Source organism: Telopea speciosissima, chromosome 2 (genome assembly GCF_018873765.1).
Source record: "Telopea speciosissima isolate NSW1024214 ecotype Mountain lineage chromosome 2, Tspe_v1, whole genome shotgun sequence".
Classification (NCBI taxonomy): domain Eukaryota; kingdom Viridiplantae; phylum Streptophyta; class Magnoliopsida; order Proteales; family Proteaceae; genus Telopea; species Telopea speciosissima.
The window spans coordinates 56812758-56867030 of record NC_057917.1 but is presented as its reverse complement, the minus strand read 5'-3'; the positions used below and the strand labels follow the sequence as shown (position 1 = coordinate 56867030).

At 38.9% G+C, this 54273-nt stretch overlaps 4 protein-coding genes across 16 annotated transcripts; 1 reads left to right on the top strand and 3 right to left on the bottom strand.

Moving 5' to 3' along the window:
* Positions 1 to 4399: 4399 nt before the first annotated feature.
* Positions 4400 to 19642, top strand: LOC122649610. 12 transcript variants are annotated; one of them, XR_006331309.1, is made up of 11 exons: positions 4400 to 4520; positions 4603 to 4672; positions 5333 to 5400; positions 6677 to 6738; positions 13736 to 13817; positions 13951 to 14184; positions 15873 to 16001; positions 16095 to 16156; positions 16243 to 16362; positions 19364 to 19503; positions 19621 to 19642. XR_006331309.1 is itself a non-coding variant. In XM_043842830.1 (10 exons), the coding sequence occupies exons 1-10, from the start codon at positions 4470 to 4472 to the stop codon at positions 19410 to 19412; spliced, it is 894 nt and encodes a 297-aa protein (XP_043698765.1). In that variant the 5' UTR covers positions 4400 to 4469; the 3' UTR covers positions 19413 to 19576. The 12 variants fall into 12 exon arrangements, 11 of the variants coding, with proteins under 11 accessions (XP_043698765.1, XP_043698769.1, XP_043698764.1 ...); XM_043842830.1 differs by lacking the exon at positions 19621 to 19642 and having other exon boundaries at positions 16276 to 16362; positions 19364 to 19576; XM_043842834.1 differs by lacking the exon at positions 19621 to 19642 and having other exon boundaries at positions 16276 to 16362; positions 19345 to 19576.
* Positions 19643 to 20894: 1252 nt separating this feature from the next.
* Positions 20895 to 32685, bottom strand: LOC122653014 (golgin candidate 2-like). 2 transcript variants are annotated; one of them, XM_043846922.1, is made up of 10 exons: positions 32561 to 32685; positions 31096 to 32256; positions 28240 to 28350; positions 28008 to 28067; positions 25002 to 25059; positions 24779 to 24835; positions 24481 to 24569; positions 23923 to 24048; positions 21505 to 21552; positions 20895 to 21407 (listed from the first exon to the last, which is right to left on the bottom strand). In XM_043846922.1, exons 1-10 carry the CDS (start codon positions 32612 to 32614, stop codon positions 21033 to 21035), a joined length of 2139 nt encoding a protein of 712 aa, XP_043702857.1. In that variant the 5' UTR covers positions 32615 to 32685; the 3' UTR covers positions 20895 to 21032. The 2 variants fall into 2 exon arrangements, with proteins under 2 accessions (XP_043702857.1, XP_043702856.1); XM_043846921.1 differs by having other exon boundaries at positions 24481 to 24573; positions 24783 to 24835.
* A 743-nt stretch (positions 32686 to 33428) lies between these two features.
* LOC122650909 lies at positions 33429 to 34049 on the bottom strand. Its single transcript, XM_043844272.1, has one exon. It carries the CDS (start codon positions 34047 to 34049, stop codon positions 33429 to 33431), a length of 621 nt encoding a protein of 206 aa, XP_043700207.1.
* A 9953-nt stretch (positions 34050 to 44002) lies between these two features.
* On the bottom strand, positions 44003 to 49252 carry LOC122652362 (probable sulfate transporter 3.3). The gene is made up of 13 exons (XM_043846076.1): positions 48785 to 49252; positions 48627 to 48675; positions 48325 to 48532; positions 48047 to 48218; positions 47885 to 47950; positions 46879 to 46992; positions 46637 to 46753; positions 46405 to 46531; positions 45639 to 45925; positions 45333 to 45523; positions 45148 to 45233; positions 44551 to 44627; positions 44003 to 44299 (listed from the first exon to the last, which is right to left on the bottom strand). Exons 1-13 carry the CDS (start codon positions 49094 to 49096, stop codon positions 44147 to 44149), a joined length of 1959 nt encoding a protein of 652 aa, XP_043702011.1. The 5' UTR covers positions 49097 to 49252; the 3' UTR covers positions 44003 to 44146.
* Between the last annotated feature and the right edge of the window lie 5021 nt (positions 49253 to 54273).

Sequence of the window (54273 nt, the reverse complement as noted above, 5' to 3'; positions counted from 1 at the left end):
CAAAAGGGTCAAAATCGACTTAAGGTGAAGAAGAAAGAGATTAGGCTTGAGCTAAAGCTGGCCTAATGACTGGTGACTTAGGTGTTAATTAGAACCTAACCGAGTATTGTTAAGTTTGATCGTATGTATTGTAAAAGCAAAGTAATCGGTTATTATTGGAAAAACAAAACAAAAACAAAAACAAAAACAAAAAAAACAAAGTAATCGGTTCGGTTTGTATTTTGAACTGATAAGCCGTTTAAAGTCCATAAGTTGGATATGAAATGAAAAAAGCGATTAAACCGAATAAGTGAATAATAATAATAAAAAAAACAATTCAATTGAATAAAAAATTATTTCATTTTCAACAAGTTTGGCTCTATCATCCAGATTTTCTTTCCTTTTGTACTTCATCCTGATCTACCTGTCCTAAGGATTCTTTCGTTGCTAAATTGGCCTCTTTTTCTAACTTGTTGAGATTGTGGAACAGGGATGTTTTTGGGCATATTGATGTTATTAAACATAGGTTGTTTAACAACTATCTTGTGAAGTCAGAGGAGTCTAATCCCAATTTGGATTTGATGGCTAAGACCCAACAACAACTTAATTGGATTTTTTATGTTGAGGAGTTTTTCTAGCTTCAGAAGTCCAGATAGCTCTACATTCAAGATGGGAACAGGAATACTAAATTCTATCATTTTGTTTCTAAATCCAAGAGAAAAAGAAAATTTGAGTTTATTTGGTCTGAGGATGGTCGGAAACCAGAAGACCCTAAGGAGATGGCTATTGCTTTTGCTTTACATCTCGAAAAAAATTTCTCGACTTCTAACCCCTTGAATGCAGGTTTTATGGAGTGCTTGTTTCCCCAAGTGCTATCTGCAAAGGATTCATCATTTCTTTGCACTCCCCCTTCTTTGGATGATCTAAGAAATGTAGTTTTCTCTATTGGCCCTTTCAAAGCACTTGGAATTGATGGTTTCCAAGCTTATTTCTTTCAAAAGTTTTGGGCTCTAGTCCAGAATGATTTATTTTTTCTTGTTACTCATTTTTTTAAGTCTAATTCTCTCCCCAAAGGTTTGAACCACACCCTCATTTGTCTTATTCCTAAGACAGATACGACCTCTCACTTAGGTGATTTTAGACCAATCAGCCTTTGTAATGTTTCGTATAAGATTTTGTCCAAGTTGATTGCTAACAAACTTAAACTGCATTTACAATCTTTTATTTCTCCTTGTCAAGCAACTTTCATCTCTGGCAGTCAAATCAATGATAATATTATTATTGCTCAGAAAATCTTTCATTTCTTCAAACATACCAAAGGCAAGACTGGTTATGTTGCAATTACAATTGTCATGTCTAAGGCTTACGATAGACTGGAATGGAATTTGGTTATTTCTTTATTCTGTTTTTTGGGTTTGGGGAAAAATTGTGCAATTTAATTTTCTCTCTTATATCTTCCACCTCTTTCTCAATAAAAATTGATGGCAGCTCTTTTAATCTATTCCATGCATCCAGAGGTATCCGTCAAGGCTGCCCTTCCATACTTGTTCATTGTGGCCATGGAGATCTTATCCAGGTTGTTCTCTGCTTATCGTGATCTTAATCTTTTCAAATGGGTGAAGGTGGCTAGAACGGCTTCGAAAATTTCTCATCTTCTATTTGTCGATGATAAAAAATATATTTTTTTTTTGTAGAACCACCTCTGAGGACCTTTTAACAATTAAGGCTATTTTGGACCTTTTTCAGACTTATCGGGTCAAGAAATTAATTTCTCTAAGAGTGGTGTTCATTTTAGCATGAATGTTTCATCCTTGGATAGGACTAACCTGTGTTCGGTTTTAGGCATTAAAGAATTGTCTAAGGATGCTATCTCTTTGGGTACCAACCTTTTCCATGGCAGATCTAAAGTTAAGGAGCTTGGTAGTGTGGTGCAAAGGATTCAGAATAAGTTATCATCCTGAAAATCTAAGTTCCTTTTTTATGCAGGATGCACTATTTTAATCAAATCAGTTTTAGCCTCTACTCTTGCTTATCTTATGAACTGTTTTGAGTTTCCCATTAAGATTTGTAGATCCATTGATTCAGTCTTAATTTCTGGCTTGGTAATTATGGATCTCAGAAGAAATCTACTCTTATTGCTTGGGATAAAATGTGTTGTTCTAAATCTCTTGAGGGGCTTAGGTTTCATAAAACTGAGCATCATAATAAGGCTTTACTGATGAAACTGGGATGGAGATTACTTACTGATCAGTCTGCTTTTTGGGCTTAAATCCTTAAAGCCCATTATTTCCCTAAATTCTCCTAGTTTGATCTCAAAACAGTTTCTAAAAATGGGTCCTGGACCTGGAATAGTGTCAGACATAATATTCCATCTTTGAAAAAGATTGTGATCAGGAAAATATGCAATGGGACATCGACTTTTTTTTGGACTGATCCTTGGATTCCATCTCTGCCAGGATGTTCTATTCCATCTCCAAATACTGTTGGTTTGGCTGTTAAGGTTGATAATTTTATCACTAACTCTGAGTGGAACTCTTGTTTGCGTAATTCTACTATTCCTGGGGATGTCTCTTTACACATTCATAGAATTAATTTACCTGTTTCTGATGATAGTTGATGGTGTTCCTTGGCTAAAACTGGTAAATTCACAGTTAAACTTGCGGCTAGATCCTTGTCTTCTTTAAATCAATCCCCTAATATATTGCTTTTCACCTGGTGGAAATTTTTTTGGAGACTTAAAATACATTCCAAATTTAAATTGTTTTTCTGGCATGTGTTGAATGCAGGTCTCCCAATCAAGGCAACTTTACACAAATGGCCTCCGATCGAACCTTATTATGCTTTGTGGAAATGATATCAAATCTTACTGGCACTTATTCCTTTTCTGTGATTGGGTTAAACATATCTGGGTTGCTGGTCCGTTGGGATTGAGAATCGAATTTTTGTCTCACCCTTCTCTGGAAAAGTTCTGTCTTTCTATGTTGGTTAAGTTGAAGATGGATAAATAATCTTTATCTTGGTTCTTTGGGGGTTTTTATTATTTCATGTTATTTTATTTGGTCCATTCGAAACAAGGTGGTCTATGGCCATGAGAAACCAAATCCAATTTGGGTGATAAAAAATATTGATCGATGGTTAGCTGATTTGCAATTATCCCCCCTATTGTTCATCCCTTTGACGTATTTTACCAGCCTGATGAGGTTCCTCAGTTGTCTACTTTTTCTCACTTATCTATTTTTAAATATCTTGTTTCAATTTGTGCAAGATCTCAAATCACAGGATTAGGTACAACATGATGGACTTATCTTTTTTTGATAGATGACAAGTTTAAGTTATTCGCTACAGGCTCAATCAAATCTTCCCACAAGTTGGAACCAGAACTATTTTGTATTTGTACAGGGCTAGATCATGCCTCCAGTTTAGTGATGAAGATAAAAGAAGTGTGGTATTCGAATCAACAGATCTTCGGTCTTCTTCCATCTCCATCCACTAATCCTTGGCTGTGGCATCTCCTTCAGTACCTTTTGGATATCAGCTTTGTAGCCTAGGACTTGGATTTAAAGTTTAGCATGATAGGGATCCTTTGTGTTTTGCAATGACTTCTAATTTGGCCTTAAAGGCCCAGGACTCTAATTTTCTTGTATATTCCTCTTTTTAGTTTATCAAATTTTCTCTCAAAAAAAAAAAAGAAAAACACACAAAACAAAACAAAACAAACAAGTAACCCTAAATAAACAAAACTAATTAAAAACCATATAAACTAGAACCAAACCGATTAACATTCGTTCTATGATAAAATCCTCTACAGTGCTTAATCTTGAGTTGCCTTTGCAGTTCGAGTCTGTGAGCTTAACATTTGAAAAATGCTTCATCCAACGTTGTGAGCTCGAGTAGACCCAGACCCAATGGTTTTTTTTTTTTTTTTTTTTTTTTTTTTTCTCTTTCAGTAGGTCCATGTATCGGGCTAGCAAACTCGAACTGCAAAAGCACCGCAAGATTAAGCGCTGGAGAGGATAACGATTCTAGCTAACTGTTGATCTCGTCCAGTTTCACTAGATATGCTTAAGTGTCTGCAGGACTCGGACCAACACATAGAAAGCACTCGATATGTGGAGATGCTTAAAACTCGACGTGCATTGACTGGAAGGCTGGCCATGTCAATATGTGACAGTTCTTACCCAAAAGAAAAAGACAAATTGTGACAGTAAACCCATGAACCCATGGAATGGATAAAATGGAACTACTCCACAAAAAAATTGTGAATTGGACTTTTGTCAATAGAATCTACAATCTTTGATAAAAGGGTTTCATAATCAGAGTCTCAGGCTTCAAACTTGAAAGGGTTTTAGGTGGTTCAATCAATTCAATCCTTACCACATACATACATAGTCACGTCGATTGACATTCCACCAACTACAATCTATAGAGAGACAGAGAAAGCCAATCAGCTTCGATTTTGGCAGTTCCCTGTGAAGAGAAAAGAAACAATAATGGGAACCGTTCTCGACTCCCATTTCCTAGCTCTCACTGCCATCATTACCGTAATCCTCTCTCTCTCTCTCTCTGTTTCTTCTGATGACATTCCTTTCGCAATTTTTGAGGCTTTTTATTTGAATTTTGCAGGTGGGTTATCAGTTGTTCTTCTTCGTTGTTACAGCTCTTCTAAAGTTCGACAAAGTCACTGATTTCGCTGGTATTTTATTCTTGAAATTGTCCTTTTTTTGGTCATTTGAGAAACTAGTATATAACTGTAGGAAGGTCATCTCTTTTAGTAGTTTTATTAATGGCAAATTACTTCAACTTAGTTATTATTATTTATTGGTTTAATTTGTTGTTAATATATATTTCCAATGTTGGTTGTTCGTTTTGTTCTTCTTGTCGACGGTCCTACGTTGGGATGGTGTGATCTCTTTTGAATATATTGGTGGATTTTTTGTTGTCTTATGTTCTGTTTTTCTTGCCGTATTCAAGTGAAATTTCAAAGAGGAACTCTCTAAATTTGCCATTTTATCGATTGTGACATACTGTGATAAGTCTACAGATGAAATCCACCTCCCACTTTCTCAGTCTATTTTGATTCATAAGCCACCGAAGAGAGAGGATGAAGTTGTTAAATCGACTTTCCAGAAATTTGTGTATGTGCTTGAACCTATGGTTAAAGTAGTATTAGTGTGCTTAAATTGATGGGTATGAAATGATATAAGTGATATGGTGCTTAGAGTAATTGAGTTTACTATTTTATCCTTTGTTCTGCTATACGGACTTTATCTTTTTGGCACTTCAATTGTCTCATCTCTATTAATTTCTTATTACGATTCTTTGTTTGATAGATAATTGCTATTGTTTTCGGCAGGCAGCACGAACTTTGTTATCCTTGCCATTTTGACTTTGGTTTTGAAAGGCACTTGGCATTTAAGACAGGTAGAGTATCTTGCTCCAGTGTGATTTGTTGTATACTGCCACCTCAAAGTCCTTGTTTACTTGTTATATATAGCTTCCATTATAGTCACCTTCATATGCTGCTAATTAAAGTGTGACATTATTTTGAATTTCTATATACTGACCTCTAAACTAGTAACTTTTGAGAACTGAGATGCATGGTATGGTTCATTTTCCTTTCTAAATAAATCTTTCCTCGATGCTCTTCTGGTTTCTAACAGAAGCTTGAATGCCATTAGCCTTTCTCTTCCCCTTCTTTTTGGGTTCTAGATTAGCCATTTTGTTGCATTCAACGTGAGAGCTGATTAAATTTAATCAGTTAAAGAATATAACATAATGAAAAAGGAAGAGATATATAGTCCAGCTCACAGTTAGATACCCATTTTGTTGGTATATAATGTCTGTCTACTTATTATGCTTATGATGTTCAGAGTGTATTTTATTGTTTAATGGGTTTTAGTGGCATTGAAATGATTGTATCTATCCTTTTCAAAAACCAGGAAGCCACCTCTCATCTAAGGTTGATTCACCTGCTGATTATAGGCAATTTCAAAGTGACGGATAACTCAAACCTTTTTAATATTATCAATTCAACTAAGCTTGACCTGTCAGTTCTATTGAATTGACTTGATCCACGTGTACTAGTTTCCTCTCCAGGTGTTCTTAGAAAACTTTGTTCCCTGAACTGCCAAGTTGAATCAAATTCCTGGTTAAGTATGTGGAAACTCTTGATTTTATATTAATAATTGGTTCTTGAAGGGATGATAGTTCCTGGCCTTTGCTTCTTGTTCAAGGGGTGCATGTAAGTTCCTGGTCTTGTTTGGTATTTCATGGTTTTTTCCCCCCTAAAAGTTGATAGAGGGAGGATATTGTGACAGATGCAACTGCCTTTCATATATTGCAGACCATGGGAGGACATGGATACTGGAATCTTTTCTCATTGATATTTCAGTAGATTTTTTTTTATGGTTTTTAGCATTAAAAGATTCTGAAGGGATTAAATTTTCATGAGACAAATAAGATGAGACAAATGGTCAGGGCGAAGCCATTTAGATCAAGCAAGTTTCCATTTCTTTTGTCGGTGGGGTTTTTCCTTGTGTAGAATATTATCTCAGCCTCTTATGCAATTTCTTATTCTTGTTTCTTTAATAAGAGTACAGTGATGGAATATCATATCTTGTGAATATCTCACCAAGGTCCAACTTGTATTGGATCTCATTTTTCTTTTACACATCTGATCTAGTGATCCATTGCTCAGGTAATCTTGACTTTGCTTACAGTAATATGGGGCCTTCGGTTAGCACTGTTCCTATTAATGAGGTATGGGCAGAGTTATCTGAATACATTTGATTCATGCATATTTTACATTTTATGTGTGATCTTTGTCTTGTTTGATGCTATTCTGTGAATAACATGCATGGCATATTATTTTGAAGTGGAATATAAGAAAGTCCCAATGTTAACAATTAAAAGGCTTTTTGCCTCATTTTGCTGACTAAAACGGTCAAACCCTTATATCTATGGGAGCTCATGTCAGAGGACTTCCTAATGCTAACAATGAAAAGATAAGATGCTTCACTTCACTTCTCCCCTTAGATTGATTCAATGATGAACTATATTTCTCCAATTTTAAAACAAAGTTGTGAACAAAATTGGACATGCAGTTCTTAATAAAAAAATTTGCACAGAAATTTACAAAATCTATATTCAGTTCTCTCAATGGGTGGAATGACAAGCTTTCTGTGACCATGATCTTTGTGCCTCTACAAGTACCTTCAAGAACAGGCAACAGTCCATTATGTCAGCATGCATCCTTCCTAGTAGAACATGATTTAAAAATTTCATTTGTTCCTTTCCTTCAAAATATTCCAACAAAAGACACAAGAAAGTATCTTCTAAAGCTCGTTGCTTCTTAGAAGACCCCGACTTCCAAGATCTAAAGAGAGAATGTTGTATGTAAGAATGTGTGTAACCCATGACAGCTAGCAAAATTAGAAACTCAGCTGTTATCAATTTATGAATGTATAGCTGCCGGGTGCGTGCTCTTTTCAGATGAGGAGCGTCAGCTAATGGAAATCTCTATCCTTCAGTTTATCCATGGCTAGGACCTTCGGGTACTGTCAACCAAACAAATGCTTCAACCACCCTCTCCATCTTCTTAATCAGTGACGGCTCTTCCATATTTGTGCTTCAAGAGTTTTAGAAGGATTTGATAGAAAAACTATCTTCTCTGTCCATCCCTCTCTAAGCCATTAAGCCTTTTGAGAAGGTTCACACATTCCATTTCCCTGTGAAGTTTTCTCTAACTGAAAGCAGTTGAGTCCTTGATTGAGCAATCAGTGTTTTTGAGGATTGCTTAGGCATAAGGATCATATTTGCTCCTAGAGTTGAGGCTTTTCAGAATGTTCCATACCTTGCACTATTCTATTATTAAATAAGTTGACCGAGGAGATTGAAGGCCCTAACACGTTTGTTCTTCTGTCCCAAGCAACATTTGTTGACAGTTCTATTCCTTATGCACCTGAAGGTAGGCCAATTCTCTTCAAACACACTCACAGAGATGGTACAGATCCGATATTGATTTTATAAACAATAGGATATCTTATTTTCATTAATTAATATGGTTATTGAATTGATCTTATCAACAATGAGTGTTCTTATTTTGCTGCCTCTATCCCAATGACTGAAGCCAAAGCTTTTGTTGATGGTTACTCAAGATAGGGGGAGTGTCCCTATCGTGAGTTATGTTGAGTTGTAGAGTTTAGGTTTGTGTCTAAGTTGAGCCTGAGTTAGTTTAGGTGTTAGCGTTAGTATTAGTGTTTACTTTCCTAAATTGTTTCGTTGTATTAAATTGTAACTAGGTGTCGGAGTCTTAGTAGGTTTCCTACTAGGGCTTTAGTTGCTGGTTTAGAAATAAAGGAGGAAGCGACAATACAACATGCTGAATCCTATCGTGGCAGGTCAGATTCTCTTCTGTTTCTCTCTCCCTTCTCTCTTCTCTCTCTTCACAATCGGAGGTACTTGTTGACTATTGAAGTAGAAAATAAAAAATTTATTCTTGTAGTTTCATAAATAACATACAAATAAAAAAAAAAAATTAATAACAAGATTATTAGAAGAGATAATGATTACATATGAGAAAAGCTAAAAACGAAGATGACTACAAGAGCCAAGAAGAATTTTTCCCATCTCACACAGTTTATTGCTTCTTTTGTGAAGAAACTCCTAACAACAATTCAAGTTGTAATTCCATCATGTAACTGTCAAATAATAATTAAATCAAAAGAATTTAGTTTAGCTGACCCTCTTGCACCTAAGTTGCTGCACAAAAGAATCTTGTAACCACTAGTATGACCAATTTTCTCTTGTTTGGTCCTGGAGAGTTCTAGACTGCTTCTTTTACAGAGAAACTTAAAACAAAGATTTCAAGTTGAACTGCTATTCTAGATAAAATTAAAAAGGAAATTCACCTAACCCTCTTATACCCGAAGGAAGTTTCTGTGGAACAAATATGGTATGACCAGTTTTTATGTTCTACCTGTTCAGTCCTAAAGAATTCTCTTGATCCATGGCGGAAAGTTGCAGTGGTCATCATTTAAATTCATTTACATCTTGACAGTCATTAGGGAAGATGCATTCTGTATCCTTACTGTGGTCTCTTATGATTTTTTATAGTCCAGCATGGATCATAGTTATCAAGGCGTCGCCAAGGCGACACCATGGCATCCAGGCTCCTTGGTCACCTTAGACGCCTTGGGCGCCTAAGCGGTCGCCTTTCTGCCATGGCGGTGTCATCTTGATTTTTGACCCTCTAAAATGCCATGGTCACCTTCCCGCCTTGATAACTATGGCGTGAATACATATCTGATTTTAGACACTGCCTTCTAAAATGATTTTAACTACAACAATAACAACAAGAACAGCAACTCAGCCTTATCCCAACTAAATCGGGTTGGTTACAAGGATCTTGGTAAAGACAAAAACAATTTATCATAATAGAAAAAGAAAAGAGCCCAACAACATCGACAAAAACTCAGGAATATCCCACATAAATGGGGTCGGCTAGATGGATTGTTGCCCTCCAATCAGTTCTATTTGCAGCCATACTTGAGACAAGGCCCAAACTATGCATGTCTTTCGTCTCTACTTCTCCTAGGGTCATTTTAGGCCTGCCCCTGTTTCTTTTAGATCCTTCAATTTGAATCAAATCACTCCTCTGTACTGGAGCACCCTAAGGCCTCCGTTGAACATGACCATGCCACCTCAAACGACTCTCTCATGGCTTCTCATGTATAGGGGCTACTCTCAACTCAGCTCTAATATGGTCATTCTGTTGAATACACAGTGCAGATGGCAGTGACTGTGTGTTGTTTGTCATTGTTCTCAACACAATGCATATTGGTGCATAGTGTTATATGGAGTGTACTGTGGCAGTCTAGGGTAGTTACAATGATCAGAATAGGACAAATAGCATTCTAAATGAGTTGGTAAACTGGACAGTGTTCCTAGCATCCCTGATAGTTCTTATAGTGTTCATAGTGGCAGTGAGAGTTTTATAGGGGTTTAGTAGTATACACAACGGTCCCACAGTGATTGAGAGTCATCCAGGGGCAATTATGTCATTTACAGGCATGGACAACATTACAGGGGCATTTCTGTAATTTTACAAATTACTGATGGCCTAGACAGCTGACACTTAGCATCCAGGGGTATTTTCATGATTATGTCAGTCACAGAGGTCTGTGGAGTGTTGACATAGCTCATAGGGGTATTTTGGACATGTCGGCAGTGATGCAGGATTATCCGAGTGGCAGCATGGGACACTCCATTGCAGGTTTATACAGTGTCTGGCAGCCTTTGGCAGCTTCAGGTGAGGGCTACATATTTCCGGAATGTTGATTTCATAGGTCTATGCACTGGCAGCGGGTTTGTCAGCATTTTCGGAGGGTTAAATGGCAGAACTAGGTGGAGCAATGTAAATGAGTAATGTAGGGCATCGACTCGCCTTTCCAACGCAACTGGAAAAGCACCGTTTCGATTCCGGATGATGAAGATAATGCAGTTTCCGTGCATAGTTATCAAGGCGGGAAGACGACCATGGCGTTTTAGAGAGTCAAAAATCAAGGCGACACCACCATGGCTCCCAAGGCGTCCAAGGCGACCAAGGACCATGCTCCTCAAGTTGATGATGTAGCTTGGATAATGTGGCACTTGAGGTTGCAAGATGGCATAGTCGTATAGCCAAGTGGCTAGGTTTAAGAGAGTCACATTTGAAGCTCCTCTAAGGAGAGAAAATGGAGGTGGCCTCACATGTCAGTGGGCCCAGAGTGCCACGTGGCATGGTAGGGAAGCAGGTTGGCTGAGGTGCTAGCTACATGGCACGAAAGCAGCATGGTGTGCTGTAAGGTGGTTGGCTTTGGGGCTCGCTGACAGGGGTGTTGCGGCCACGCCTGCAGCATGGTGCGGTTATGGCTGCAGGCTGTGTGGGCGCGCTTGCAACAGGCCCCCAGCTGTGCGCGCGAGGTGCCATAGCTGCATGGCTTGGCCGAGGCTCAAGGCTCTTATGCCTGGAATTTATTCAAACACATGGCGGAGTTCACCATACTTAGTGCAAGATTCTATTTCGTGAGTTGTAATTGGTCGCGTGTATCAGGGTCAGTAGGCTGCGAATTATAGAAACAAGCCTCCATGTATTATTCTATGGTGTTATGGCCGTGCACTGGCACGATTTCAAGTTGCCATTCCATTAGCTTTAATTTGTGGCGCACAGAACGACAGTAAGCTGTATCACACTTGATCGAACCTGTTAAATCGCACATGCTCTTGTAAATCACTTAAAAGACACCTCCATGTTGCACCCGTGCATCACATGATTCAAATCCAAGGGACGTGATCAAATCAGGCCTCGATCAATCATTTTTCGAAACGTTTCCTTCAACTTTTTATGGTGGCAGTGCACCATTTCACGTCTATTCCAATCTAGCGACCATGATCGAGCATACAATCTGGAATTTACGCCGGCGCACCTATAGGGATCTAAAGGTCGAGAGTCAATCTTCGGTGTCAAAAGCCGATCTGACGGCTGTTGCTACACATGCCCATGCACCGGCACTGCACAGAATCACGTATCGCTTCGGTATAACACACGCACACGAAATTCACCCCCAAGATTCCATTTTCAGCCTTCCGAATGACCTAACTTCAAAACATCATATCTCCCTCATCCTATGTCCATTTGGGACGATCTAAATTGCAGATTTCTCAGTTTTCCGAGCTGTACATTCTGGAAGTGAAAAAAGATGGATTGCAGCCACAGTGGTGCAGGAAATTGCAAATATCCCATTCCCTCATGTTGTATGCATTTTGAATCCTTCCCTCACCTGTGCCCTTGCATTCATGGAGTTCATTGAAGATGGAATGAAGGCTGGGATGCTTCCATTGTATCTCTTGTGTGGTTTGTTGCATAAAAGGAGAAGAAAAAGAGAGGGGAAGAAGAAGAAGAAGGAAAGGAAAAGAGGAAAAAGGAAGAAGAAGAAAGAAAGAGAAAAGGAAAGGGGAAAAAGAAGGAAGAAGGAAGAAATGAAAAGAAAGAAAGTGTTGTGTGTACGCTCAAGGTGTTTGTGAAAATGCGAAGGAAGAAAAAGAATGAGAAGCTGTCTGTGTATGCCATTGTTGAAGTCTCTGAAAGCCTTCACAAGTCTGCAAAAGAAGAGGGAAGAAGAAGAAGAGATCCCCACTGCCAGGGCATCTCCTGTGAAGCTACACTGCCCATTCAGAGCTTCTTCGGATACCAAAATTTAGAGGCAGTGCATTGTTGTGAGCATTTCTATCCCTTGGCCTTGTCATTTTCATTTCTATATTCATTTTTATATGCTAGCTAGGTTGAATTACTGCCAAAGACCTATAGTAGATGTGGTTTCATTGTAAGGCATTGTTATAAGCCCAAAATCTGTATTGGGTAACCAGTGGGTGATGGGTATCATTGGGGATAACACCCTTGCCTATGTATATTAGGGGTTGAAGCAGGCAAGGTGTCCTGAGTCACAGTTGTGACTGAAACACCACTAGGGTAGCTTGCCCTTACCTTTGATTATCAAGGGTTGAAGCAGGTGTAGGACCTGGACTGTTGATTGCAGTTGAAGACCAGTATTGAGTAGATACAGAGGTCAATTTGACCATTACTCCGTGCATGTAGGTAACTTGCCGAAGCACATATATCTTATGTTGTGGTTGTGTATGTTTGCATTGTATGTTGGAGTGCTTGTCTGTGGGATGGGTGTACACACCAGGTAGACCTTGCCACAGGAATTGTATACCTGCTTGTGGTTGAGAGGAAAAGTGTGTCACACGATTGTGTGCAAGTGACAGTGCCAGTCTGTGAGGGACAGTATAGATATACCAGCTCTTAGCAGCCTTATGTGTATAGCTCTGGGCAGTAGTGTGAGGTTTAGCAGTGCCAGTTGAGTAGTGCTACCTGTGTAGGAGTAATTTGTGTGAGACCCGACTGTGAGTGCCAGCTGTGTTGGAAATTTGGGAAACACCAAAAGGGGTGTTGGAGATTGTTTGAGTGGATTTACTGACCCTGATTCACCCCCTCTCAGTGTCAACCTGGGAACAACGCATTGCTTACTTTGTCCTTCCTAGTCTTGCGACACATCCATCTTAGCATCCTTATCTCCATCACAGTTAGTTTATCAACGTGCCACTTCCTAACTGCCCAACATTCCGCACCATACATCAGTCGGTCGTGTGGCTGTCCTATAAAATTTTCCTTTTGAGTTTTAAAACGATTTTTACTAATGAGTTTTTATTAGCATACCTAGAAGTAAGATTTTTATGTATTTCTGAAATCTAGAGGGTGTAAATTCTTTTTGACCAAGTAAAATTACTAAGCTAGCCAGGCTTGGCCTGGGCCTATAAGTTATGTTAGATTCTAGATTTGCAATAACCTAGTTCCAAGCTCAGTCTGCTTTTGGTTAATGTTAGGAACATGAAATAACCATTCTGAGCTTTCCATGCTGGGGCCATCAAGGTCTAATCTCTTGTACTGTGTCCTTCGACACTGAGGTATTTGTGTATTTCTACAATCTACTTAGTTTGATGGCTTGATCTATTAATTGCCTATTCTGATATGCAAAATTTATGTGATTAAACATTTATACTCATCTAGATATGTTATCATGGTTCTGGATCTGTAGAAAAATTGCAGCATTGCCACCTGCACAGATATCACTTATCTTTAAACAAAATCTTAGATATTGTTGTCAGTCTCAGTTAAGGAAGGTCCTGCTTTCCCTCATGTTCTTCTGACATGCAGAATCTTGCAGTGGGGGGAAGACCGTCGTTTTGACGAAATGCGCTCTAAGTTGTGGAGATTGGCAGTTTTCTGGGCATTACAGGTTTTACTGTCTTACTTTTTCTGGTTACCAAAGATGCCCCAACTCATCTCAGAGATTATAGGTTATGCCTTGAGCTACAGTAATTAAGCAGTTGTTTCAAATTTGTTGTGTGTGTGGTCTTCATTTCTGGCAGGCTGTTTGGGTATGGACTGTGAGCTTACCTGTAACAGTTGTTAATGCGAGTGACAGAAACCCTTCTCTTCAAGCTGAAGATATCATTGGGTGGATTATGTGGTCCATTGGTTTCACAGTTGAAGCTACAGCAGACCACCAAAAGCTTCTATTCAAGAACTCTCTGAACAATAAAGGGAAGTGGTGCAATGTTGGGCTCTGGAGATTCTCCCGTCATCCAAACTATTTTGGTGAGGTAATTTTTCTAAAATGTGATCAAATGTGTATCTCGTGATGTCTTCAATCTACTGTTAGCTTAAGCTGAAGCAACTGGTGCAGGTCCTGCGTCTAAAATAATATGTATTTATGTAGATATAGTTACATATGAGCCCATGCATCCACATGCCCATGCGTGCACGCGCACACACATGCACACATAGAGAGTTGATTAGGCATGTAGAGCATGAGGTCTAAGCTGTTTCTGATGATATAGTTTTGGTTGATGTGCCTAGAAAGGGAGTAAAGACAAGTAGGAGTTATGCAGGACAGAAAATTTTAAGATTAGCTAACCTAAGACAATACATTTGGAGTGCAATTTTAGTAAAAGTAGCTGCAGAGATAAGAGTGATTGAAAATGATGAACAGGAGATACCCTACAGTTTTCCTTTATTTTTCATGGTTTCTATGATAATTAAGGAGGGGGACTGAAGGGTATTTTCCCTTTGGAGTTGAATGGAAGAAGAGGAAATGAGACTCTAGTGTTGTTTGATCAACATATGTCAATTAAACTCGCTGTTAATTTTTTTGTAGGGGCTGCAAGGTCACCATTGCTCTATGGAGCTGAATATTAGGAAACAATGAAATAATGTATACAGAATATGTAGTGTATCTGAGTTTAGGACGTAGAGACTGATGAGTGGCAGGACAATGACGGAATAATAGTGAATGTATTGAAGGGAAATTAGGAGAAGCATCAATGGGAATTGTATGGTTCAAATTTGAGGTGTTAAAATTGTAGTGGGAAGATTGAAATGACCTATATTTCAGATATTTTATTACCGTCGGACTGCTAAACGAATCGGATAATAATCGGTCAGATAGGGGGATTATCATATTCGTATCCGATTAGTTTCGGACAGATTCGGATTCTCCTAAACGGATACGAACGCGGATCGAATACGGATTTACGAATATCCATTTACATCCCTATCTCTAGTACATGTAGCAGATGGAGAAACCTCACAGGGAGATCCCAGCTACCCCGGGTTGGAAAGGATCCAAATCCTTTCTCCTTTGTTTGTTTGTTTTTTTTACTTTGCCACCTCATCACCTATATTAACTAACTCCCCAAAGCTGGCCGGAAATCCTCCTTAATAGAGCGTATATGTATATACATGTATCGGATCACCCCATCATGCCGTTGAGGTGGTGAAGAGACGATGAGAGGTTATGACTTTTTCTGAGTTAACAGAAGCTATGCCCTTAAAAAGCGAAACAGCAAAACTGGATTGTAGCCAAGATCAAGTAGTTGGGTAAGGTCTTAGTGAGCAGATGAATGGTCATCAAGGGAGGTTGCTTTACAGTTGCTGTGATTTGAGCCACATGGGACACAGATAAACGTATGTTTAAGTTCACGTTGTTTTGCTGCCTTTATTGCCAAATGTTGGTTCCAGTACTTATTGTTTTTCATATCACCACTTGGGACCTGATTGAATATGGCACTATAATTTGACACAGTTAATGCTTACCTTGTATAGTTTTGTTGGTATGTTAAATAGTTAGTGTAGAAGACCCAGACAAGCAGGGGATGTTTCAGCTTTGAAATGCTTGTAGTGTTATTTCATTTATATGAATGGTGTGCACAGTTTTCACATGGTACTGACAGTATTAATTTATAGAATGAAAAAAAAAAATTACATCCTTTCATATCAATGATATGCACAGATTTTCCTCTGGTGGGGTATCTTTGTGGCTTCTGCACCAGTATTAGAAAGCAATGAATGGCTTGTAATCCTAGGACCAATCTTTCTCACTCTGTTGCTTTTTTTTGTAAGTGGCATACCATTACTTGAGGTTAGTTTATCTTTTTTCATTCAATACAGCTTCAAATTATCATAGCCATCTTTTAAATTTTTTCTCATATTTGTAAAAAATATATTGAAGCAGGAATCAGCAGATAAGAAATTTGGTAATTTGGCCGAGTACAAGATTTATAAAAGAAAGACTAGGTCAGATTCATCTTGCTTTGTTTTTTTGATGATTTGAGTATTTGCTGGAAAGAGCTAGGTACTAATGCTAATGTATTGTGTCGCAGCCCCCTCATTCCGCTGCCCTCAGCTGTTTATGGGAACCTGCCTGCGTGGTTCAAAGCGGCTGTCCTTCTTGAGTTTCCCCTCTACAGTCGAAATCTTCCTCAACATGAAAGATCCAACTTGTAAGGGTTGTCTACCATATGGCCCAGATGCCTTGGCAATTTCTAACATTATGGTGCTGTATTACCATTTCCTTGAGGTTGCATCCGTGCCCCCCCCCCCCCCCCCAAAAAAAAATTTTTTTTTTTTTAAACCCGAACTTACCTGGGACTCGGGCCAGCCCCTAGAATTTATTAAATCATCAAAGAATAAAGAATACAGGGGGGGGACATTCCACCTTACCCCAAACCCAAGAGAACAACCTCTTTCACCCTTTCCAACACCAACTTTTAAACTCTAAGGATCGGCAGACCCTCCCTATCCTCCCTAATGATCACTTGAAAAGTTCCCGAGGGTAAATCATCCTGCTGGAAAGTGACAGAAGACCCTGTCTCACAAGCCCGCTTGGCCAACCAATCAGCAGCCCTGTTACTCTCTCTGTAAGCAAAAACAACCGTGGCCTGAATCATAGCAATCAGCACTATAATCTCATTAAACCAATACCACCCTTTCCATAGACTGCACCTCTTCGGGTTCACCAATCTTGCTGTGTTGGCTGAATCTGAATTCACCACTACATCTTTGAACCCCAGCTCCTAGCACAAGCTAAGACCGTCTCTCAAGCCCCTTAGTTCTGCCAATGAGTTCGTGCACAACCCGTAGTGGTTAGAGAAAGCTGCCAGGACAGCACCACCTGTATTTCTAATAACTCCTCCCCCCCCCCCCCACCAACTCCAGGGTTGCCCCGACACGCCCCATCGATATTGAGCTTTACTAGAAAAAAAAAAGGGGGGACACCAGTATACCAGGAGGGGGCGTGCAATTTTGATTGGTGCTGCGTCAAGCCCAAAGCATTGCAGGATTAACCTGTCTCTAGAAGACCCCCCTCTGCTCACCTTCACCGGTAATGGGAGTTCTCTTACCCAGGACATAATGCGCGCAATAATCGTGATCGCCGTGCGCCTGTGCTCGTCATGCTTCTTGTTGTTTCTTTCCCTCCAAAGCTCCCAGACAATCAAACAAGGGAGTAAACCTGTAATAAAAGCACTGAGGCAGCGTCTGTTTGCTAATCCTTGCCACTGAGTAATCCAACTTCTTACATCTTGAGCTGGCAGCATCTCAATGTCAAGCAACTGGGAGAAAAAGGCCCAAACCTTTGTGGCAGTACCACCCGAAATCAAGCAGTGGTCTGTTGTCTCCATCCTAGGCGCCCCATAGCATAGGCACTTGGAAGCCAACGGAATCCCCACCGACATTAAAGCGTCATCAGTTGGTATTTTACCATTCATCAGTTGCCAAGTGAAAAAAGCCACCTTCACGGGAAGGGATTGATTCCAAATCCATTTGGCATATGAATCAGCAGGTGATGCTCTCCTTATTTCATTCCAGGCTGATTTAATCGAAAAGACTCCATCACTTGTGGGGGTCCACACTAGCACGTCCTCCCTATCAGAAAGGTGAAAAACACCTGAAGTAATGTCGTTCCTTATGGTCACCTCATCAATTTGGTCCAGTAAATCCTGCTTCCAAGAGCCATCCTTCTCCAATGCATCTTTTAGGCGCAGCTCCACATCAACCAGAAGGCCATTATCCACTGCATCAATCAACGGACCAGCCCCGGTCCAATTGTCCAGCCAGAAGAAGACCTCCCCAGACCCAAGCAGCCAACGTGATTTGTCCAACAGCAGCCCTTTGTAGGCCAAGGCATTCTTCCAGGATCTTGAGCTTACCCCCTTCGAATCTACCAGAGAGATATGAAGGCCTTTAAAGAACTTGGCCCTAAAAAACTCGCTCCAAAGAGATTGATCTGTCAAGACCCTCCACAATCCCTTAAGCCTCAGTGAGAGCCCAACATCCTCCAGTAATCTCACCCCTAGGCCTCCCTCATCCATTGGTCTGCACACCTTCTGCTAGTTGACCCAGTGCTTCTGGCTTCCCCAGTCTGTGCTTCCCTAGAGAAAATCTGCAAAAATGCCGTAAATTTTCTTCAAAACAGCCTTGGGGGGATCCATCGTGGCCAAAACATGGATAGGAATAGAGGAGAGGACATGCTTCAGGAGGGTGAGTCGTCCCCCTACTGAGAGCAGCTTCCCCTTCCACCCGGCAACCCTGTTGCCGATCCTATCAACCAGCCCATCAAAGAAGTTGATCTTCAACCTTCCATAGTAAAGTGGTGCCCCTAGGTAGGTGATAGGCAATGTCTTCTGTGGGAAACCAGAGACCATTGCCACCATTCTGGTTTGAGACGGCGAAGACCTGGCTCCTACTACAAAACAGCTCTTTTGCTTATTGACTAGCTGACCCAAGAAACTTTCGTACCTGTTGAGAAAACCCATAATCTGTTTTAGCAAGCTCTTTAACCCCCTGGAAAAAATTATAGTGTCATCTGCAAATAGGCTGTGAGAGATCCCCGGACATCCTCTTGGGAGCCTGAAGTAGGAGGCATGCCCTTCAGCGAATAACTCCTTAAGCCCCTTGCTTAACACCTCCTCTGCCAGTGTAAAAAGAGCCGGCGATAAAGGATCCCCCTGTCTCACACCTCTGGAGGACTTGAAAGAACCAGCCTGCCTGCCTCCAAGAACAACAGAGAACCAACAGTTCTCAACCGTCTTCCTGATCAGATTGATCCAGTTGCCACAAAACCCAAATTTTGCGAAAACCCTCCATAAGAAATTCCACTCCAGCCGGTCATAGGCCTTAGCCATGTCTAGCTTAAGAATCACATTTTCTCCCCTTGTTCTCCTGTTCAGCTCCTGAGTGACCTCTTGCACAATGGATATGTTGTCATGGATACATCTACCCTATACGAATGCACCTTGCTCCTTCGCCACCAAAGATGGCAGGAGCCTTGCCAGTCTGGTTGAAATGAGCTTTGCAATAATCTTATAAGAAAAGTTGCACAGGCTAATGAAACCCTTTATGGTTGTGTAATGTGATTGCATTATTTTGCATTCATTAGTCAGTTTCTGAATTTTATTGATTGTATCAGTTTATTTTTTTAAAAGGGATTCATATCTGTGCAAGGTATAGAAAAAACCAGAGAGATGGCAGCAAAGAATCGAAGATGCGATGAACACTTGGATGATATAGTGGGATTCATTAATCACTTGATGACTTTGGATTCTACAATTTTTCCTTACTCTGCTATGTATTGGATCCTGTTGGCCATTATGCACTAAGTGCACATAATTAAGCTCTTGCTCAGCACAGGACAAATGTAGAACTGCAGTTTGGAGATTTTCTGTAAATCTGTGTTTGGGTGGGTAAGTTAGGTGGTGTAGTTGTTCTCCTATAGGAAACAACTTACTTCGGATATAATATAAGATTTATGTACCTTGGTTTTGGAACAGTTCTCCCAACTCCATGAATTAAAGATAATGGCTCTACTAAATTGGTTTTTCCTAATTTTGTGGAATAGTGGTATTGATATATTATCCCCCCCCCCCCCGCCCCCAACAAAAAAAAAACACATTTGTCTTTTTATATTATTTGGTTTAGGTTGTGGAGTAATTGTAATGAGAAACAGAGGCAAGTGCTATACTGCTATTGAGGGTTTGAACTTCTGAGCATTTAGATAAGAAATTGAAGCATTTTCCGGTGGGTGAGCCTGTCGATTGTATTCGTGATGGTAGAAAGTTTTCATAGCACACAACAAATTGTCCCCCAAAAAAAATCCAAAAGAAGGAACTATCAGTGCAACTGGGGATGGAGCCATGGAGGATACATATTAACGTAGCTGAACATAAGTAGTATTTATTTGTCACAAGAAGCAGGGTTGGATCTGCCTTAATACCATGTTAGATTTCCATCTCAAAAGATTGGTCTATTAAGTGAATGTATTATTAGAAATACGAACGGAACGCGGATCTCATTCACCGTGATCCATGACATTTTGAAATCTATTCTATCCCTTGGTAGTACTTTGATAAAGACGATTGTTAGATGCATCCTTTAGATATTTCATATAAGCAATTTTGAAACGAAAACAAAATCAAAATAAAAAATTTCTCCATTTGTGTCCAGGACACCACCACCTCTAGTACATATGTCTCGATTCTTTTTCTCACTCAACCAATACCAAGACATTCTTTCTTGTCACCTGTATGATCAATTTTTTTTATTATAAATTACCATTTATTTTTCAGGAATGTTTTTTTCTTTTAAACAAATGGAGCCTTTGGTTTTGTTTGCCTACTATGAGGGGTACCCTTGAACACATTGTGGAGCAACCGAGTAGGCAACAGGTCTAAGGCTAGGCGATATAATGTAGGAGATGGAATTCAGTCCCAGTCCACGGTAGTAAACTTAAGATTGCAGGAGATGTCTTATCTTTCTCAATTATTCATGTAAGAGTGCCAGAGCCCTTTGTTAGTTTTCAGTACAAAGGCATAGCAGAGTCACTGGCTCAAACTTGCCACATCGGAGGGGAGATTTGGAATAGGATGACAACATATTTTGGCCTATCATTACTAGCTTCTTTCAGGATTTAAAAGTTAGTATATTTCCATGAAACATCTTAAGGCATAAAGAATCCTATTTGGTTGCTGCTGCCAGACAACAAAACAAGGATGATCATGTTACCATCCTTGAACCTCACATTGAAGGGCCTCTTGTATCTTTATAATTACAATGGTAATCTCTGGCAAGGCTACAAGTACCACAAATGAATAATCAAACAACAACAATCCATGAATTAGATACTCCCTGTCTTATTGATGTTTTCCAAGGAGATGATTGCCCCAGATTTGGAGTCATCAGATGGTTGAGAATGTGACATGAGAATATATACCACCCAGAAATGAAGGCATACAAGGTAAATAAGTGACCACAACTTTGCAGCTGGATTCCTCCGGATAAATGCAGCTCCCGCGGAAAAGATAGCATCCAACTGCCGAAGCAAAGATCCAAAGTGTTCTCCTCCAGACCGGATTCTGGCCTCAAGCAAAGGCTTCAGCTTCGAATTGGAAGTATGCCACATCCCTGCTTCCAGGTCATCACTTGCCGAGGGACCTGCCAAATCGGCCAATGGCATTGCTGACTTGTTTTCATCTAGCATTCTAGAAACCGTCTGCACAGTGAAACAGAAATGTCGAATCCTGTGTTTATTATGGAGAACAATCATGGTGGCAGTAAAAAATAACTCAGCTCCTCAATGAACACCTTACCTCTATCCTAAACAGAAGCATTGCCTTCTCTGAGGAGAGAGACTCAACCTGATTTAAGAGCCAATCTGTAATTATCAATATCTTTCTAGTATCTCGGTTTTTGAACTGAAATATGCAGAATCTCCAGATCAAGGGCTAGGTAAGTAGACATTTGGAACAAGGAATTGAAATCACAAGTGGAAATCAAACCTTGCATTTAATGGACAAACAACCATTATGCATTACCCCTATTAACCTTACAAGCCAGTTATGACTGTCAAGATGACAATATGGATGCTATCCTCCTTTCACTAATACCGATAAACTATTTCGTGATCAAGTCACATATAATGGAAACAATTTATTTATGCATTGTCTTTTAATTAAGATTGTTACAATACACCACCACATACAAATGCCAACAAAAAGTACAAGAATAAATCTGCCTAAAAGAACATAAGAAAAACAAATGAAAAACTTGTCATGTGTAAGCTACAAAGTGTAATAATTCTGCATTTAATGAAACATTTAAATGCACGGTTTATTAAATAAAAATATAACAATGTCACAGTATACGTACAGACTTCTATGAGTAGAAGATATGAGAATATTTCCTCAGCAAAAGATGATAAAAGTATCAAAAAAGTTTAAAAAATAAAAGACAAATGATAAAACAAATAGGAAACTTGAAATTGCAATCTAGAGGTAAGCCAAGCAATATCCAGACATTATTACTATCATACCATTTAGAGGTGTTCCTTTCGTTATTTTTATTTCTATTTTTTTCATAAATGACAATATCAGTATCATATCTGTTTTACATGTGAAAGCAACATATATTTTAGTTATATGGATCAGAGTCTTAATGGTAGCTTAGATTATACCCAAACGGATCAGTTTTAAGGTCTGAACGACAAACTTCTAATCACAGATATGATCTTCCTTATTAAGTTTGACTGCAATCGGTTAATGTAAGAGGTAAGAGGGTTAAATCAATCGCAAAAATCGGTTTGGTGCTTATCTGCTTAAGAAAAAAACCTAGTATTGTTTTCTGACAGAATACCCCTAGAATTAGTAAATCCATCATATTTTCGGAAATCCCGCAGAAAGGTTCTGAGCATTGTCAGTGTGATCGAAGTCATCGCAAGCGCCAATCAAATTTTAGCACTAGTAAAAGTATTAGGACTGACAATCTGGTTCTAAATTAAATAAATAAATAAAAAACCTGTATCAATAGAGAAGAAATGGCAAACCCCACTTTGAGTGCTATTTTTAAATCTAACGTTGATGGTGCTACTGGGAAAGTGAAAGATACACAAGCAGTTGCAAAAGATTCAATAGTGCACTTTCTCAGACCAAAGGATAGAATCTTGGATCCATGAAGACCTTCAAGGAAAAGTAGTTTGAGAGGTGCTTCAGATTGCAAAGACATATAGGACAATATGTTCATTGATGGGTATTCTACAAGTATTTGAACTCCGTTCTTGATAGAACTTCTGAACCAGCTTGTAAAGCAAAGAATAACATTACTGACTGCAGAGAGAGAACGAGGATCTACAAAATGTCATTCTTAAGTTATAGTCCTAGGCATTGAAACAAATGTACCCATGCATTGGCCAAATTTGGATGTAAATGCCTCAGAATGAGCATGGATAATATGATCCACCCAGTAACATCCATTCTACTTGAGTAATCTTCCTCCAATAACCATATAAATGCTTCCAATTTCAATTTTATGACACAAAGGTTCACCTCAAAACAGCCTTGGCAAATGCTATGGGCTCAGGGGTGGCCAAGTGGGCTAACTGACTGCCACTCAATTTTTGTTTACCAACCAAATTGACCCTCAGACACAAAAACACAAACACTTGTAGTCTACACACAGGCTTGATGTGTCAAAAAGACCAACCCTAACAGATCTGCAATGATATCTGGTCATCCAAACAGATTATTCCACAAGCTAAGAGATGCATATTTCAAGACAGCATACTGGATATAGATTAGCTCATGTACAAGAATATCACAAGCTGTATGCAGCAACATTAGAAAAATGAAAATTATAAAAGTTGGATTTGAGTGAACAGGCATCGCTCCAAGCCTTTGACATGTGACTAAAACACATTGCAGTCTAGCATGGCCACAATATAAGAAGATGAGTATCCCTGATTGTTTTTCATAGTATCTACCACACAGAATGTGTTCAGAATAGTGGCAGTAGCAGGACTGGAACACATCCAGACATTACTATGGGAACACACTCATCCTCCTATTTCAAATTAAATAAGATAATGGGTTGGCATATTTAAGATATAACTTCAGGTTCAGATAATGAATAATAAAAGCTTCCAATAACATCCAAAACTGGAATGACTAAAAAATATTTTAAGACACCATTCACTATAAGTAATAGAAAGGAGATCTAATGATTGGGAGAAAAACCTGAGCTTGTTTCTGAATTAAATGATCAGTCAACTGCCCAAGCCTTCTCTTGAGTTCAATTTCTACTTCAGTTGAATTCTCTATCTCTTTGTGTGTCGTTTCAATGTTTTCTTCTAGTTTCTGTGCCTGTCCAGGAAAAGCAATAGTTAGTTTCATGTGGCAGCATGTTGAGCAACTACCTTTTTTCCATGACAGTAATCCTACATATAGGGACTCAAGGACAAAAGTAAGAAGCATCTAGATTAGTATGCTAAATTGAAAAATAAACCAATAACGAAATGAATTTATTTAGGCACATGTTTAATCTTAGCTACCCCACTAGGAAAGACAGACTAGGATATAGAAATGACCATCCATCCATTTATTCAGCATGGAGTAATCCCTGGACAATTCTGATTATCAGATCAATCTAGGAATACCTATAAATATCAACCATAGAAGTTAAAATATTCTGTTTCATACACACTAACCTCAATGACCTTTAAAGTAAAAATATACTGTTTAACACAAACTAACCTCAAATAAAATCTAGGGAACAATATCACAGTTAGCACTAACCTTCTCCTGAAGCTGACCAACTTTATCACATACAAAAGTGTACTCTGCCTCAAGTATCTCCCGTTCAAACTCAACTCCTTTGGAAGCTTCTGACTACCAACCAAAATTATGGGGGAAGGGGGGAGAAATAACTCCATAAGAAAATGAAAGTTACTGGACAAGCAGGTCAGGAACAAATTATTGGCTAGATATTTCCTGAACAGTTGCAAATAAACATCATATATCGGGTGAAAACTTAATTTGTGTAAGAAACAGATGCCTGACAAACCCAAGTTATTACAACTACATGAAAGATTACTCACTTGGTTTGATGATATTTCACTCTGATGAACCTTGAAGAATCTCCTTTTGAGATCTAGAGGCAGGAAAAGGGCATCAGAAGAAGCCAAAATCAACACTAAATACAATATATGAGATATGGTACTCTGGTGCATCATCTATTTTATAGCCATGAAATTCTTACATGACTCGAGCTTTAGACATGTTTTGATCAACTTATCAAAATTTTCAAACTGGCATACCTTCCTGTTCAGCTTCTTTCAACTCAATTTGTCGTCGAAGTGCTACTACATGATCAACCTTTTAGTCCACAAAGAAAGAAAATGCAAACACATGAGCACAATTGCAGGAAGAGATCTGACCATATAAAGTTCTGTTCTATACGTTGATCAGAAAGGAACACAGTAAATGTAAAGTTTCTATAGATTAAGCAGCTAATGAAGTAGTAGATGTCAAAATTACATTTCTTTTCCCTGATGGTGAAGAGTAACCAAGGATCCCCACCCAAGCCCATGGTTTAAAGTATCCGCCAATATGATACGATACGGACCGATATGTATCAGTATTGGTTGATACCAATACAATACATATCGATACATCTCTTTTTTTTTTTTTAAATAGACTGTCTTGAATTGTATTGAAATGTATCGGCTGATATGGGCTGATACGATACGATACGACACGACCGATATGTATCGATACTATCGATACGTCCAGTAAAGGGTTCGGCGGGTGGTTTAATACGTATCGGCCGATACGGCTCGATACATACCGATATATTATCGATACATACCAATACATACCGAGACATTCCATAAAAAAGCCATTTTCACTCACAGACTCGATACAACTCCTAATCTAACAAAAAAATGAAAACTCTCAAACAAGAGTCTAAAATCTTCCATTTAATCTTGGTTTTTCACACTTTTAGACCAAAAAACAAATCAAGGAGTGCTACAACATCATCCTTTGCATCATCCAATACTCTTCATGGCTATAGACGATTACAACATGTAGGAAAGCTCATCTTTTATAACAATTTCAATTTAATGCACTTGTTTGGTTATACATTATTCACCATTTTAGTGTTTATGCATGACGCTTGTTATATATTGCTTATTTATATTGTTTTTTGTTCCAAAAGTGTATTTCCATGTGTATCTTGATTCTTGACCATTTCTATGCGTATCTGTATTGTTCGATACATATCTCCGATACGATACGATACAATACATCTCTTAAAATCACCCGACTGATACGATACCTGATACCGATACTTTAAACCTTGCCCAAACCCCCCAAGTTGGACAGGGGGAAGGGAGAATTGACAGATAGAAACACCAAAGAAGAATGAAAACAAAAAGGCACAACTCTAGAGAGGTCAAGAAGCCACTCAACTAAGCAATTTCAAAGTTAATGGGGCAGACTAAAACAAGGACTGAACTCACGAAAGGAAGCAAAGTGATCCTCTTATACCCACCCCAACAATTTTGATAATGAACCCTTTATGTTCATGTTTTTTTCCAGTGTGACATTTGAGAAGAGGAACAGTTCCATATAAGACATTCTGATCTAAAGGAAGATTCCTCCACCAGTGGTGGATCCTTGGGATCAATCTAAGCAGATTGGATTGTTTAGCAGGCAATAGACTCATTATGAAGATAGACAAGAGTTTGAGTGAGGTAGAGAGGTCTAGAAGACCTTAGGTGCATTAAGCTTCCCTAGACTTCAAGAAGCCCAGAAATCTGGGGGGGGGGGGTTCAGTGGCAGTGTTTCTGGATTTTCAGCTTGAAAGAATCTCATATGTTAAATAACAGGAAAGGCTAAGGAGGGCTTTTCAAGGTATTTCAGTGTCTATGCAGAATTGTTCGGTATGTGTCCTACAACAGTATTTTCTGGTTGATTTGATAGGACCCTATGGGGTTTTTATCTTGCATTCATAATGCAAGTTGAAGTATAACACTAATCCTTTTGACCAAATTTGAGCCCCAAACAAGGTAGGTAGCTAAAAAGAGTATGTAAAGTGGCAAAAAATTTCAAACATTCCACTCAGTTCCATGATAACAAAATGCCATTTTGTCATATTGTGAAACATTTGATTGACTTTTGAGGCACTTTCCCTGCTCATTTGGGGCTGAAAATTGACTCGTGGGATGGATTTGAGCTAGCTAGTTTACTATATATAAGATTCATGTCAAGATTTTGAGTCTATCCCTTAAATTATTTATACATCCTTTTTTCCCCCTTTCGATATTAAGCCTGTCCATCTTATGCATCAGCATTTTCCAACTCCATTACGCTAGTACCTGTACTACTGAATATGCTCCAGATATTGCCATAATAGCCACTCAATAATGTGGCCACAGCAGGATATATGCAACCATCTTGTAGAAAAAATTATCACAAATATGTGTTTAGAACTCACATTAGAATAATAGTCTGAAAAGCTTTCATAATCTAGGGAACATGAAAACTAGCAAATAACGTGCTGAACTTGCACTAATGCATCTTCCAGGCACTACTCTAACCAATAGTTTTATAACCAGAGAATGTATGAGAAACACTTGTTAATGCATTAACGTCCACAATCTAGATCAATGAGAGCAACAAATAAGGTTCAGATAAAAACAATAACACCAAAAGTTGTAGAATCCCTTAACTGATATGAAAATCCTATCAAGAAAAGCAACCATAAGCAGACACACAGACAACACTATAAACTGTTAGAGTTGTTGGAAGAAGGGTAGTTTTGGAACTAGCTTAATGTCTAGTTTCCTCTTTATGTAATTTCTGTTTTTTATCCTTTATTATCTTTTACCTCCCTAGGGAGTTGAATGTAATTATCTTTTATCTAGTAATGAAGTTATTTAGGTGTGTTGAGAAGTCTCTCAACATACAAGTGTTCCCACCGAAATACACTCCTCTCTTTTCTCTTTGTCTCCATCTTCTTCTTCCTCCTCCAATCTCTTCTTCCTTTCCTACTTGCTTCCCTAACATTAAAACTTAACTTAAATGTGGGAGGGAAAAGATCCAGCAGAGATGAGAAAAAGAAATGAATGCAACTTAATTGTGAGGATGGCATCTACATGGCTTTAATTTGGCCTTTTGACCTAAAATTACAAATTATACTTCAATAATCAACTAGGAAATGGAGAGGAACAAAGTACAGCTCATTGTCCAATTTGATAATGGAAAAAAGTTGTGATAAAAACAAAGACTAACTCTTTGAACAAGGACAAGACTATTACCCCCAAATCAAGATTCCTTTGTGTGGATGCAAGGGATCTCGCAAGGTCAAGATTTGCAGTCTGCAAGATCTCTACATTTAGTCCAGGAATAAAAACTCCAAAAACCTGCTCCACCAAACTTCAATGAAACAGTGACAGCTTTCTATACTGGAATCAGTGGAAAGACCTACAATAGATGGATCACAGCCTAGCTATAAAATAAAATGCATATAACTCAAAATGGCTGCATGACCTCAATTTTAGCTAATCGTTCAAGGGCTTCCATCCTGGTACTATTATGTTTCTGCTTCTCCAGATCAACAGCTTCCATTGTTTCAATCATACTCATCTGCAGCTCAGAAGCCTGATGCAAAAAGAAACTATACAGAATGCTCAAGATTTTAGAAAAAAGATTAAACAAAAAATTGCCAAATTACATAAACAGCAAATGGCCTAAGAGACTAGTAAATTAAGAAACAAAAACTAAGAAAAGCCAATGTATAAAAATTTATGGAAGAAATAGCAAAGGTGGACAGCAATTTCCTTTTCTAAATTTCCCTTGGACTTTTAGGTTTAAGAGAAAATGAAAAGGCATATATTATACAATGACGGTATCAGTCTCATACAGCAGTAATATGGGCATGCTAAACAAGTTGAAGGATCAAGTTACAGGAAATGCATAAATGACAACACTAAATAACAAAACGGGAATAAGATCAAACCCTTGAGGTCAAGGGGTATTATCTGAAAGCAGCTAAGACAACCATTCTCGTTACATACTCAGGGACGTCCTCAAAAAGGTTAAAATGAAGTAAGATTCATCAAGAAACATGAGGCACCCTCTAAGATAGTGTATAAAGACTCCTATGTGAACAAGACTAAACTTGTCCTAAAAATTAAATAAACTCAATATAAACCCAATTACCCAACTCAAACACTCCTAACAAAGGCTGGAACGACCCCAAAAATTAGATCTCCCAAAATTGGAGAATTTCCATTATGAATAGAAAATCAGGAAGAAAAAAAAAATTGAATGTGTTTGACCTTGATTATAGAATCATTCATAGTTGGTGCAACGGCCTGCAACTAGGCTGGTCCTAACTTATTCCACCAGATTACTTTCAGCAACCTCAAATCTTTTGATAACTGGTTCCTTGGTCCGACTGTTATTTGTTATCAATCGATCTTTGATTTAATAATCTCTGCCCAAATTTCGTGGTGTTTAGATTGATATTGGGTGAGATTTGATGATCGAAACCCAACTGGTTACCGATGGTTCTGTGCACAAGGTTGAAGACAACCTTCATGATTCCTTACTTATTGGTCTTGTTTCACTCACTTTCCAAAATACCTCTCCTTTTCTCCCTTAATACCCCCTGGCCTTTACCTTATATTTGCTTCCAAGTTTGTCTTTGATCAATAAATACTATTGCCTCTCTTGTCCATTCCCTATTTAGCTACCAAATTGCCACTTGAAAATTCTGGTTTATTACGAGATTGTCACTTATTCTTAAATTTGAGCTATTTGTTAATTTGGTGGGCCCATAGCAAACCCAAACAGGTTTTGTGATCCGGGTTCAGCATCAGCGGGCTTCGTTTGAAGATTATATAGAGGGCGAGCCATGGCACAATGGTTGAGTTGCGGCATTGCAACCAGTTGGTTGTGGGTTCAAAACTTGCAAACAGCCTCTCTTGTGAAGCAAGGGGTAAGGCTGCGTACATTTGCCCCTCCCAGATCCTGCTGTAGCAGGAGCCTCGTGCACGGGGACACTCTCTTTTTTCTGTTGATGAGGGATATTGTCTTTTAGATGATGTAAAAGTATATTTTCAGAAAGGAGATCTGTATTAGTTCATCAATCATTGCAATTGATTCCAGATTGTTGTGTGGTTGATTTCGATAATCTTGGTCTCACAACCATATTCAGAAAAAGGGAGAATTGTTTATTGTGTTAATGGAGTGTCTGATTTGAGTTCCTTAGATCTGAACCACTGCTTCTCTTATTATATGTTGATTTGTTGATCAGTTCACTGATTTCACTGCTCGTTCCTGGTTGTCTTCCTCTTTGTGGAGCTCCTTGAACTGTGTTAGCCAGTGACCTTCCTAATTAAGTACCTGAGGGCCTATTACCAGAAGACTTAGTGTTACTATCACAATGTTTCCACATCAGGTCTCTTGCTGGGTCTTAGTTGACTTCAGAGTTGGATAGAGCTGTACAGGTAGAGTCACAGTAAAAACATTTCTGAGGTAAGGAAAATGATGATAGGACTTCTCAAAGTTTGGTCTCTTATTTATTGGAGATGAGCATGTTTAGGACTTCCTAGAATGCTGTAGGGAAGGGATGCGATGAAGAAAACTGCAAATGCTCATAAGAGATCGCAGAGTTCCACGAAATAATGATAATCAGAAGACCCCTTGCTGTATGACATCAGTCCAGTGGTCTCCAAAAGGAATGCTAAGAAGGGTCATGGAAGGATGCTTTGTAGAAGATTGCTTCTTGGTATTTTTTCCCTACTTCTTCCACTCTACCCATTTGGAACAGTATTTGTATTTTGGTTTTGCTTTATTCTATTATGAAGGTTTTTTCTTATGTTTAATCAGAGAGAGTGCAGGGGTTTTGGGCTCACTTGTGGCCATCACTGGTTGGTTTAACTTGCTGGTATTTGGGTTTTTTTTTTGGAGGTTTTTGATTTAAAATCTCTCACAAAATGCTTTTCTTTTTTCTTCCACCTAGAGCTTGTAGTTTTCTTTTTTTTTTGGAGGGGTTGTTAGGAATTCATTAGCTTCTAGTTTAAGGTAAGAATAATTTATGGTGTCCATAAACACGTGTTCAAGATAGATGACCGGCAGTCTTATTATGATAGCATTAATGGAAATTTTAAAATAAAAAAGAACTTGTAATCACACAGCCGGGCATGTACTTGTAATGGGTTAAAACAAGGTCATATCATGTACTTTCTAATGGGTAAATAAGAATTCGTAATAAACATAATTTCTAATTTCAAGAGACAGATATATTTCAGTTAAGCAAGACACACTAGGTTCATCATACTTAACCAGTACAGTGAACAAAACAGATACAACAACAGTTACAATAAGCACACGATATACCTCTTGTGCTTGTTGCCTTGCCCTTTCTTCAAGTATTTTCTCTAAGCTTTGCTTCTCTCCCTCCAATCTGGCAACAATGTTCTCACGCTCTTTTATAGCCTCAATAGCTTTAGCAGCAGCTCTCTCAGCCATAATCCGTTCCCTTTGCCTTGCCTTTTCTGCCCTCCTTTCACGTTCATTTTCAGAATCAGATGTTGAAGCTGAATCTGTGTCCGAATCAGACTCTTCATCACTCAATGATGAAGAATGTCTCTGCAAGTCATGAGTAACAGAATTTCCCACAGCTGCATTTGATTTATCAATTCTCCCTGCAGCACTACTGGATGCATCATGATCACCATCAGGTTGCCTCTTTATATCAACTATGTCATCAATTGTACCTGAGACTGGTACAATTTCTGCTGCATGTTTCCCAACTGCTGGTTGAAAAGCATCATTCCCTACACCACCCTTTTTTTCATTATAATTTTCAGAAAGAGACAGCTTTCCATCCCCAGCAGTTTCCAGGACATACTTGGAATCCTGACTTGCATCACCTTTGGGTTCCAACAGAAGATTAGCACCTCTTTCTCTTCCTTCAACGTAATGATCACCGTTTTGTGATTCAGAACTGGATTTGGCTTGTGTAGAATCAGAGAAACCAGAATCTTCTGAATCAATCTGTCTGCCATCTGGAGAAGCAACGCCACCGTTTAATTTATACCCTGGCTCAGTGTCTGACCTCCTCGTAGATTTGAAAACCACGGTAGGCCTGTTATGATTTTTCTTCCCTTCAGAAGACAAAGAATATGAACTAGAATTCCCCTGCTTTCGCCCATCCTTCCGTGGTCCACGGATTGCAGATATCCCATTAGTGCGATTGACGTCAGAGGCTGGTGGTTGCTTAGGAGTACTAAGCAGTTCTGTCCAGTCACTGTCTGTAAGAGTTGGCGTAGACTTCGGAGACGTCTTCAGAGGCGTTCCAAATTGCTTGTCCTGGTTTCTATCAGAATTGGAATCTGAGCGTGAATACCCATACAAATCATTGTTGTCGGGCGTCTTCTTCTTCAGCTGATCCTTCAGAGGAACAACTTCCCCGGTTCTCGCCGGGGTTTTATCATTCAATTCATCGGATTGAGTTTTCTCATTCTTCCCAAGCGACTCTGCCGCTTGCTGATCAATCTAAATCGAGACGGAAAAGGAATTCAATTGCAGAACATTGGGTGAATAAATTTCAAGGAAAGAGGGTTTTCGTTAAAGAAGCAAGTAAAGTAGATAATTGAATTCTCGTAATAATTTACCCCAAAAAAAATTTTGATTTTCGTACTCAAATTAAAACCTAATGGTATAACCAGTTCCACATTGGAGCTAAAGCTGGACTGAAAAGGGATAGCTTGAAGATGATAAAGCAAATTCAGATCGATCCATGGATACAACAAAGAGAGAGAGAGAGAGAGAGAGAGCGCAAAAAGGAAAGAATGCTTGCCTGTTGAAGGAAGGTTTCCGCAACTCTGAGTTTGGAGGAGATCCATCCCGACATTATGGTACGAACAAATCGCTACGAGATCGTTCGAACTGCTTAGTCTTCGAGTTGGTATTCACACATGATGGAATTCAGAAAATAAAAATTCAAGGATCAAGACTCAAGAGAGATCAGAGAAGAGAGGGAAAAAACAAACCTTAAAAGTATAGAATAAGAATAGAGATGTTGAAGTGTCTTTCACTTCCATGTGTTTTGGTGTTGCAGGTGAAATGAAACCAAATATGATACAACGTTTAAGAATCGGGATTCAGATCTATCCACTGTTCTGATTGGAATCGGCCTAGATAGTCAGAAATCGATCGAAATCGGTCAAAATATGCCCTGAATCATAAAAATCCAGTGGCGATGACCGATCCAGATAGGCCTGAATCGGAATCCACCTCGCTCATTTTGATTGAGCCAACCACAGAGGGTATACTAGCATCTAGGCACCTTCTCTTTCTATCTTCTCCTCGCATAAAATGACCTCTGTACTCTCTATGTAAGAAAAATGGTTGCTGATCCGCATTGGTGTGCTCTCTATGCCGCTTGTTCAGTCTTCACCCATCCATGTATTTTGGTGTGCACCCTCTATACTTTCTATGTTCCAAATGTTGGCACGCATTTTCGATTCGATCCTATTTCAAATTGAGGGGAGATATTACTGAGAAAAAAAAAATTGATGGGAGATATGTTTGACTTAGGTGGTCTGGTGCTCCAGATAACTCTTCTCCTTTTTTTCGATAGTTGGATTTTCTAATTTTGTCACTTCCAAATCCATTTGAGTTGAATGTGAACATGAGACCCAAGAGTCTTTTTTTTTTGTGGTTGATTAAAAATTTATTGAAGCGGCAAAAGCCGAGGCATCTGAGTTACATAGATCCCGAAGCCAGGCAGTGGAAATAGACCATGACGTCCTACATGCTAGGGATGAGGCTTTCTGGGCAAGGTAATTAGCTACTGAGTTGATATCCCTTGAAATGTGAAAAAACAAACAAGTCTCAAACTGAGAGGCGATGAATCTGATGTCCTCTAAAATGGGGCTCAATGTGGAGGGTGGAGCCTTTCCTGGGTTCTCCAAGTAGAGAATGAGATCCCTGTTATCTGATTCCACATGAACTCTATCGAGAGTTTCCGAGATGGCTTCAAGAAGCACAGTGCGCGGCGCAAGAGCTTCACCCTGAAGAGGGGAAGTGAATTGGCTGGGTTGAGATACAGCTGCTATCACTCTCCCAAGCGAGTCCCTGATGATGTAGCCTAGACCTCCCGAGGCATTATGCTGAAGGAAAGAGGTATCACAGTTGACTTTAAAGTAACCTGGAGGAGGTTTGCTCCATTTAGCTTGAGGGGGACTTTGGACTGGTGTAGTAGGAGGTAATCTTTTTCGGTTTGCCTCGTGAAAATTTCCAAACGCTTTAGTTGCAGCAATATTGACCTCTATAGGAGAGTCCATTTCCTTCTTTTAAATATATGATCATTCCTTGCAATCCAAATCTGCCAGCAGATGAAAGAGCATAGACCCAAGAATCAAGTACCTAAAATTTTAAAGGTTAAATACACATATTCCTTAAAATGGACCCAATATTCTGCGTATTAGGCGTTAAATGCTAACGAATCTAAAATTGAAGAATGTAATGTACAGTTATACCCTGGGTATAATTATCAAAATACCCTTAAATTAAAAAATAAAAACGACAAAAATTGAAAAAGATAAATACCCAAAACAACCTTTGTCCTTTCCCTTTTTCGAGCGAACACTCCCTCAACCCTAGATAGAGATTTGAGCTTCGAGACTTGGAGCTCAGCGGCGCTGGCGATTTATCCTCTCCGGTTCCCGCTGTTGGATGTAAAACGACTTGAGAGAGAGAGAGAAAGAGGGCAGGGGGAAGGAGATGGGTCAGGGACTGAGTTGCAGAGCCATTTACGAACATGGTCTCTTCCGTGCTGTTCAGATTGGGGACCTGGACACCGTTGTTGCTCTTTTGGAGAGAGGCCCAACTCTATTGCATCAGAACTCCATCTATGATAAGCTCTCTGCCCTTCATATCGCTGCTACTAATGGTCAAATTGAGGTTGTGTTTTTTTTACGGTATCTCACCCCTCTTGTGGGTTTTTCTATCTTCGTATTCCTTCATTCTTTTCCCCTTAATTTCTGAAACCTACTACACTTAACCCTGTTGACCTGTTATAGCGGCACTGTCTAACCTTCACACGCTGGTTCGATTCTCCCTCACCCCTTCCCTGTTCTTTTCCCATCTTGGGTATAAGATGTGATTCCAATCCTTGTTTCCCTGCCCCAACCAAATCGTCTTCTGTGAGATATTTCACTGAAGAACAGGTCTGGTCATGCCCTTACCGCCAAGTCTGATTTAGAGATTTATATTTCGCTCAGTTGTTGAACGTTGGAGCAACTAGGGTTTGCATTCAGGAGGGCTTTGGAGTAGGATTCTTCGGCTGAAAGTTCATGACAATCAAACTATTGGTACAGGAGAAAACTCACCTGGTTCGAGGTTTTGCCCTTCCCTATTTTGTGCTCTCATAGTCTATTTTCTCTCTCTCTCTCTCATTTTGTTCTCTCCCGAAATTTCTTTCTTCGATTTCTTCATTTCCCTTTGATTTTTTTTCATTGGCAATTTGATTTCTTGGTTCGGTTGAGAAGAAGAATAAGAAGCAAAATTTACCTGCAACAGGGCAATAAGGTCTTTTCAAATTATAAAGGTCGTTAGAAGAAAAGGTAGTTTGGTCAATAAAAAAAAGTTTTTAACGTCTAATGCCTGATATTAATGGAATGGACTTAAATGACTTTAGGTTGAAAATAAGAGATGTACGTGCAATTTTCAAGGGGTGCGTGTGAAATTATCAAAATCTTAGCAGGGCATGAGGAATATTGAATACATTTTAAGGGGTATGTGTATTTAACCCAAATTTTAATCCATCCAACCTCTGCCGCACAACTAGTCAATTAGTGTTCCACTTGTCATGAAAGCAAAATAATAATAAGGGAAAATTACATGTATACCCATTGTATTTTGTCTAAAGTAATTATAAACCCGAAATGTCAAAAAATGTACTTGTACATCTTCTTTATTTTTCAAAAAAATACAAAATTAAAAGTCCGTTAGCAAGTAAATGTCAAGTGATGACGTGGAATTTAAACTTGACATAAAATGACTGTTTTACCTTTCCTCCTTTCCTTCTCCCAACCCAGTTCGGCCCTGATTGATCTTGATCGGGCTGGGTTGGCCTTGATTGATCCCTGATTCTATACATTAAAGAGAGAGAGAGAGAGAGAGAGAGAGAGAGAGAGACATGATTGGCATCGCATCTTGAACACATACAACTTTGCATCACAATTCTAAAGAAAATGAAAACCTCTAATGAGATGTTTTCTTACGATTTAACTCAAAAACTTAAAATGTTAGATACTTTTGTTCAATAGACAATACGGTATCGGGAATCCGGTATGGTACAGAAGATAGAAAGTAGATATCAAAATCGTACTGTACTGAATACAAATTGTATTTCCAATATCGATATCGTATTGACTTGGTATGGTTTGTATTCGATATTAAAAACATTTTTTATTTGGTATCAAATACGGTTCTTTATTGTATTGATATAGGCATTGTCACTCCTAAAAGGGCACTGATCGATTGCGTAGCTTACCTTAGTGTTTCCTATGTCTATTTCTCTCCTCTGTCATTTCATAGAAGAGAAGAGAGAGGAGAGACATAGATATAGGGAGGCGCTAGCGTACGCTATGCAGCGTAACAACATTCATTTCTCTATATGTATATGTAGGGTAAGGAATAGGCACGTCACCTGTGGACGGCAGGCACATGGGAGGGGAGACAAGGGAGGGCAAAGGATCTTTCACCAGGAGAACTGGGGTGGAGAAAGGCAGACAGGCTGGGCACCCTCGCGGCATGGTCCAAGCGGGTTAGGCTCAAGCGTGGCATTTCTTGAAGGCCTTGAATAAGCCCAGTTTGATGCATTGAGGAGAAAATTTGTCGTCCTTAACCAACCCATCCATTTAATAAGGGAGTCTATGTGAAAGGGAGGGCCAGTGTCTGCTTGCCCTACATGGTGAAGTCTGTGTCCAAACACGGTCCAGACTCCAGACCCAATATTGGATTATTGTCCCATTATGTTTGGGCCCAAGGATCGAGGATGATCCTAACCCTCCCTGGACTGGCCCATTCAACAAGCATCATGAAGTGTTTGGACCTAACTAGACTTCTAAATGAATCATGTACTTTTTTTACATGGTAGGGTGGATTCTTCTATAGAGGATCCCATACCCTATAAGTCATTTTATGGGTCAAATTTCAATCTAAAACAGCACACAAAAACAAATGTTGAAAAGTTAAATTCAAAGTTTCATAAGATTACAAAAATATTATTTCATTGTAAATTTGAACTCACTTTTAAGGCATTTATTCTATTAATTGGACTGAGAGATGATTGTGGACTTGAACCTAACCATGCTTTTTAACATGGCAGGTTGTAACGAATTTCAACATACAATGATTGTATTGTTCAGAATCCGAACTACCCTTCTTGAGTTAAAATCAGAGGATCAAGTCAGATGGATGAAGAGATTCTCTTTTCACCATGGGTGGAGAGAAATTAATTAGGTCGTAAATGTAAATGTGTATATTATCATAAAAAATGAATTAGTAAATTTTTTTTTTTTTGGGTAGTTAATAACTCATATAACAATTTTTTATTGGTAATGATTATTCATATAACAATGAAAGGTGATATTTCTAAAAATCACAAGATAAATCTTAACCATTTATTTTTACAAATTTTTTTAACCTAAATAATTGGTTCTCACTTTGGGAGAGTGTACAATAATGGCTAGAGTATTGGTACACATGAATATCCAACTGTTAGTGCTGATAATTGCGGGGACAAAAAAAAAAACATATTCTATTTCACTCTCAATGAATCCTCTACAGAAACACTCCTCCTCTCTAACTTCATAATTTAAAAAAAGAAAGGGCAAAAACCTTGGGAAATATATTTCATTTTCCAATTACAGTATTCCTTTCGATTTTGTAGATACAAGTTTTCCAATAGAAAGTAAATATTGCATGTGAGATTAAGAAACATGACATAAACAGGAGTGGCAAATGGAAAAAGAGAGGACAGAGCAGTGGTTGCAACAACATAATCTAAGGAGCGAAAAAACATAAAAACCTTGTTCACATAGTTGACCAACAGAGAGTAGATTCATGGAAAGATTAGGAATAAGAAAGACAGGTGGTGTTCTGGTTCGCTTTGCATGTCCAACAGGGGTGGGTTCTCTTGCAGATCAGACAGCAGCTGGGCTTCAATAACAAAAATTGCAGAGTGGTAAAGTGTGATTGCTTCAGTAACAATGGTTTCAAATGGGTGGGTTCTGGGTTTCAACAATATGGGTTGTAGAGTCGTTTGAGTAGTGGTGAGAGGCTTTGATATCATGTGAACGAGGTAAAATCATATGTATTGTATTCAACTAGTTGCCAATAAATACAGAAGAATTGATGATCTATATATGGTAGATCACTATACAAGGTAATCTAATATTCACAGAATATTACAGCTAACATGTTTCAGCCGGAAAATTGGAGTGTGGCAGTGCGAGGTGGAGATGTTGATACCTGGCAGCTATCGCATCCAACTATCCATATCAATGAGTTTAGACCGTTGGATGCATAGGCTGCCAAGTGTCAACATCTCCACCTGACACTGCCGCACTGCCGCACACACCTCCACACTTTAGGAATTGGAAAGAATAATAATCCGGTTTCAGCCAAACTCAATTTTTTCTTACTACGGTGTATCTAAGAAAAACTTTAACAGTTAACCGTCTAATATATATCAAGAAGAAATTCATGTATAATATATGCTTCAATAAGAATCCTTATTAAAATAGTAGGAAAAAAAAAAAACTATTGCTGCATTCTAGCTTCTGGATCGATCACTTTTCCATGATCATGTTTCCTCCCATGTCACAATCTTTTCCCAAGCAATAATAGAAGCCACATCAACAGAACTCATCTGTTTCATGTTGGTGGAGATTGAATAGTTTTATGTGTAGAATTCCATCATATCTAATGGTAATTCCATGATATTTATAACTGATTTTCATGTGAAGATTCATTAGTTTTACATGTACGCTCATGTAGTATTTGATGAAACTAGATAAAGGTGAATTTGCATATCATACTCATTGGGGTGTCAATCGGTCGGTTCAGTCCAGTTTCGGTTGAATCCGAAATCAAACCATTAGCCAACTTTTGGTTTCGATTTGATAGGGTTTCAGTTTTTTCTCAGTCTCATGTTATTGGTTTAATACCGATTTATCCCGGTTTGGTTTGGAGCATTCAGATTTCAATAGGTTTCTATCTCAGAAGTGGTTGGTTAACAAGCATAAACATCGTAGTCATGTAGTCGTTATGATGAAATATGTATACCCTTATGTAGGGGTGTCAATTGGTCCGATTCATTAACGGTTCCGGCCCTAAGGGTTCAGGATCAGAACCAAACCAATAAACTAATCGGCTCTAAAACTGAGATCCAGGACCATTAATTAATAACTAGGCCAGTTCCGGTTTCTAATTAGTTCCAAGCAATCCGAAATTCAAAAATAAAAAATAAAAATTCCCTAACACATGCTACATACATTTAATAATATAGTAAGACACTAATTTCAATCACATGAGATATGTAACCTATCATCATTTTTTTTTCCTCAAATCACGAAAAAAATTAAAGATGTGGATTTATTCCGATTCCACCGGTTCCGGTTCCAATGTTTCCTAATTGGTCTATCGATTCTAGAACCGTTGGAAAACCAATAATTTAATCGGTAAATCCAAAAAGAGACCAATAAATTATTGTTAGATCTAGGACCGACCCAATAGACTATTGGGTGGATCGGTTCTGGTTTTTGCAGTCCGGTTCGATCCAGTTTTCGGTTCTAGTGCCCAATTGACACCCTAAGGTAGAATGGCTAATGATGTTGAGACAGAATAGATTTGGTTTGAAGATGTCCCAGGCCCAATGAAGGATGTCTAACACAAAAAAGTTCTTTTGTGCACAACCGTACATGGCCCAATTCCCCTATTCTGGTCCCAATAAACTTAACTTCACATTTGGATTTAAAACCTCATATTATTATATGTATGCAATTCTTCATTCAATTGTAGCATTCGAAATGGTAATCACTTATATGTATGCAATTCTTGTTCACGCAACCGTCAGAAAAACCATTTTATTTAATGTTTTTGGTTGTTGTTCTCTGAGGGGGAGCATGGCGTGTTGGCATCATGGAGGGTAGGATTTTTCACTCTTCATGGGGGTGGAGCGATCATTTATCTCTGTCTATGTTTGGACACGGACAATACACTCCTCTACAGAGAACTTTCTTCCTAATATTGCTTTTTATTCTTCTTCTCGACGCGCCATTATAATCAACATGTTTTCGATCAAAGCTCGGACAAAAAGTGTTGGGGAACCTTTGGGTAGGGCTGTCAATCTTTTGCACCAATTTGGTTTCAATCATGTTGAATCGGTTTTCGGTGTAACAATGGGTGAATTAAAAACCAAACTAATAAAGGAAGGTTCAGTTTAGGTCTGATTTTGATTTTCTATTATCGGTTTGATATCAGATTCCATCCAATTGTGGGTTCTGTTTACCATGAATATATATATTTAAGGGAAAAAGGACCCTGTCCAAGAGTATGGCTCTTATGTCTGGTGAAATGACAATGTCGAAAGCAAGGGCATTGGAAGCGGGAAAAGAGACAGCAGACCTAAAGAGATGGCCAACAGGAGGCAAAGGTGAATTTCAAAATTGTTTTAGTTTGTAGCCCGGCGGTCGAACGAATTGTGAAGGGTGCGCCCAGAGATCCTGCTTCTTTTGAAGATAAGGATAGTTGCCCAGGTGATGCTTTTGTGTGTGCTCACAATGCGAAAACATATTTTATGATTTTCATGTTGGTGTTGGGATCCGTTTCACGCTCAATATTGGGCTGGACACGTCATCAGGTGAGGATAACGTAAGCTGAGCAGGTCAAAGGAGGCAGTTGAGAGAATATCTCCAAATAGGAGTGACGCTTCCTATTTCCAAGCAAAAGGGATGAGGCCCACCACATCCACGACAACATGGGCGAAGTGGCATGATCAGGGAGTGCTTTAGCAAAGGGCCATGTGGCAAGCAAAAGGGTAGGGCACGAAGGCCACTATGGGAGAATGGCGGTTGCAACCGTCAAACAGAGTTGGGACCATCTATAAAAGCCAAGGAGCTGTCGCGCATAAAGACAGACACAACAACTTAATACACTACTTTTAGCATTTATTTTTCTTTCAAAATTTACTTGTTAGATTTCTATTTTGCTTTTGTCTTTCTCTTCTGGGAAGTGTACGTTGCAGTCAACGGATTAACCATTGGGAGGAGGAGTCAGGAGTTCGTCCACTTCAACAGTTTGGTATGATCTGATATTGGCTTGTTTACTTTTTATTATTCAATCAATTTATTCAAGATTTTGTGTTTGTCTTTTTGCATCATATAAATCTCTGTTAGCAGTTTTGCGCTTTGTTAAGAATCTCATCGAGATCGATATCTTTGAAGTCTAACCCAAAGGTCCTTAGAGCTACGCAGGCACGAGGGAACCCTAGATTCCCTGGTTGAAAGTCAGATAGGTAAGATCCCAACCCGTTTGAGCTTGTGTCAAAGGTTCTGGCACGCCCTGCACCTTTTCTAGCCCGCGCCATTCTATGAGAGTGTTGGACATTTTCGCCACCAACAGTTGGTATCAAATTCTCATAGATTGTATATCAATTCCGTATCAATTTCGGTCTGGATTTCCAATATCTGGTGTGTGAGGAGCTACAGATACTCTATGCTTACCATGTTATGGCGATTGCTGAAAAGCATATGCCCAATGGTGTACAAAAAACAGCAGCACGCTTGCTACCACTCGCCCGGCCGGTGATCCGTATTTCTTGACCCATGTTGTTTGCTGTACATCATAATTTGACATGTTTTGAGCAAACAATTGAGAACTTTAAATTGCCTATTTTTAGACATAATTTTGTGTTTTGGGGAAACATTTAAAAACCCTAATTTACCTGTTATACATCTCATATTTCGGTGGGACAAAAATTAAATTTTCATAAATATTTTCAAAAAATATGATTGGGCAAAAATTAATGGTTCAAAAACTAGGGATTTAAGTTTTGTATTTATCCAACCCTCCTAAATGTTGTTGCAAAGGTGTGTGTGAACCCCCTACAATAGTGATCCCCACCTTTATTTTAGGGGGTATATATAGTAGTAGTGGAGGGGGATGCTTGTGGCACCTCCCAAAAAAAATTTCCCTTTGGATTTTTTCAAATCCTTAGGGTTTTCAGAAGTCTTAATTCAAGATTTTCAAAAAAAATCCCCTTGATTACATTGACCGCGGGCGGATTATAGACAGTCATCATCCACTGGTACAGAGGCTACATGACCTAGCATTCTCACCCATAAATTTAACACTAAATTAACAGAAGATGCGCCCTTGAATAGTGGGAATGACAAAAGTGAATTGTAGCCAACATCAAGTACTTGGGTAAGGTCTTAGCGAGTTTTAACCCCCACCCCCCAAAGAAAGAAAAAGGGTAAGGTCATAGTGAGCAGATTTTCAGATGGTCATCAATGGAGGTTGCTTTTTACAAATCCTGTGATAATGTGTGGAAGACCCTAATAAGCCGGAGATCTTTTAGCTTTGAAATGCTTGTAATGTTATTTCATTTATGGGTGAGCGTTCTCTATGGGTGAGCATTCTTTGTGGGGGGGAGGGGGGGGAGGATGGTTTCTGCACGCATGGGGTCAATGAATGTGCGTGCTGGAACATCATGGGGGCGGGATTTGCGCCTTTTGAACGATTTTTGTTGATGATTAATTCTATCTTTTTATTCCAATTGATTTCGGGCTGATCAGAATCAAAATCGATGAAGGCCAATCTCATGCCCAATTCCAGGGCCATAAACCTATCTTGTCCCCAAAAATCACTATTCTTCAAGAAGTCTTGAATAGGAGTCAAGTATTCAAACTATCTAAATAACATCTCACAATGGCTCATGGATAAATTACACTAGTTTGAGAATTAACCTAGGACTGGATGAGGATATGGATAACATTGTGAGCATATTTAGCTAATCTTTTAGGGGTTCTAGAAGCTAGTTGCCATTGATTATAGGTTTAAAAGAGGTGCCTTGATAAGAACATTTATTTTGAAATCTTTACCACCAAACGCTAGAAAAACCCTAAAAGCAAAGGGAGGAGTGATGGTTCAACAATGTACATATGCTGATTTTGGGCTTGCTTCTCATCAACTAAATGAGTTGGCTTTGGTAGAAAACCCATTTTACTCTTAGGATAAGGTTCTCTAAGCAAGAGGTATAGAATATGCCAATGCCTTTTATTTTTATTTTTCTCCCCTGACTCTCTCTCTCTCTCTCTCTCTATCTCTTTCGCTACCTGTATAAAACCCATAGTGTCTCTTTCTTGCATATCCTACTCTGTTTGCTCACAAAACCCTCTCCCTTTCTTTTTTTTGTTTACATCAATTTGAGCTATGGGGTGGCAAGTGTTTTCATACTGCAATTAAAATATAAACTGCAATTTTTCTCTAAGGCAATGTTTGGTATGCATTCTTGGAATGCATCCTGAGTCGATTTTGCATTCTCGACTGATAAAAATAGTTGTTTTTATCTTCCGAGAATGCAAAATCGACCAAGAATGCATTCCAACAAATTCTTCAGTATTATTATTTGTTGGTAAATGAGCAATGTTAGGAGGAACGCATGTAGTAAGCTCTCTAATAGATGCAACCATTGTTCAAGGAAGTAGAATTGACAACCGAATCGGCCTTGAATCGGCCTTCATCGATTCTTTTGTCAGAATTGACCGACAATCAACTACAATTGATCAAGTTGATATTAATTTATTATTGTCTTGCACAAAAAGAAGAGGGGGGGGGGGGGGAAGAATTCTATCACCAGATGCAAGTTGTTGAAACAACAACAACATCCAAGCCTTATCCCAACTTAATGGGGCCAACTACATGGAGCCTATAAGAGAAAATAGGTGAGAAGAAGTAAAAAAAGACCGCCGGGGGGGGGGGGCAAACAACATCAACACAAATCTCTAGGGTATTGACTTTCATAACTATATACCATTTCTTAACTGCCCAACATTCTGCGCTAGGTCTCGAATAGGGGTGAATACAAACAACGGCAACACACAACAAAGACCAACTAAATGGGGTCGACCGCATGAATCTTTGATCTCCAATCAACTCTATTTGAAGTCATACTCGGAGCAAGGCCTAAGCTAAGCATATCTTTCTCAACATAGTTGAAAATTTAAGAAAAATAAATTATGCTACAATAACATAGAGGTTAGAATTAAAGCTTAGAACTAGTACTAGATACATTTCAAGTAGTTTGTATTTCTTAGCCCTAGTGCAGAAGATAATAATATGGTAAAATTCTCTTTCATTTATACATAAATTAAATTGATGCCTTTCCCTTCATCATGGATGACAGTGAAGCCACAGCCTCTCCAACAGTCAAGAAGAGGTAATCTGGCGGCATTATATCTTGTGCTTGATTTGCCTTTTGTAATTTCTCCATTACCTCACCCACAGGATTGACCAACACAAGCTGTGAACCATTAATCAACCTCTTATATCATTAGCAAATAATAATCAAGTCAACATGTACTAGTAAAAGAAGAAAGAGCATAGGAAGAAGATGAAAGGGTAGGAGATAGACTGTTCAAGGGGCCACATTTTGTCCGAGGAGAGAATATCAGTATAGGCCCCACAGCTCATGATGTGAGAGGGAGTGGAAAGGAATCCCCACGACTCTGGCATCATGGGGATCAGTTTCCTAAGAATAAATTCAATACTTGCCTCAAGACCACGCTTCATCATTGTCTTCTTCAAATCCTTTATTAGTGAAACTCCACTGGTATCGATAGCGCTAACAGCTGAAAAACAACATGAAAAACTAGTACTGAGATGTCCTAGTCATAGAAGTAATAAGCATATATAACACAACCTTCACCCCAAAGGATTCAACTGGTAATCTAATCTCTAAAACATTATTGTGGACAAGCAAACTTTGTCTCCTAACACAAGTTAATTCAAGTGGTTCACCTACCCCCAAGGGTTGAACAAGGATCCAATGTGAGTCAAGATCTCAAAAGATTTGGTAATGGGTCACTTATCAACTGAAAGAGACTAATGAACTTTAGCTTCATAAATTCTTTTGAAAAGATGATTTTAACAGCAACACCAACTAGTTGCCATCTTAATGGTACATGATGACTACTATCAAGTCTTTATCAAAATTTAGGTGATTTGGCTGTAGAGATGTTGGGAGTGATAAAGTTATATTCCCATATCGATTTGTTCAGATCTTTGGTACCTTCATATACTTGAGGAGCTATCTCCACTTAATGCAAACCAAAAAGAGGAAACTAAAGTTTGCACATTGATGTCACATACCTGTCATGTCTAGGATTACAAATTGAAGATCTGAATGTTTTTCAACTCCCTCTTCTACTTCATATTCCTCCAACCATCTTGACATCCTGCAAATGAAGTGAGGGATAAGAATAATTGGCAAATACTTAAAAGAATCTCTATCAGTTTCATGCACCCCTTTGGAAAACAACAAGATCATGACAAACCTTTCATTGAGGTAGTTGGAGTTCACGAAATTAATTGGAGCTTCGACGCTTAGAATCAGAAAGCCTGGAATTCTTTTGGCTTCCTTGTAATGGTGAAGATTGCGATAAATGTCAGTTCCAGGAATATTTCCTAACACCACTGTTTTAGGCCTAGTGATTTGCAGGAGAATCTTGAATAGAGACATCCCCACCTACAAGCATTAAGGTCAATACACACTATGATGGATCATATATAATTAAGTTCTAACTAAAACAGAACAGTGGCTTCAAAAAGGCTTTGCTTGAGTTGCACTGTGAGGAACTTACTGCAATGCAAAGTCCATCCTGAACAGAGATGAAGATGACACCCAAGAATGCACATATCAACACTAAGAAATCAAATTTATCAATCTTCCATATGAGAAAAGCTGAGGGGATATCAATTAGGCCAATGACTGCGGTGATTATGATTGCACCCAATACAACATTAGGCGTGTAGCGGAACAGAGGCATGAGGAAGAGGAGTGTCACCACCACTGTCACTGCCATTACTATGTTAGAGACAGCAGTTTTTGCTCCAGCATTATGATTCACAGCCGACCGAGAGAAAGCACCTGCAACCCATATAACTCTATCAGGGTCTTGGGGTTTCATGTGAGTAGCTTAATGTGAAGGCTTATAAGGACTAAAGACACCTTCTTAGTGGCTAGCTTTTAAAAGTGGGTTTTGGCCAAGTCCGTATGGTGGTATAAGAGCTAGGGCTTGGCTACTCCTGTGTTCCTTCGAGGATGGAGAACATCCATCGGGAAAGATCTCAATTCCCACATGTACTCCTGATTAGTTGGGGAGATAAGCAACAATCCTACATTGGATATGGGTAACCTAATGTGAAGACTTGTAATCTTCTCCTTAATGGCTACCTTTTAAGGATGAGTCCTACATGAATCCTAACACAGGGACCCATACAGAATCACAACATATAAGAATAAGATTGGCTTTGACATGGAAATTGAAGTTGGGTACATTTCTCATATGAGATGTGACTGTGAAACAAGTAAATTAAGGGGGTGGCAGAGAGTGGAGTGATGCTTACCTGTTGTAACATAGCAAGAGGTGCAGGAGCCAACTATGTTCATCAATCCCATTGCAATCATTTCCTTATTTCCATCCACTTGGTAGTTCCTGAGTGCAGCAAAAGTTCTTCCCACTGCTATTCCTTCCTGGGTTAAGTAAATTCTTATGAGATTTAATAACAAATTGATCAGCTGGAATAAAAAGACAGAGTTAATCGTCTATTTGGGGAAGACTAAAGAAGAAGAACTCACTGTGAGGGAGATGATTCCAGTGATGAGGCCTGTCTTCATAACCAGCCCTAAGTGACTTCCATGGAAAGTTAACACGTTCCATGAGGGAGGGTTCACTCCTTCTTGTAACTTCCCTATCTAATTTTTTTTTTTTTTTGAAAAAGTCATGTGAAATGGATGGAACCGCATGAGATTTGCACAAGATGTACACAGATCGAATGAAAATGGGAAAGAATTAATGGAGATTGATGCTTTGAGCTTACTACGCTGATGCCATGATTTTGAGCTTTGAATGCAAAAACCAACAGAGTAGAAAGAATTACAGACGCAAGGGGAGCACCAGCTGAAACCCAAAAGAGCTTCGGCTTTTTCAAGCTCTGCATATGCACCAAGTTGTTATGAACAGAGGGGTTACAAAATCTAATGGTTAAAATCACTGGAAGAAAGAAATTAGTATATAAGACAGGGACAGGGGTGAACCCCAACAGATCTAGTCCGGGGTTTTTGAAAATTCAGGCCCAGCCCAGGGTTTCAGGGCTCAGGCTTAGGCCAGGCCAGCCCAAGGTTGGGTTGAGATATCTCTGCCTAGGCCGGGCCTTGTGGGCTTTAGGGAAGCCTGGGCTTGGCCCTTTTTTCAATTCTTTTCACCTACAGTGAAAAAAAACACTTTCACCTAAGAAGTATATAACTATGGTTTTGGATCCTCTAGGATGCAGCTGCCCGTCCTGCCTGTGCTGTACAGACACAGGGCCGGGTGCAAAGACCGCCTTACCCCTGCCCGAGTGGGGGTAAGATGGTCTTTGCATGCGACCCTGTTTCTGTGCAGCACAGGCAGGACGGGCAGCTGCGCCGAAGAGGATCTACACTTAAGAACTTGATTTGTACTAAATTTTCACAGATGGGTCTCACCATCAAATTTTGGTTTAGACAAATTGTACCATTAACTGATGAGAGCAAGACCCCAGCCTTGTTCTGTTTGGGTCAATCTTGGCAAGAATCTGGCCCATCATGCAATCATGTAGACCTTTTTCTGGCCAATAATTCTTAGTTACAGGATTCAGGTACAGTGAGTGGAACATGAGTCCCAAGTCCCACCAATGAATATACACCACTTGTCTAAAGGAAGCCATACCTGCACCTGCAGGTGGGTTTAAGTTTTAACCTTTAATTAAGAACCTAATATAAGTTAATTGAGGGTTAATTTCTATGAAATACCAAGGTATGTACATGCAGGAATAGGATTATATAAAATATGCTTCAATTACATACTACGTGTCTCGCCACAAGAAGTAACAAAAGGAAGCAGAAGCCCATAACTATGGTTTGCCATGACCACTGCACAAAAAGCCACCAAGAAACAAAAAAAAAAAAAAGAAAGAAGATCAGCGAAGTTTAATTTTTTTTTGTGGGTTTTGAGAGAGAAATCATCACCTCATGTGTTGTATGAAAGATAGAGCTTAAAACAGGAACCAAACCCATTTGTTTGGTGAAATGAACGATTCCAAGAAGGCTTTTCAGTTGTTGCAGAGAGACTATTATTGCAGCACCTGCCATGAATCCAATAAGGGTTGCCTTTGATAGGAAATCTATTATAAATCCAAGCCTGCAAAGATCAATCAAACCACTTTATATAACCTTTCAAACCTTAAAAAAAAACCCCCACAAAGTGAAGAAGAAGAAGAAGAAGATTGATTCAATTCTAATTTTACCTTAGAATTCCAAGAGAAGCTTGGACAAGACCAGCAAAGAATGTTGAAGTGAAGGCCAGCTGAACAAACAGGAGAGGTTCTTTGGTAGGGGATACTTCTTGCCTAAGCATTGACCCTAATATAAGAGAAGCAATGGATACTGGACCTACAGCAAGGTCCCTTGAGCTCCCAAACACAGCATACACGAGAGGTGGGACAAAGCTAGAATCTGCAGAGGCAGAGAGATATATATATACATATATATATATAACAGAATCAAATGAACCAAGGCAAGATGAGGGAATGAACAAGGTATGACTTACAAAGACCTATAATTGGTGGGAGATTGGCTAGCTTAGCATAGCTGATTCCCTGAAAAAGTAAAAAAAAAAAACAGAGCTTATAAATGTGTTGATATAACAATTAATTAAACCAAAAAGAGCAGAAGTGAAAAAAATTAAGGTTTAATTTGGTGAGAGACCTGGGGAATGGCTAAGCTTGCAATGGTAAGACCAGAGACAATATCAGATTTGAAGAGCTTGAGACTATAATTAGGACCCCATTGAAGAATGGGGAAGAAGTATTGAGCTCCAAGAATCCATTTCCTTTTGAGTGATTGACCTTTGAATTGACGAAGAGGGTCATCAGGGAAAAAGGTTTCCTTGAATCTGTTCTTGAGCTTCTCTAATGTACTCTTAGGTGGAGGTGGGACTACCTTATGATACTCCATAGGCATGGATATCTCCAAGGATGGAGAACTCAAATTATTCACATTTGGTTGTGTAGGCTCCATAGTTGAGTAGAGAGAAAATGGAATTGTAATGTTTCTTCTGTCGTCTCTCTCTCTCTCTCTCTTTCTTATTCTATTTGAACTAATAAGAAGTTTGAGCTGCTCCCCAATCAATCATCCTCATCTTCTATAAGGGACCGCCACCAAACATAGTACTACTACTCAGGTAAAGCGAAATGTGTGTGTGTGGGTTATGGCCGATATCTTTCTGGATCAGGATCGGTCAAAAACCCTCCAAAATCGTTGTTCTGAAAAAGAAATCCAAAATACTTCAGTCAGATTGGTCAAGGATCGGATCGGATCGGATCAGGTCGTCTGATCGGACCGTATTTTTCAATCTTGTAGCTGTTCCATCAGATCGATCAAGGATCGATTGCATCTCAAGATCAGCCTCGGCCGATCCGATCCGATCCGAGATTACGAACCATGGTGTGGGTGAGGGTATGGGATGATGAGCCGTATAAAGTGCTTGAGCTTTGTGGATGGTCAGTACGTGAGCCCACCCTCTTTTTCTGGAAAAGCTTATTATGGGGGTAATTAAGTCTATCCGTAACAGTTATAAGGCCATATGACACACGCATAGAGACAGAGAGAGAGAGAGAGGGGAGTTAAAGCGATCGATGGAGAGTCGTTGAGGAAACTTTTAGACAAGTGTGCCGGAAACTTGGCTCATGTCGGTTGCTCAATATGAAATATTCCTCGGAATATTCGCTTTCTTCTTCATGTATGGTACACTTCTCTAAGCACTGCTTCTGCAAACTTATGAAGGCGGTAGCAGTGATCCTTAAATACACAAATCAGAGAGAGAGAGAGAGAGAGAGAGAGAGAGAGAGAGATTCAGGAACTGGATACCTGTGAACCATTCTTATTACTGTTCTGATTAGAACATGTCATTCTTCTTTAGATTTCTCCAACTGTACGGCACCCTTTATGTGTATATACGTATTTATGGGATAAAAGTATTTGCATTGGCGGACGGGTGTGCCCAGACACATGGGGTAGGCAAAATGATCGACATGCCCCCACCTAAATGCCTAAAATCCCACCCCATGTGTCTAGGTGTTGACTGTGCAAAAATGTGCTCCCGGACAGGACAGAGAACGTGCGCCTTTTATTCAATAATCAAGTGAATAATTAATTTAAATGAAAAAGGAAAACTACCTGGTGGTGTGGCTCCTGTGTCCAAACACATGAGCGCATGTAAGTACCGTTCTACCCTTTAGGAAATCAAAATTGCATCTATGTTGATACCCCTCATTGGCTGACACTGGGCGTGCAGATGCTACGTACAATCAGACAGCGATCTCTAACCCTTTATTTAATTAATCAAACTTCAAACTCAAACCAAAGTTAATATTTGAGAAATGGGTTAAATAGATTTTGACAATTGGAGGATCTGGGTTACCTCCTGTAGCTCATAAATTCATAACATTTTCTAGCAAAAGTAATGAGTCTGGTTCAAGTCCAGACACTCATCTTAGGATCCTCTCAGCATAAGGAGGAGAAGTTTACACCCCCCCCCCCCCCTAACACACACACACACCAAAAAGTAAAACAAAGGAGAAAAAGAAAAGTCTGTGTGAGTGTGACTACAATATGAACTTCTCAATCTGGCTACCCTACAACAAAGGTGATAAGAGAGATGTGGGCCTCCAGAATAGAGTAAAGCATGAAACCTTAGAAAGCCATCTTTCTTTTTTAAAATTTATTAAGTTTTTCTTTTAGACCATAAGAAAAATGGGGAGATAAGAAATTATAATGCCTTGAGCAATGAAACTGCTGCAATGATTGATTGAAACCTACAAAAAGTGGCGGGGAAGAGGAATAAACAGATAAGTTTTCTACTATAGAAAAAAAGAGGTTAAAATTGTAAAAGGAATGTCTATATATATATGTATTTAGAGTTCACCACCTTCTTTTTACCTTGTCTTCTACTATTTTTTAAGTGAAAGGTAAAACAAGGTTTTCAAAAATAATTTGATAGTGCATTGGACAAGGATGCATACATTATGACTTAACATGGTATTTTTATGATCAAATAATATTTCATTCTGGTTGATGCCACCAAGTGAGACTACCAATTTCTATTTGGGAAGGAGGGAATGGAGTTGTGATTACCACTTCTATTGGGGCTGTCATTGCTATGGCAAGGGAGGGAGGAGTCACACGAATATACAAACCTTTCATTAGTCGTCACATGCTTCCCTCAGAGTTATACTTTGAGCGTTGGTGGGAATCAAGAAGAAGAAGTTGCAACATAGTTTTGATTTTCTTGTCGTGTTAGCATGCTTTGATGTGGGAATGCGCGTGCTTGACTCTAGATCATGATTGTACCATTTTGGCGGAGGATCTTGATAGGTTACCAAAAATCCTCAGCCTTCTGTGATATGGCATAATGCCAGTATGCATAGCGGAGCAGTGCCCAAAAGGCAAACAACTCCCTACAAACTCCGGAGCGAATAAAACAAAACAGGCAACGGCCCTAAATATAAACCAGAGCCCAAGAAAGGCCCTCCAACCCTCCCTAGACCCAACAATGGCGGGAGCATAGAGATGGCAAGTGAACTATTGACCAAAATAAAATTACTCTCTGTTTTTTGTAAAGCATCTTTGAGTGAGGTTTGTTTCTATTTGACTTAGATAAGCTCTAGGACAGTCTCAATCTATTAAAGAAAGGGCGCTTATTAACGTTTTAGAGGATCCCAGCTTCAATCTTTGAATCATTCTCCCATTCTCCCATAGGTGTGAGTATTTTCATCTAGTTAATTAATTCCTTCCGTAATCTTCGATCTCGAGTCAACCTAAACATCAAATCCTTTGTAGTCATGAGTATTCCACCGTCGATCATTTCGGCAAAAACAGGGTGGTGGTATACTTCTTTCCTTGGTAGGGTTATTAATGTCTATGCCTTGGATTATTTCTTTTGTTTAGTATGTCTAATTAGTTGTTATAGTAGTATGTTAAAAGTTTCTTACATATGCTTTAGTTCCATGATAGGCTTTCTTTCATGTTTGCATGTTGTTTTCATGTTATGTCTTACTTAGGTTGATCACCATGTCACTTTTGCTGTTCTAGTCATATCTTATTCATCCCGCCATGTGATTAAAAGTTGGTGAGACACCCTGATTAGCTTATTAGGTCGGCCTATCTAAAGTAACATTTGCCTTTCTAACAGAAAATAAAATTATATAAAATAGAAACTTTATTGCCTTCATAAGATGCAATTCATGTGTTGTTAAAACAGGTATTAAAAGGTATGCCTTAGTTATGAATATGGAATACAAACACACTATGCGTTGTTGGCATGAATTATGGTTATAACTACACATTGCCACCTTTTTTCTACTATCATTTTTCTATCAAAATGTATGCCGCTAGAATATTAGAAAGAATAACGATGATAAATTTTTAAATGCAAAGACTAAGACATTGGAGAAAACTAATTTAGTAAGTGTATATTTTTCTTAGACCTTTAAGATATTTTTTTTTTATCTTAAATCATAAAAATATTATTTTTAATTAGCGAATAGAAATCTAACATGATATTAAGGTAGAACCTAACGCTTCTTTCTACTATGCAAAAATGGAGCCATGAAATAGTTCTTTCTTTTGGATGATGATAATAATAATAATAATAATAATAATAATAATAATAATAATATTATTATTATTATTATTATTATTATTATTACTATAGATGTTTGTGGCAGTACTAGTATTTTTATGGATGTTTGTGGAAGTATTTATATGGATGTTTGTGGTAGATTACTATGGATGATTGTGACAATATTTTTATAGATGTTTGTGTTAAACCTAATACGATGCAGAGAAGAATGGAAATCGCAAACACAATCACACAATGCACACAAAGATTTACGAGGTTCGGCAAGGTTGCCTACGTCTATGATGAGATGAGATCTATTTCACTATCAATGGAGAATAGGGTTATAATCGCTCGTTCCTCACATCTCTCTCAGATTTTTCAATACAGAGAAAGAACTCTCGCTACATATTTATAGCGAAAACCCTATACAGAAAATTTACCAAAATACCCATATAGTCCTTAAAAAATTTTCCTCTCCTCTCTCCTCCCTCCTTCTCTACACCTAACATGAGTTACACATTCTCTCTCCTCTCTCCTCCTCCTCCTCCTCCCCCCCCTCTCTCTACAACTCTCAGAGACCCCACTGCAACTGACCAAGATGAAGATCCAAAGTCGAAACAAATTACTCAACTGAACAAATGAGGAACCTCTAAACCCTCACAAACATTCCGTACTCCACATACATGCCAATTCTTGAACAAAAGACGCTGAAGAAGACACCATTACTTGCTGAAAATCATAAAAGACTTCCAATAATCATCATTTTTTTTCTTGTTATACTGTCTTGTAATTGATTGATAAAAAAAATTTGGGTTTATACATACCACCCCTGAGGTTTGATGAAACGATAATTTTACCCCCCAATTTTAAAAAATTCTGCGTACCCCCCTGAGGTTTGCAAACAGTAATAAATAAGCCCATTCCGTCAGTTCATGACTAACAGTATTAAAAATAAGAGGTGAACTGACGAAATTGCCCTTGTAAAAAAAGAAAAAAAGAAAAAACCTACAACTCATCTTCCTCAAATCGGAGTTGCCATCGTCTCCGAGGGTTGCAGAGGAGAGAAAGGAAGGAGAGTGAATTAGGATTGGTTCCATGGTGTTCCCTACAAGGATACCTGCAGCTCATCTTCCCAATCAATTTGGGGAAGATGAGTTGCAGGTTTTTTTTTTTTTACAAGGGCATTTTAATCAGTTCACGTCATATTTTTAACGTTGTTAGTCATAAATTGACAGAATGGGTGTATGTGTTAATGTTTGTGAACCTCAACGGGGTACGTAGAATTATCCAAAACTGGGGGGTATAATTATACTTTCGTTAAACCTCAGGGGTGGTATGTGTAAATTACCCTTATTAATTTACAGGTCCTTCTCTCCCTCTCTCTCTCCTTCCCCTCGTATTCTTCTTCTTTAAAAGAAATTATTTTTTTTCATATAGACAATTACTTGATCTAGCTGCAAGTATTAATTTCATGGGATTAAAAACAAAAACCAGGGTCAGGGTCAATCAAGGTTAGAGTCAAACAGGGTCAATTAGGGCCACCAACCCTGCCAGACCCAATCAGAGTCAATCAGGG

Bases quoted from the DNA above. Each gene is read 5' to 3' on its own strand.
- LOC122653014 (XM_043846922.1), bottom strand. From the start codon at position 32,614: ATGTCGGGATGGATCTCCTCCAAACTCAGAGTTGCGGAAACCTTCCTT. The intron at 32,257-32,560 runs GCAAGCATTCTT...GTCTCGATTTAG, and splicing joins CGGAAACCTTCCTTCAACAG to ATTGATCAGCAAGCGGCAGA. The intron at 24,570-24,778 runs GTAATCTTTCAT...GTTGGTAGTCAG, and splicing joins AATATCATCAAACCAAGTGA to AAGCTTCCAAAGGAGTTGAG.
- LOC122650909 (XM_043844272.1), bottom strand. From the start codon at position 34,049: ATGGACTCTCCTATAGAGGTCAATATTGCTGCAACTAAAGCGTTTGGA.
- LOC122652362 (XM_043846076.1), bottom strand. From the start codon at position 49,096: ATGGAGCCTACACAACCAAATGTGAATAATTTGAGTTCTCCATCCTTG. The intron at 48,533-48,626 runs GTAAGTCATACC...CTGCCTCTGCAG, and splicing joins CCCACCAATTATAGGTCTTT to ATTCTAGCTTTGTCCCACCT. The intron at 45,926-46,404 runs GTAAGCATCACT...TATGGGTTGCAG, and splicing joins CTCTTGCTATGTTACAACAG to GTGCTTTCTCTCGGTCGGCT.
- LOC122649610 (XM_043842827.1), top strand. From the start codon at position 4,470: ATGGGAACCGTTCTCGACTCCCATTTCCTAGCTCTCACTGCCATCATT. The intron at 4,521-4,602 runs GTAATCCTCTCT...TGAATTTTGCAG, and splicing joins CTCTCACTGCCATCATTACC to GTGGGTTATCAGTTGTTCTT. The intron at 16,157-16,242 runs GTCAGATTCATC...ATTGTGTCGCAG, and splicing joins ATTTATAAAAGAAAGACTAG to CCCCCTCATTCCGCTGCCCT.